Below are 72,089 nucleotides of genomic sequence, written 5' to 3'. Positions count from 1 at the left end.
CCCTAGTTTGCTTAAGGTCAATGGACTTTTAACACTAACCATTGGAGGTATTTAATGAAGCTAACCCTAAGGTCTTCTAAGCTCCATTAAATGCACATTGCTCTTTGATAGACTACCTCCTTTTGGACCCTTATTGAGATGTAACCATCTCTCCTCTTGGTCCCCTACTGAGGTAAGTTTAGAAGCACTTATTGCACATTGCTCTTTGATAGACCTTCTCCTTTTGGACCCCTATTGAGATGCAACCATCTCTCCTTTTGGTCCCGTGTTGAGATAGGTCTAGAAGCACATGTCTCTATTCTAACTCTTGTTCCCGTTTATTCTCCCACATTAAATGATCAGTTTAATATGAGAAAATCATTTGGTAAAGTTAGATATTATATTTTATGACACATCATACTATTATGTTATGTAAGATGAGGAAGAACTTTTGTCATTTGATGAAGCAAAATATTCAAAAAAAGTGTTGGCTGCAATGCAATTTGAGTTTGATGTTATTTGTGAAGAATGCCACATAGTATTTAGTGTTTTGCCTCTTGGAAAAAAGGCCATTGGTACAAAGTGGGTTTTAAAGATAAAATGTAAGCATGATGGTAGTATTAATCAACATAAGGCTAGACTTATGGCAAAAGGATATGCTCAAGAGAAGGGCATTGATTTTGATGAGACTTTTGCTCCAACTTGTCGTATGACTACCATCCATAGCATTTGTGCATTGGCTGCTAATAATAGTTGGATGTACTTCAATTGCACAAAAAAACTGCATTTTTGAATGGTGATTTGCATGGAAAGATGTATGTAGCACAACCTCGTGGTTTTGTTCAAAACAGGCAACAAAATAAGTTGTGTTGTCTTAAGAAGTCTTTGTATTGATTGAAGCAAGCAACATGCCTTTGGTATGAAAAGACTCATGCTACACATGGTTTAGAATAGTGCAAATGAAAGCACTTTGGATGTCAAGCATGCAAATGATGTATTTTTTATCGTTATCTGCTTACTCATCAAAATGAGGAACATATTGCCAATTTTAGTGACTGGTTTGAATTTCTATATTGAGATGTCAGTTTTAGGCCTTTTGGGTCTTTATTTGGGATACAGTTCAAGCAGGTTGATGGAGGTACTGCAAGCCTATTTCCGCTCGTATGGAGACATGTTTGAAGCTTAGTCTTCATGATGTCAATGACTACTTTATGTCACTCTCTATCAATTGGTTGTTGGTTGCATAATTTATATATGCATTATGAGGCTAGACCTTTAGTATGTGGTCAGGTAGGTGAGCAAATGTATGCATAGCCTAGGTTCTACGCATTGGAAGGTAGTTAAGGAAATCTTTTGCTACTTGAGTGGCACTATACATGGGGGGGACCATTACTGCCATATTTACATGTTTTTGTGGACTTGAATTGGGTTTTCTATGACACATGAGTGTCCATTATTGATTTTTTTAAATTCTTGACAACTCGTGCATATCTTGTTTGATCAAGAAGCAACCTACACTCGCCACTTCTAGTTGCGAGGTTGAGTAAAGTGTAGCTTTTGCAGCTACTAGTCAATGTGTTTTACTCATTCCCATTTTGACTATTTAGCTATTGGACAACTATGTGCCTTTACTATCTTCAATGAGAGCCAGAATGCTTTATAAATGGCTCGCACAAAGCAACTTGAGGTGCACATTATCATTATGTTGGAAACATACTCTTTGCAAGAGAAGCCAGCTTGGATTAAGTGCCTATGCTGGACAACCTTGTTTTCACAAATGCTATGCATCTTGAGAAGTTTGAAAGCTTTTCACAAAGCTTTGTGCTTACTAAAATTTATGGGCTAATTGGACAAGGTCTGCGGCACTTTACAATACTTGAGTGTCAATTCATGTTCACCACATCCGTCCTGAGGGTATGTGTTAGCCTATCGTGGTAGTGGTGTATGTGAACACGTTTAGGACTACCATGGCAATTTTTCCCTCCCCTTGCTAGGAGTTTTTTTCTCTTGGCTTGTATATATGCCCATCACTCTGGGGAGAGACTTATCTTTGTATTAACACACTTCGAAATACCGATTCCCATGTTGTGTGCACTTGAGCTTCTCCTTCATCTTGTCCATCTTTGCATGAACTTTTGTGAAGAGTGTGCATGGGGGCGTGATGTGGAGAAGAAGGAGATGATACACAGAGAGTGGGTGGAGTAGCCTCCTCACAATGCGATAGTAAGAGAGATCCTTATTGATTTGTATATAAGGAATAAGGATAAAGGAAGTGGGCAGCCAGAGTGCCTAGCCCCGTGTAAGAGGCACACCACCTTTACCCCAACAACCTGAAGCATCTCTTAGACCTAGTTCAATATATGACATTGTAGGTGCAAAAGATGTTTGTTTGTCATTGCCTAGTGGTCCATCCTACACGCTTTGTCATGTGCATTATGTCCTTGATTTGACACAAACTTTGATCTTGGTCAGGCATTTGAGAGACAATGGATACCATGTATTTCTTGTAGAGTAGTATTTTCAGATGCATAGGGGTTTGCTAGTGATTGTGAAAGGTGCCTAGAGTGGCATGGTTTACCCTTTGCACATATCTCATTTACGAGATAGTCTCCATGACATTGCAGGCATGTAGAGAGTGAAAGACAATACATGTCTCTTTTGTGGATGAGCTCCAAGATGTTATGTAGGACATGTTTGTGGATATAGAGATGTGGCAGTGCTCTAGTGAGTCGCAATAGATTGATCATCATGTTTGATGGCATAGATGGCTGATACAATTTTAGTATGCTCATGCTAGAAGCTGACACAATTATGTGAGGACACACGCATCAAATTTCTAAGGATGAGGGGGTTTTGGTCCTCTAGGAGTCAAAGCCAACACATCCATACGTGACTAGTCCTAATGGTCGTGACGAGGTGGCTAGGATCATCAAGGTCACATAGTTATCATCAGCATTTGAGAGTCTCATGTATGACCTTCTAGTGTCAAGACCCGACATAGCAGCTACAAGTGGGAGCTTTTGCAATTGGTAGTGTCAGTTCTAATGGTGGTGGTGAGGTGGCTAGGTTAGCCGAGGTACTTAGCTATCGTCAGTGTTCAAGAGACTCATGTACGATCTTCTACTATTGAGACCCAACATAACAATTGCAAGTGGGAGATTTTGCAGTTGGGATTGTTAGTCATGTGATGACTGACACTATCTCAATGCATTGCGGAGTTATGCAGGTCATTACAAGATACCTGAGGGATATGCATTGATGCTAACTCTAGTAGTGATACGTGCACTCGGCTATCATTAGAGCCTATATGAAAATGTCCATGTGTTTGAGAGAGCCAATGGGTGTAGGTTGAGATCTCTATCATCTTATACATAGGAGTAGTTAGCTAGTAGGTCCACTTATCAACACATGCACCCTCGCCTTTAAGTGGGAGGTTGTTGGGGTAAAGGTAGTGTGCCTCTTACCTGGGACCAGAAATCCCAGCCACCCACTCGTCAACCCTTATTCTATATATACAAACTATTTAGGAGCTATCTCACTATCACATTCAGAGAGTATACTCCACCCATATCACTATGTGTTTGTGTTCTCCCTTCTTCTTCCTCACTGGATGGACATGCACAATCCCATTCTCAAATCTCCATATTTTGTAGCCGAATTTTTTAATGGACTCTTCTCTCTATGTAATTATTAATAATAATAATCTCAGTCACTTGATCAATTACTAAAGCCTTAGGCATGTTCTTGGAGAGTGCCTTGAGCCACTACCCCAACTTGGGTGATCATTAGTTTTATTAAGGAGTAGATTAAGAGTCCCAATTTAGGTTACACTTTTCTTAATTTTCATAAGTTAGTAGTTTTTCTTTGATCATTGGATAGAGAATTGAGTGGTGTGTGTAGATAATACTTCTTGTATGCCATCCAAGAAGAGTCCAATAATCTACACTTTTTTTAATGGACTCTTCTCTCTATGATTACTATTATCAATAATCTCAATCACTTGATCAATTACTGAAGCCTTAGACATGTTCTTGGAGAGTGCCTTGAGCCACTACCCCTGTTATGGAATTGATATGTTATTATTTATTGCAGCTGACAGGTGGAAAAGGCTTGACAGAGCTAGACTAATTCAAAGGATATCATATTTTATATACATTTTATTATTCAAGTGCTCTTTATGAGCTTTGGCCATTTATGACCGGCCGGCCAGTTTGTAACCAATTTGACCATTCAAGAAATCTATATAACAAATACGTGCAAGAGGGAAATGGTCACTCTTGCACGGGGGAAGATTGTACTCAGTGCTTGTGTCTTGTTCTCTCCTCTCCTCTCTTCTCTCTCGCCGCGTCAGCGTAGCACTCCGCTCTAGGAGGTGTACCTACACGCGTTCTTTCACTCTCTCCCGTTCTCTATCTCTCTCTATTCGCGTATATCGTCGATTATATGCTCGTGGGTTTGCCAGGTATGGAGATTAGTTCGTTTTATGGTTTGTAGTATACTGTTTTCGGTATTTTGCAGGCCAGCCCGGCTTCCGACTGTAGCAGTGGTATCAGAGCTATGGCTATGTCTTGGGTATACAACGGACACGGCTATGAGGATCTTTGCCCACAATAGTGAAGCTAAGTTCTTTGCCTTCGCTTTACCATCAAATTGTTCATTTCTTTTGGGTCAACTCAAATGTTTTGCATGGATTTATGTTTGTTCTATTTTTAATTCCTCTGTTATCTTAGATAGTCCTTCTCTTAAGGATAGTATGTAGTAAAGGTCGGTTTACCCATGTATGTAGCTTGCAACTAATAGCAAGATGTGGAGGAATTGTATTGCTAAGATTTGGTTATTTTATAAAAGAGAAGATAGGAAGGGAGGTAAACTATTTTGCCTATCTTCATTAATATAGTGAACTTCATAAGGTAGTAAGGAAGAAGAAATTATAAGTGTTTTTCTCCATTAATTATTAAGATAATGGAAAAAATATATATAGGATAATAATAAGTGACCTTGAAAGGGAGTATACGGGCAGAGGAGAAGAAACACAACATAAGACTAATCTTCCATTCGGGCGTCGATCTAAATTACTATGTGGGAGACAATCCCAAGAGACTGTCAATGTGATATCTACCGCAGGGCGACCTACTCTATAGCATTTCAAAGGCGATGGGCTACAACATGATTATATATATATATATATATATATATACATACCACAGAATAGGTGCCTTGGGCTGAGGGCAGCTCAAGATGCGGCAGTAGGAGAGCTCGTCCATTCATAGCAGTAGTGGATTGGGAAAAATAATGAGGAATTCGAGAGGAAGATCAGTAGTTTGGCAGTGGGAACTTTTTGTCTTTAACCTACAGCAGCCGCATTTCGGTAATGTGCGCCTCCGACATCGACCTACAGTAGCATGGGTGTGTGGTGGCTTAGGGCGACAAAAATATTGTGCATGCCCTGCATGCACGCTCATAGTTGTCCAATCTACAACATGCGCAAGAGAACTGACAGCCACCAACAATATGACCACTGTAACAGCCAACGGACTTCCACCAAAGTGGGCACAACCACCAAATTTTTGGATGGTGCAATTTTCATGCAGCTAATCTGGAGGTACCCTAATGCTGCAACACTCTTTGGACGGCCATGCAACAAAATAACTGCAGCTTCGCTGACAAACCTCCACCACTCTCACACCTACACACTACTCCCACCTTCCTTTTGGCATGCAAAGGTGGCTCCAGTTAATCCAACCCAGCCAGTGAACTCTCCTTTTTGCAAAGGCGGCCACCTTCAGTGTTCTGTCTAGACAGCCGTCCTCAGCCACCGAATGTTGTACACCCAATGGCGGCGGACGCCATTCTCATGCAGACCAATAAGATCAGCTGCCAACCTTATGTATATACATCTATTTTAGCACGTACCACTCCTTTTCCACTTCAGTTCGCACAGAGTCCAGACCGCCACCCACTACTTCGACTTACAGTCCAACTGCCCCCTCCCTCCCTTGCGCATCCAGAACAATAGCATCTCTCTCTTTCTTTCTCTGTCTCTGGCCGCCACCTGGAATCAGTCTCTCTCTGTCTCTCTTTTGCTGACGACCCCTTTCTTGTTCACCAACTCACAGGGCGTGCAGACTTTCTCTCCCTTACTTGACATTCAGTTGTTTTCTTTTCTAACTCCTGGTTGATGCCGACCAGCCATCATGGTTACCGCCTACTCAGTCTCTCGGAGTTCTCCAACCTCGTGCTCTCACTCAGTTGCCCCGCAACCACCACAAGCAGTCCGCCATACACTCAACTCCCCTCGTTTTCATGCACTCCACAGAGTAGTAGTGACATCTGTAGCGCCCACCATGCGGCCCACATCACTTCTGGGAGACCGGCCGCAGCTAACCTTTAACTTTCACCTCCCTCTAAACCTCCAAACCTTGCATGCGTTGCCGACTTAGCATGGCTAGCAAAAATAGCGTCAAACCCCACTCCCAGCCAGACCCAATCAAGGTGTATGTACCCCTAAGCCTTCCCTTGGTCCTGTAGTGCCTTGTAGAGAGAGGAGCACAACAATATTCTCTCAAACTTTCTCTCTCCCTCTCTCTACCCCTCGTTTACACCACATCCCTCACAGTCTTCTTCTTCCCCTCACAGTCAGACTGCCTACAGAGGCGGCCAATAATGAAGCTCTTCAACAACGGCTGTAAAAGAGACTCTCTCTCTCTCTCTCTCTCTCTCTCTCTCTCTCTCTCTCTCTCTCTCTCTCTCTCTCTCTCTCTCTCTCTCTCTCTCTCTCTCTCTCTCTCTCATCACGCATTGGAAGAAGCTAGCAAGCGAAGGAGGCTGCGAGGCAAGTGGCAAATCAGAGCCAGTAGGCCAGGACTTTCGTCTTCCCCTTGACCTAATTTTATGTTGTATCTAGACAGTGGATTCGAGTCACACGGAGTGTCTCAGTTTATTTGTCTTTCCCCTCCCATAGTGGACATTGTCGAAGCTCTGTAGTAACTGTTGCAATACTTTCTCAGACGACGCCCAATGCACATCATCCTCAGGCATTGACACCCAACACCATTGACACCCAACACCGAGGACAATTTTTATTTTTATTTTTTTTCAATATTTTGTTGTACTTCATATTATTTTGTACCTAGACAATGTATTGGATCCATAAGGTTTGTATCAATTTGGTCTCATAAGATTTTTGCAGACGGTTAATACATTAAGGACGTCATTTGACCTTCATAAGTATATGTGCTTGTATCTTTGATCGTCAACTCCGGCGTTCTCTTAACACTAGGTTGGTAACCTAACAGGACATAAAAGTGTCCTTTCAGGGTTTTGAAAAAAACCTCCAAAACCATAGTAGATCCACTCATTTTGTAAAATCCTTTCATGAGGTTATAGTTCAAGGCCTACTAAACATGGAAAAAATAAGAAACTTGTAAAATTTCTCATCTTTTGGTCACACCGAGCCTCCAAAGTTGATGGACCAGTGAATTTTCATCAAAACAGTCATTTCTTATGTTTTGTTGCATAAAAATAAGATTAGGGATTTTTGTAGGGCTTGAGATAAATTCCCTAGTTAACTTCAATGGGTTGGTGATCAGAACATATGATTGCTTCTCACTCACTATTTTTTGTTTTGCCAAAATAAATAGGTACAAAAAAGTTAAATTTTTACCATTCTGCAAACCTATCATCAAAGTTTATATAGCCATGCTCAATACAAATAATATGTGCATGTTTTCTTAGTTCCCTATTGTCCTTTATGTTCATAAGGATCCATGGAGCATGTCAAAAGAATAATACCTCTTACCAAGATGGATCTTGGGGACAAAGATGAAGTGTTAAATACAACAGACATGAAAAAACTGGGTTGAACATTATGAGTTGTAGAATCCCATAGAAACTATTCAATATCTAGCCAAATTTGATCCTTATGACTAGATATGGTTACTACCTACAAAATTCATGTAGTTTTCACAAGAAACTAACAATATTGAAAAAGCTATACTTGATATACTAGAATGTTTCGTTTTCTTCCATAATTGAAAAAATCAACCATCGTTGTGTACTATGCAAAATAGGGTATTAGGTGCCCTAAAACTCAAGGAATGTTAGCTTTATGTTACAATATGCAACATAGAAAATCAAAAATGAATTTGGATATCATGAAATCCACCAAAAAATTCATAGAAGAGCTAAAATTTGCTAAAAAACAGGATTTGACAATTTTTGTAATTTGGTCATAACTTACAACTTTAATATTTATTTCTCCCTAGAAGCATCAGGACATGTTGAGGACTACTAAAGATAGTTCTCTAGCATTATAGACCTCACAAACATGAATTCTAGAGTGGTATAGTTGCAAAAAGTTGAAAAAAGCCAAAAACAGGACCCGTTTTTTCACACAGTTTAGGTTGTGAAATGTTGTGCAAGGACAATGTTAAAGATGGAATTGATATTCCAAAAAAATGTCAAGTTTTTTTCAGCTCATGAGACAACTTTCTAGATAGATAGCACCTCAAAATCCATTTTGAAACTCTTGACATAATTCAAGCAAAATGGTCACTTTACAGGACATAAAAGTGTCCCAAGACATAAAAGTGTCCCATTACCAACCTAGTGTTAATGTGGTATCTTCCAAAAGTGGTAGCATAAACATATTTAAATAATAATAACAATAATAATAAACCTCGTCACCTTACGTAGGTTTCATAACTATCATTGGCCAATTCAAAAATTGACGACCACATTACAATTAGAGATGATAATCACGATCCCAGACCTTGGTTGATGAAGTCGGATACTCATCGGCTGCAAGGCATCCACGGGGCTGCGCAATCTGGGCCGATCAGACTCATTGACACAACACAATATGGAATTGATATCAAATCAATAGTATAATTTTGGCTAGGCAGTGATACTTTTCTCATTACTGGTTTTTGCATAATGTATTTGTTACTCATTTCTCTACTTGTCGCTTGTAGTAAGAATACAAAATAAAAGTGGATACAATTAAATTTTTACACGCCTTGGGTCACATTAAGGCAAAGAATCCTTCCGCATTACTAATAGGTCCTTTCCTTTTATCTCATATAAATAGTCAAAATTTTCTAACTATGTACAATTCGTCAACCTTAAAGCAAGGACAACCTTCACCAATACCTCGTGCTACTTGCCCAACACCGCCCCATTTTAACATTGTTTGATTTTGACCAATGCAGGTAGCAATATTGCAATTTGTGTGCTTATTTTCTAGAACTCTCACACCCTCACCTAGCACATGAGCTGAGTATTCTAACAAGATAAATTGAACCGTTTGCTTTCTGATTTCAAGTATATATTGAGACACAAATGATGGGATAGCAAATGGTGTTTACAAGAACAGAATTTCAAGTAGTACGAGAGTTACATTGCTCAGCACATGAGTTAAAATACTACAAGAACCTCACGCTTGCAACACACAGAGATACGTACACATTTTGATGCAAAATATCCTTCAAGTATGTACATCACATACATCATTCCTCTTTTCATATTTCATTTCTCTCCGTTCTGTTCTATGCTGAATACTCAAACACTGCTAACGACATGGTTTCTCATTGTATGGCTAAGAATTTTTATTGAGATAATTTGTCAATAAGCTATGCAGCTACTCATGTGAGCCAAAATGCTCTGGGATAGTAAACAACAGTTTGTAAGTACCCTCCTACTCCAACATGCTCCAAATTGGTCTTACACCTGTGAAAATTGTTATATTTTTATGTCTTGCCTAGTCCATTGGTCACGCACACACAGATTCGCCGATCTAGGCAGTGTGTAGATACTCATCTCGGTGCAGATCCGCCGATTTAGGCAGCACAATAATAAACTTCAAATCTATAATTTTTAAACAATACCCAATGTAGATTCGCCGATTTAGGTAGCATTAGTGCAGATTCGTCGATTTAGGCAGCACGTCGGGTGTAGATTCGCCGATTTAGGCAACACCGATCACAAAATCATGCGGTAGTGAGACTGGCCACCACTGCAACTGGTATGATTTTGTTACCCGTGGACATAATGAAAGTGATTTGGATTTGGACTTATATTGTGGAATTGGCATTGGATTGGGATTTGGTATCTGGTGACTAGTATGGCAGTGTTTATGTGATGAGACTTGACATTATGAGATTGATAATGAGTGTGACCAATGATATCCTGATTCATCAGGGTATGACATATACTGCTTATTCTAGTGGTATGGGACACTAGAATAGGTAGTATGTGGATGACGGCAGGCATAAGCTAATGTTGTTTAGTTTCATATATTATGTGATGTTTTTGACACAACGTACTAATCATTGTTTTTGACAAGTATTGTTTACAGATTTTTATCTTCGCAACTGAGGACAGTTGCTTTCCAACGGAGAGGTATGTTATGGAATTGATTTGTTATTATTTATTGCAGCTGACAGGTAGAAAAGGCTTGACAGAGCTAGACTAATTCAAAGGATATCATATTTTATATACATTTTATTATTCAAGTGCTCTTTATGAGCTTTGGCCATTTATGACCGACCGGCCAGTTTGCAACCAATTTGACCATTCAAGAAATCTATATAACAAATACGTGCAAGAGGAAAATGGTCACTCTTGCACGGGGGGAGATTGTACCCAGTGCTTGTGTCTTGTTCTCTCCTCTCCTCTCTTCTCTCTCGCCGCGTCGGCGTAGCACTCCGCTCTAGGAGGTGCGCCTACACGCGTTCTTTCACTCTCTCCCATTCTCTATCTCTCTCTGTTCGCGTATATCGTCGATTATATGCTCGTGGGTTCGCCATGTATGGAGATTAGTTCGTTTTATGGTTTGTAGTATACCGTTTTCGATATTTTGCAAGCCAGCCCGGCTTCCGATTGTAGCAACCCCAGCTTGGGTGATCATTAGTTTTATTAAGGAGTCGATTAAGAGTCCCAATTCAGGTTACACATTTCTTAATTTTCATAAGTTAGTAGTTTTTCTTTGATTGTTGGATCATAGATTGAGTGGTGTGTGTAGATAATACTTCTTGTATGCCATCCAAAGAGTCCAATAATCTACTAATAGGATCGGTTTTTTTTTTCCAATTGTTGGCTTAAATTTAATCGTAGTCAAGGTTAACTTGTTGTGTTTTTGTCCCATAAACACACAAGGTAAATACAACAAAGGTGGGCATGTGCTTCATTGGTAGAAGCTAGTAAACATCTATTTTCAAGATGTTCCCCTTGGTGGTAGTCTTACTTTCAAAATTTGCACTGCTCCAAGTATGGTGGGTTGTGCAACATTGTCAGACATTTTGCTAAGAAAGCCTATTTATCAAAGTGAACAATCACCATTTTGTCTCACTGCACACAATGTGGACAAGATACCTTTGCTTGTGCAACATCGTCACACATTTTGCTAAGAAAGCCTATTTATCAAAGTGAAAATTATGTGAGACATTTTGACATTGTCCCCAAGGCCAACATGAGCTGAGGAAGGTAAGACATCCTCATTCTAATTTTTATGACAATATTTTACTTGTTTGTGGGTCTACCTTACACACAAACTACTTGTACTAGGACACATTTGGCTTTGCTTATTTGTTTGGAGTACACCCATAAAGGGGAGGAATTTTGTGGGTCCTACATTTTTCAATAAAAGACTTTGTATTAATTATTTAGTTGAGGGGAGGAAACCTAGAATGTCATATTTGCCCTTTGACATTTGCCACAAAAACTTAGGCTTAAGGGGAGGATTGTCGATATAAGCTAGTTTTTACCTTTTGAGCGTGTATCCCCCCTAGCCACCTTTACATCCTAGTCACCATGTACCATGTGATAAACCATATACTTTGTCCACTTAGGATGATGATGCTTTATGTGATGTAACCCACCATGATGTGCTCCCTTATGTCACCCCTTTCAATGCTTACATTAAAGGCAATTTTGTACACACATCTCAAGTTCATAGAAGCATTCTCTCTTTTATCATTATGATGGTACTTTCAAACCATCCTTTATGTAATGTGTATATACATGGTGAGCCTTGAGGGGGGGCAAGAGAAAGAACTATATTTTAGGTTTTGATCCATATGAAGAAATTTGGTCTAGCGTCTTCCTCCTTGATTGCTTCCATTGAAGTACATAGCTAAAAGAAGCTATCTCAGTTAGTAAACCAAGAAGAGAAGCCTTGCATCGAAAACATTATTCAAATATACTTACTACTTCAATATATGAGCTTTTAAAGTAGAATATAGTGACTTCAAAAAACCTAAGCTAGAGAATGGGTATAAAGAAAATTGGTGGTCATCCACACTAATACGCTAATGATGTCAAGTTGATGTTTCCATTGTGTTAGAAAAATTCTATAAGAGAGAATCGGGACAACTCTATCAAAAACCTGAGAAGAGAATCCAAACAACTCTGACAGAAACCTAAGAAGAGAGGCCTTGCATAAAAAATGTTGGTTTGGGTACTCATTAATTAAGATTGAACTACTGTAATTTACTAAGGTATGAATTAGAAGAGAGTGACTCATTAAAATCTAAAAAAGTGAGGCATATAGATGGGCACCCACACCATTATGATGGTGATGTGTCCTACAGGCATTTACAGATCACCTTGATGCTCTTTGATATAAATTTCAAAATTACTTGCCTCCGGTATCTTGATAAGTGTTCATCCTAGATAGAGAGCGAGAAGTGTTCTCTCTCTCTCTCGCTTTGATCTTTAGGAAGGGATCGGTCGGCTGTGCCGCTTCCTCTCGGTGGGAACTTGACTCGTGGCATCAAAGGTGACCATGAACCCACTTACGCTAGTGGTTAAGAAAAATGGTAAAGCTTTTGGAGTAAATGTTTAAGTTGCACGTTATTAATGGCGAAAAAGTGCTTCATCACAAACACGCTTTGAAAAGAGCAGTGTGTTTGACAGGCATTTTTGCTTCGATTTGAAGATTCTGAGAGAGGGAGAGAGCGTGAGTGAGAGACAGCGAGCGAGAGCATGTGAACCCGGAAGGGCAGACAAACAATAAGGTCTGCAAGTGATGGGGTGCGCGGGTTCAACTGATAAATCTGAAGAAGGTAAGTGGGTTTGCGGGTGCGTTTTGTGTTTGTGCATGTGTTTGAATTCGATTACCTTTTTGTGTGGTGTATCTATGTTTTCTTGCGCGCGAGTCTGTGAGCGCATGCATGCATGCATGCATGTACAGAAGATTCATTGGTTTTTCTCGAGGTTTTCTGTGAGCTAGAGTTCAATATTTAACCTTATAAAAGAAAAGAGAGAGCCACTTGAAATAAGAGAAGAGATCAGAAGGATTTTTGAAATCAAATCCTGACAGAGAAGGCATGGCGTCGTGGAGAGAGAATTCTGATACATGGAAACTGGAGAAACCTTCCTTTACAATGGCTGAAGAGAAACTGTTGAAGGCAATCAAAACTTCACAGACCAACTCTTATACACAATATGCAGATGCAATATAGAGATTTACATCTTGAGCTGATAGATTTCAGAAGTTGTTGGGCTGAAAGCAATTACCCTAATGGTCATAACTGCTTTTGCATAAGACATCTTTGAATATGTTGTGTATTGCTCTATATTTGCGTATTTCAATTTCTGATTTTGTGGGTTTACTGCACAAGCATTATCAGAATGATGTAGTTTCTATAGAAGGTGTGCAAGATAGTGTCATATACATTATTTGCACCTTCCTTTGTAAATATTCTTGGATAAATTAGCTCCAATCTCTAAGCTCTCTCTATTCAGGATGATTTTTGTGTTTAGTTATGGAGGGAAGACGTATTTATTGCTGTAGCCAAATTCTTAGTAGGCGGTTCAATTTTTTTAAAGCAAAAGATCTAGAGAATCAAGGGAGATTCTCATGCGGAGTTGTGTAAAGGAAACAAACCACAGAGTTTTTTAAAGGAAAGAAGGAGTTCCTCATGCGCACTGAGCACGGCATGCAACGTGGTGGGCAACAAATAGCTCTCTCTCTCTCTTTGTGCGCAGGGATCTCTCTCTTTGTGCGCAGGTTCTTGCAAGACCTGAGAAGAGCGAGACAGAGTCGGGTGATTTCAAGAGAGCGTATGGGAGGCGATCGCGAGGAGCCCACAGTGTTGCACGGCTCGTTGCTGCAAGCTATCCGTAGCGAAGGTAGAGGTTGGGGGCGGAAGCAGGAAAGGCAGAGGTAGAGGTAGAGGTACGCAGGGTCGATGCTAGGCATGAGAGGGCGTGCAGACACGTAGGGTAGCTAACATGGAAGACGAAAGGAATATCCGGGGTAATGGATTTTTTTAAAGTAGAGCCAGTAGGTAGGACAAGCGTCTTTGATCAAGCATTTTCTCAAAACATCATGCAGTTGCTTCTTAATTTGCGTGCACTTCATAGGAGGACAATGTGGTGGCTGATTAAAAGTTTTTCACTAGTTGAAGGTTGTCCATTTGTTTAATGGTAGCACTTATAATAGAAATGGTAGAACCAAAATGTCTTGCATCCTTATTCTTAATTATGACATTAGTTTAACCAAATTGACTTGCATCCTTATTCTTAATTAGCTTACGTTGAACAAAGTTAGGGAAGAGAATGGTTGAAAATATATATTATGAAACATGCTTTTATGGGCTGAGCCCGCTTTGCATCTCTAGATTTCAACAGAAACTTAGTATGCAGATCTTTTTGTTGATGTATGCTCGTGTGTTTGGGTGGTGTGGGAGCATATATTGGTACCTAGTTCTGCGTCGCCTATTGGGCACTGACGACGTTAAGTGGGGATGTCTTAGTATTTAGACAATATTATGCATGATGGAGCTGATGGTTATATTGTCTTGTGGGTGACTACCATGAGTCTATACCTTGCACTTCCCTTTAAGGCTGAATCTTGGCTTATTCTGGATTCATCTAGGTGTATATTTTAAAGCTCATCATTATCCATAGTAGAGCCATTTATTAAATTGTTTTATCTCCATTTGTGGTGAGTCGATTTGGGTGGAAATCTAGGGACATGTTTCACTCGATTTTGGTATTTCTTGGTGGAGAAAATGGTCATGGGGACTCAAAGCGTCAATAAGTCTTGTTATTAGACAACGTACATAAGCTCTAATTTTAGAATAGAAGCTATAGCTATTCTATTTCCTGGTACCTAGTTTTGCGTCACCTATTGGGCACTGACGACGTTAAGTGGGGATGTCTTAATATTTAGACAATATTATGCATGATGGAGCTGATGGTTATATTGTCTTGTGGGTGACTACCGTGAGTCTATACCTTGCACTTCCCTTTAAGGCTGAATCTGGGCTTATTCTGGATTCATCTAGGTGTATGTTTTAAAGCTCATCATTATCCATAGTAGAGCCATTTATTAAATTGTTTTATCTCCATTTGTGGTGAGTCGATTTGGGTGGAAATCTAGGGACATGTTTCACTCGATTTTGGTATTTCTTGGTGGAGAAAATGGTCATGAGGACTCAAAAGCGTCAATAAGTCTTGTTATTAGACAACGCACATAAGCTCTAATTGTAGAATAGAAGCTAAAGCTATTCTATTTCCTTCTCTCTCTCTCTCTCTCTCTCTCTCTCTCTCTCTCTCACCTTGTCCTTGTGTTTGTCAAGTGCTTGGCAATTTCCAAATTCTTGTTTTTACTACTAAAAACGCAGTAAAAACAATAACTTTTTTTAGTAGTAAAAACAAGAGCTTAGAAAAGGTGACACGTTCTTGATGGATCAACAACACATCACCACCTCTCGCCAAGGCTCGAAACCAAGAGGCCATATAAAGTTTCATAAGATAGTATGGCCCCATTAGACTGCATCCAACCATCTTCTAGAATAGATCCCCATGTAAGAAAGTCATGTTTGTCAATGTACCAAGGCATTGACTGTTCATTGTGCTTCTCTAATATAACAAGTCGATGTGAAGTCGAGCGACAAGTATATGCATGAGAGTGTGCAAGTGCATAAGTGCGCGAGAGAGGAGAGAGAGAGAGGCACAGAGAGGAGAGACCCCATAACATCGAGCTGTGCTTGAAATTATTGGCAACCTTATCCGCTTTAGCCCTTTATGTCACGGGCCTCTACTGGCCTCTATGCTTCGCTTACATTGGAGGGCACCATGTGCCAACTGAAAAGGATAGACTTGAACAGACTTGCTCATTGTCCTTCCCTACATCCACCGTGTTTATAGCCATTTGGACTGAGTTGTTGCATATTGTTTGCAATTGGTGGAATTCTTCATCCCGCTGCTCTAGGGTAGCGGAGCAACGTTCACACAAGAGCGAGATCGTTGGTTTTTTTCAGTCCGGATCATGCCCACATTACATGGCATTATGCGCGTGCGCAGCCCTCCCCCCCGCCCAACGGTTCATTATACACTCATTGTATATACCACCTTGATGTTTACATAGCCTTGACCTCGCTTTTGAACTTTCTTTGGGTGATAGGCCATTGAGCATTTCTAGAGGTCTCTTATCTACTTAGAATACAGCCCCTTTCCTCGCGCGCGAGAGAGAGTTCACGGGAGAGATGTGGAGTGTAACAGACTTGGACACTCCAAGTCAAGAATCAACCGCGACAGCACCAAATAACCACTTCAAAACAATTCACAGATCACAATAGATTTGCGTTGGCCCGGCGGAGTTCCGTGCCTAGAGATATTGGCCCCAAAGACTGGTGCCCTTTTCGGTATTTCTTTTTGTATTAATCAGATCAAAGTACAAGAGAGTGGCTAGGGTTTCACTCTCAAACTCTGCGTCCAGATGCTCTGAGAAGTGAGGCCCTCACTACTAATTTAAAGGTTACAAGGGATGCCCAAAAGCAGAGCCCCAAAAGCTTCAAATCAAAAGCAATTGCTCTCTCTCTCTCACAGAGAGTCAAAACTTGAAAGCAAAAGCATTCTCTCTCTTTCTCATTAAGTAGAGAAAAAGCGAAATTTGCGTCGCTTTTTTTTTTTTTAATAGCCTTCGCGATTTCCGAAAATTAGGGTTTTTGGCAGAAATTAGGGTTTGTAGGAATTTTAGGGTTTCTGGCAAAAATTAGGGTTTCTGCTGTCCGTAGCCACGTCATCACTTTGTGACATACCCCCCTCTTGAAAGCATTGTAATCGACCGCGATTACGCCTGCAAAACCGACAAAAGCCATAAACCGTCTTAGCAGACACTGACTGTTAGTACCTACGTACTAGGAACACACATCTAGCACATGTACGAAATCGACAGTCACATCACACGACATCACAGGACATCACCAGACATCACAGGACATCACATGACATTCAACATTCATTCGGATCTTAGACCATGATTTATCGGCAATGTAGCTAGCAATCACATCTAGGTCCAATCGGGCCCTCATTGATGTCCGATTGACTAACCCCTATTGCAACCATGTCTATTCGAGATCAATCAGACCAAAATGCTGCAGTCATTTCGTCTATCAGTTCCTGCACTCACAAGAAGTCAAGAACAAATCAGTATCATAATCAGGAATTCCATTTCATAAAGTCATCCAGCAGAATACTGTCAGCTCTCAGTATCCCTAAAGCTCAAAGAGACATCAGTGACTTTAGTATCAAAATCGAGGCATCTGTTGACAAAGGACCGCGCGGAGTAACTCCGCTCTTGTGCATCCCACTGCACCAGATCTTCGGCCAAGCTGAGTTTCTGGGTTTCGTTTGGAGTAGACTATGCTAAACCAAAACATCGAGGTAAAGTTTCACAATCCGAGGAGTATCTGCTAGGTCCTCCTCCTCCATCCAGTTCGCATCAAATGCAGGAAAGTTCTTGAACTAAACCAAGAACCGCCTTCGGACTTTACCTTTCTTCGTATCCGTATGTGCCAAAATCTATTCAGGAACAAGGGTCTCCTCGTTCTCTTCCACTGCGGGTTGCTCATCAGGTTCCCCATCATCAGGCACATCACCCTTAACAGGTTTCAAGAGACTCACATGCAATGCATTGTGAATCCTCCAAGTATCTGGCAGTTTCAATCGGAAGGAGACATCATGTATCTTGTCCGTGATCTAGAAAGGTTCGTAGTATTGCATACTAAGCTTTGGAAAAAGCCTCTCCTTTCCCTTTTTCTTTCGTAGGCGTGCCTTCTCAAAACGTAAGAGCACCCAATCATCCTCCTTCAATTTCAAGTCGCAACGATGGCGATCCGCTGCCTTTCTCTGTCGTTCTTGAGACTCCTGCAAAGTCTCGCGAACCTTGGCAAAAGCCGTATCCAAATCTCGCGAATATTCATCCGCTTCAAATATCTAATCTTCGTGCTCAAGAAGGATGGAACCTTCGCAACACTTTCAACAATCTCACATGGCGTCTTCCCCGTCGAAGAGTGTATCGTGTTATTGTAGGTAAATTCCACCAAAAGTAAGTTCTTTTCCCATTGAGTCTTCTGATCCGAGATACAAGACTTCAATAAATCTAAAATCATTGAATTGGCAATCTCAAATTGCCCGTCAGTCTGCAAGTGGAACGATGACGAGAACTGCAACTGCGTGCCAATGTTCTCCCAAATTGCCTTCCAAAACAAACTCATAAATCTGGGGTCTCTGTCGGAGACAATCGTCTCAGACGTGCCATGTAATCGGAAAATCATCGTGACCATTCTGTGTTCTTGGGAGATCAAAAATGAAATCCATTGCAATACTTTCCCAGGGGTGGGTGAGTATGGGTAAAGGCTGTAACAATCCATGTGCCTTATGCCTGTCAAACTTGACCTTCTGGCATACCAAGCAACTGCGCACAAACTCTTCCACATCCTTTTTGAGTCTCGGCCCAAAGAAGTATCTCTCTACCCCCTTCATGGTGGTAGCAACTCCGCGGTGACCCGTAAAAGGTGGATAGTGGCATTCAGTCATAACCTTTTCCCTCAACGGCTGTGTAACGCACAACAGTCTTTTTCATCAAGTAGCCTTCCCGAAGGGAGTATCCAGCTACTGTCTCCCCATCCCGTATCTGTGTGAAAAATATCTGCAAAATTTGTATCTGTGGTATACCGATCGACCATATCCTCGAAGCTCCTATGATGTATCGCGGAAATAGCCAGAACCAACGGTTTCCGAGACAAAGCATCTGCCACCACATTCTTCTGTCCCTGCACATGGACAATCTGGAAGTTGAACTGCGACAAGATGTTCGCCCGCCGCATCTGCTTTTCCGAAAGCTGCTTCTGTGACAAGAAGTAGCGCAAACTCTGATGGTCTGTAAAGACAGTAAAATCCGCTCCGAGTAGGTAATGCCGCCATTGAGTAAGAGCATGGATAACTGCCAAAAGCTCTTTCTCATGGATCTGTGCTGTCATCTCCGGCCTAGAGAACAAACGGCTCTTGTAAGCTATGACATGGCCTTCTTGCATCAAGACCGCACCTAGACTACGACCACAAGCATCACAATATACTTCAAATGACTTCTGCAAGTCCGGCAAAGTCAAAATAGGTCCCGTAGTCAATTTCTCTTTCAATGTCCGAAAGGCAGTCACCTCTGTGGGTCCCCACGAAAAAGGTACTCCTTTCTGTGTCAAGGTATGCAAAGGGGAAGCAACCTCTGCAAACTTTCGTATGAACCGCCTGTAGTACGAACACAGTCCCAAGAAGCTTCTAACTTCATGGACATTCCTCAAATCGGGCCAATCACGGATAGTCTCTATCTTGGCCGGGTCCATTTGCACTCCTGGTGTGTTGACACAATGTGTCCCAAAAAGTGTATCTCTGGTAGGAAAAAAATCACTTTTCTTTGCATTAATCACTAACGTGTGATATCGTAATGCCTGAAAGACTTGAATCAGATGATCTCTGTGTTTTGCCTCATTCTTGGAGAAAACAATGATGTCGTCAAAGAAAGTGCCAAAAAATAGCCTGTACTCTCGAAAAATCCTGTCCATCATCCGGCTAAATGTCGCAGGAGCATTGGTTAAGCCAAAAGGCATCACCAAAAACTCAACTAACCCAAAAGTCGTTCGAAAAGCTGTCTGGTAGACTTCTCCCGGCGCGATTTTGATATGATGATATCCACTCTTCAAATCAATCCTGCTAAAGCACGAGGATCCCTGTAATTTGTCGAGTATATCATCGATCCTAGGAATAGGAAATCTGTTCTTGATGGTGATTTTCTTGAGAGCTCTATAATCGATGCCATAGTGGTCTCGTACGGTCCCGTACGTTTTGTACACGTACGATGATGTGCGGTACTAAACGAACTAAAAAATATTAAGATGTACGATGACGTTACGTACGTTCAAAATAAAAAAACAAAGAATTCTTACGTCTAAGGCTCAGGCCCTTGGGTTTAAACTTTACACTTAAAGAAACTTGACGTTATGAGATCTTCAATGGGAGCTTGAGAGGGAGAGACCCAATGGAGAGAAGATGGAGAGGCAAGACTCTAGTCTCTAGAGCTTGTCACTTGAGAGCTAGAACATGGGAGCATTGAGCAGTGAGAGCAATGAGCATTGAGAGCATTGAGAGCTTGAGAGCAATGAGCATTGAGAGCTTGGAAGTGTTGGAGAACAAGATGGAGAGGCATTGCTTAAATAGGAAGAGGCTAGAGCATGAGAGAGAGAGAGTTGGGCTGCTCAATGTAATCCATTCACAATTGTGAATTTTGCTTTTATTAAAATTAAAAAAAAACAAAAAAAAAAACGTACAAAACGTACGAAACGTACGGGACGGTACGTGACCCGCAGTACGGAACGAGACGTTCCGTACGTCGTACGAAAACTACCCTGATCGATGCACATTCTCCAAGACCCGTCTTGTCCAGCCTAGTACTTCACCGTATTGCTGTCCAGTGTTGGTTTTGAAGAAAGTTCCAAGAGGTCTTTCACTGGGTTCATAATCTTTTCATTCTGTACTCGGCTCACACGGAAAGGTAGCAGATTCGGTGGCGTGCTTCCAGGTATCATATCAATGGTATGATCCTCAGGCCCTCTAAAAAGCAATCGGCATGAGTGTGGAGAAAAATCTTGGCGTTCTTTTGTTCAGGTCAAAACATATTCGACCTTTATCCATCGTTCAGTTCTCTCCCAAAAGAATGAGTAAAGAAACTGAAGTTCATCAAGTACAATCTGTAAGCCCTTCATTTATCAAAGTCGCTTTCTCGGCCCGGTAGTCAACCACGGCGTAGTTCTTGTGGTACCAAGGGATCCTGAGTAGGACGTCACTCGCGTGCCCTGAACACCCCTGTCATTGCAAACAAAGTTTGCCAATGCTCGGTGTAATGGCAATATCCCATCCGGGTGCCAGTCGAACTACCTCCGCTTGTGGCGTCAGTCTGTCGGGCGTAATTCCAAATCAAGTTGCCAATTCCAAGTGAAAAGAAGTTGGCCTTGGCTCCTTCAAAAGAGCTTCCTGATCCTTCACTTTGCCCCAAAGCGGCAAAGTTTGTACTTTCATTCATTAGATTCGGTGCAGGTCCCACGCCATGTGGTACCAGTTCTGCTTTTCTATTTGCCTTTTCTGCCACATTCCTCAGCTTCTCTCGAACTCTCAGACCTGTCGTCGTCTTTATCATTCTGTTCTTTCTGTGCCTTTTTAGGACACTTCGCGGAGATATGTCCATGTTCCCCGCATCCAAAGCACTTCCCCTCTCTGATGAAGCGAGCTCTCTCCTCAGGAGTAAGCTTGGGTCGTGCATCATTTTTCTCTGGGCTGCTCTTTTTCTTTCTACTTTCATTCCCAGAAGTCTGTTCGGCTCGTTGTGTCATGGCCTCATCTGTGGGGTAGGTCAGACTACCAGAGTGAATGGCAAAGCCCCACTTTGCATGACTCATCAACTCCTGAATAGAAGCTGACTTCTGTTCGAAGCAGTGATCTCGGATCTCTGTAGGTAGACCCAAGGTAAACCGCTCAATTTGTTCTGTGAACGAGATCTTCTTGAATGAAGAGGCGGGTAGAAAAGAGTTCCAGAATCTTTCACAATAAGAATTCACTGTATCGCTCTTGGTCATCCGGAGATGGTTCCAAGCAGCTCGTATATCTCGCTCAAACTCTTGAGTCAACCAAGAAGAAATAAAAAGCCTCTTGAATTTCAGCCATGTTACTGGCACAGTCTTGCTTAATAGAAGTGTGGACCATCAAGTGCGAGCATTCCCCTTAAAATAAGAGGCAGCTCTCCGAATCTTGGAGTGCTCTGAATAGCGTCTTCCCGCGAAAGCGATGTCAAACTGCTGTATAAAAGACAAAGCCTCGAAGCATCTGAGTATCTTGAAAAGTATCAAACTTGATCGAGTGGCCACCTTCCTTAAACTCTCGGACTTTCTTGCTTTTATCTTCGAGAAAGTCATACTGGTTGGCTTTGTAAAAATTCTTCTTGAACTTTCCGTCATCGGAATCCGAGCTGTCTGTAGACAAGTCCTCAGTAGAACTGTCAGTCTCTGGGCGAGATGTAGCCTTCTTTGCCTTTTTCTTGCCCTTTCCCAAGCTTTGTTTCTTGCTTCGCTTTTTACCTTTTCTGTCTTCTTTGCTCGAATCCGAGGAGCTAGAAGAACTATCAAAAGAAGAAGAAGAAGAAGAACTGGGTAGGTCTTCAAACTTGACGCGCTTCTTCAATTTCTTTGCCTTGTCAAATGTCGACTGACGAGCCAAATATCCCGGGATGTCAATGCCTTTCTTCTGCTTTTTTTGCCGTGCTTTTTGCCTTTCTTTTGCACGTCGAAAAGCTGAGCAATCCGTGCATCAACCACGTTCTCCAGTTCCTTCTCCGTATATTTTCTTGGAAGCAGAAGGTTTCTTGAGAGCGGGTTTCGGGAGTGGTGTTGTGGTTCTTTCCCACTCCATCTGTACCTCTTCCAAAGAGGTCTGGTTCATATATTTTGCCATCTTTGGGTCCTTGGGAAAATTGAGCATCATCTTTGTTGCATCGCAGATCAATTGACGATGCTCCATCTCTTTTTGCTCCGCCTGAGTAGGCCGAGGCGGGCCATACTCTCTGTCGGAATCTTCGTTGTGATCCCAACCCGCATCTCCAGATGCAGAGGGAGTCGACTGATCATTGTCTGAAGCCATAGGTGCCGCGGAAAAAAAAAAATTCGGGGATCGGATTTCCCGTAGAAGAGAAATCGGCCGTGCTCTGATACCACTGTAACAGACTTGGACACTCCAAGTCAAGAATCAACGGCGACAGCACCAAATAACCACTTCAAAACAATTCACAGATCACAATAGATTTGCACTGGCCCGGCGGAGTTCCGTGCCTAGAGATATTGGGCCCAAAGACTGGCGCCCCTTTCGGTATTTCTTTTTGTATTAATCAGATCAAAGTACAAGAGAGTGGCTAGGGTTTCACTCTCAGACTCTGCGTCCAGATGCCTCACCACTAATTTAAAGGTTACAAGGGATGCCCAAAAGCAGAGCCCCAAAAGCTTCAAATCAAAAGCAATTGCTCTCTCTCTCTCACAGAGAGTCAAAACTTGAAAGCAAAAGCATTCTCTCTCTCTTTCTCATTAAGTAGAGAAAAAGCGAAATTTGCGTCGCTCATCATCATTAAAAAAAAAAAAAAAGCCTCCACGATTTCCGGAAATTAGGGTTTCTGGTAGAAATTAGGGTTTGCAGGAATTTTAGGGTTTCTGGCAGAAATTAGGGTTTCTACTGTCCGCCACATCATCACTTTGTGACATGGAGCGGAGTTTCAATTCTAGACTGCACTAGTTCTAAAACCCTGGTGCCTCTTTCGGGATTCTCGAGAGAGACGGGGAGTGACAGACTTTCACTCCCAAAGTGCATTGGCCCCAAAACCTTGGCGCCCCTTTTGGTATTTCTTTATATTGCTTCAACTGGTTACAGGCTTGGGTGAACTCTACTTCTTGCAATCTAGGAATGCTTGATGTCAGGTGCAGCGGAATTGAAATGGTGAAGATTGAGGTTTTACACTTTTACAAATCTTTGCTTTTTTCTTGCGTCAGTGATTGCTTTAGCATGAATGATGGTTCCTTTTACTTTCCCTGAAGAGAGAGAGAGAGAGAGAGAGAGAGAGAGAGAGAGAGAGAGAGAGAGAGAGAGAGAGAGAGAGAGAGAGAGAGATGGAGTCCCAACCAACCCTCTCAAGGGCCCCCACACTGTTGCAAATGTGGTATTTGCTTTAGATTGCGTAAATGGAATGTACACATATACAATACCTCATTTGATGCATTTTTGGATCCTTCTCAATGTGGGATTGTGGATGGCCACCAAGGGGTAGATCTGGGGCTGAATTCCGCTCCCGATGTGAGAGGAATGAAGGGCTGAAAATGCAGATCTCAACGTTGCCGATGATGGACAGCAATGGAGCACTGGACGCTGGCGTGGGAATGGCCTAGGGGAGGCTCGATGGGCTGCAAAAGTACTGGACCGCAACGAGGACGCTAGCGATGGTAGATCCCGCATTCTCCCGGCAACGGAAGGACTGAAAGCTGAAAACGCTAGGCCTGATCTTCTGGGATGGCAAGCACGCTGGGCTGTTTCCGCGTCCTTACGTAAAAACACTGGAGCTGGCTGCTTGCATCTGAAAACGCTGGTTGATTGTGAGCAAAACTCTAGGGCTGCTCTGCTCTCCTTGCTAGTGCTTCCCAAAATTGAAGGAAAGGCTAGTTGAATGTTTCCCTTTATACGCTAGAATTGGGCTTATAAATTGACTAAGGCTTAGGTAGGACAAAGTGTCCACTAGACCCATCAAAATAAATCATAAAAATGATTTATTAATAAATTGGACAGGGGTGGGTGAAATTGTTGCACATCTGTCTGTTCGGGAACCTGATTGAGCGAGGAATGGCTCGTTGGATTTCTGAAACCTAAAACTATATGCATGGCATGGCAGATGCCCACCGTAGTTCAATAACATGTGTCAAAACGTGTGTACAAACCATTTATGCAAGAGGGTTCCAAAACTGGAAAATCTAATCTAATGGACTCGTTCGGCCATGTAGGTCCTGCGAACAAGCTTATAGAATTGCTGGTACTAATTCTCCTAGGATTCTACACACTCCTATCTAGGAAGAAGAGGAAAATTGGCTCTGGAAGTCGATGAAGCATGTCCACGTGGCACTCAGAGCAAAGTGCATGTGACATTCCTTCTCGCTTAAGGTGAGGTACTGGTGCCGAACTCCATGCATGCCATAAGATGGTCTCAAATGAAGTTCCTTCTAGATGATGTCCTCAACGGTTCCTTTTTTGAGACTCTCCTGGGTGATGTGGAAATGTCCAAAAGACAGGGATGGTGATGATGCATCTACTTGCAATGTAACAAACTTTGACACTCCAAGTCAAGATTCTATGGCGACACAAAAGAGATTCACTTCAAAACAGTTCACAGTTCACAATGGATTCGACACGGCCCAGCGGAGTTCCGTGCCAAGAGGTATTGGCCCCATAGACTGGTGCACCTTTCGGTATTTCTTTTTATATTAATCTTCGAGCAAAGTACAACTCCCACGGGTGCTCGCTCTCAGACTTTGCATTCCAAATGCTCTGCTGAGGGAGCCCCCTTGGGTTCTTTATAAAGGTCACAAGGTGTAAGGTGCAGCGGAATGAATCTTGAACTTTGCTCAAGATGAGTACTCCGAACTGTGCTCAAGGTTCCTTTGTTTTTATGGAAGGGAGAGCCTTCCGTTCTTAACGAGAGAGTGCAATGGACACAAACAAAGTGAATGGACATTGTGCGTGAAAGTGTATGAGACTGAGAGATAAGAGAGAGAAGAGAATACGACACTAGAGACGTAAAACTTTCCTCCAAGGGCCCCACTCTCAATGGCGAGAGTGGTCTACTATTGATTGCACGATCTGGTACAAGATGCTGATGCAAATCTAAATGGGGCTATGTCGATGTCGACGGTGTGGACGACGAGGACGAGACTATGGCTGAAAATTGAATGCTTGGGATGCTTCTTGTCGCTGAATTTGCTGATTCAAAACGCAGGTTTTCTGAGGCTGAAAACTCTGGTTTTCTGAAGCTGAAAACTTTGGTCTACAGAAGCTGAAAACGTTGGTTTTTTGAAGCTGAAAACGCTGGTCTACTGAAGCTGAAAACGTGGTTTTCTGACGATGAGGTTGATGCTAAGAACGCTATGGTGCTGGAGTTTATGGCGATGATGCTATTGCTGAAAACGCTAGGGTGCTGAGGTCTTGCTTGGAGGAAAAACGCCACCAAGGGGGAAAGGGTCTTGCTTGAGAGAGAGAGGGGGAACCTGTTGCCTGTGGCCTGTGTTCTCCTTGCTCTTCTGCCAAATAGTGCTAGCCTAGGTTTGCTTATATATTATCTTACCCAAATCGCCCTACTCAGTTCCCAACAAAAGTCACTTAAAATAATAAGTGAAAAATGTCAAAAATAGGGAAAATAGGTTTAATGCATTGGAAAATTCCCCTGAAGGATTTTGATGGATTCTGATGGGAATGCTCATGATCATGCTGTGTGCAACCGGAGGATATGCATCTACTCTAAGTGCTTGGGCATGCACGGTCTGCGAACAGACTCACAAAAGTGCCAGAACACTCCTAAATCTGGACTGACTGAACCCTTGTTGTGTTGTAGCTTGTCCACGGACACATAGGGTTGGATGTGACACAAGGGTTGCTAAAAGCAGAGCCCCAAAAACTGTCCCAAAATATTGCGTAGCCTTTTTCGTGCTTTTTTCCCAACGCAAAATTGAGAATCCGTACAGCTTCTGCTTTTTTCGTACACTCAGCGCTTTTTTTTTGCCGATTTTACGGGACTGCCACGTCAGTATTTGCAGCGCGAAATCCGGGAGTGCTGCCAGGTCCTCCTCCTCCTCCATTCACTTCGCATCCACTGCGGAGTAGGTCTTGAATTTAACCAAGAACCGTCTTCGCTTGACAATATCTGTTCTGGAATGAGTATCTGGTTGTTTTCCTCCACTTCGGGTTGCTCATCTAGCTGCCCATCATCGGGCACATCGCCTTGAAAAGGCTTCAAGAGACTCTGTAACAGACTTAAACACTCCAAGTCAAGAATCAACCGCGGCAGCATTAAATAACCACTTCAAAACAAGTCACAGATCACAATAGATGTACACTGGCCCGGCGGAGTTCCGTGCCTAGAGATATTGGCCCCAAAGACTGGCGCCCCTTTCGGTATTTCTTTTTATATTAATCAGTTCAAAGTACAAGAGAGTGGGTCGGGATTCACTCTCAGACTCTGCGTCCAGATGCTCTGAGAAGTGAGGCCCTCACCACTAATTTAAAGGTTACAAGGGATGCCCAAAAGCAGAGCCCCAAAAGCTTCAAATCAAAAGCAACTGCTCTCTCTCTCTCACAGAGAGTCAAAACTTGAAAGCAAAAGCATTCTCTCTCTTTCTCATGGCGTAGAGAAAAAGCAAGATTCGCGTCCCTCATCATTCTTTAATTTTTTTTTAATAGCCTCCGCGAATTCCGGAAATTAGGGTTTTTGGCAAAAATTAGGGTTTGCAAGAATTTTAGGGTTTCTGGCAGAAATTAGGGTTTCTGCTGTCCGAAGCCACGTCATCACTATGTGACATACCCCCCTCTTGAAAGCATTGTAATCGACCTCGATTACGCTTGCAAAACGACAAAAGCCATAAACCGTCTTAGCAGACACTGACTGTTAGTACCTAGGTACTAGGAACACACATCTAGCACATGTACAAAATCGACAGTCACATCACACGACATCACAGGACATCACCAGACATCACAGGACATCACATGACATTCAACATTCATTCGGATCTTACACCATGATTTATCGGCAATGTAGCTAGCAATCACATCTAGGTCCAATCGGGACCTCATCGATGTCCGATTGACTAACCCCTATTGCAACCATGTCCATGCGAGATCAATCAGACCAAAATGCTGCAGTCATTTCGGCTATCAGTTCCTGCATTCACAAGAAGTCAAGAACAAATCAGTATCATAATCAGGAATTCCATTTCATAAAGTCATCCAACAGAATACTGTCAGCTCTCAGTATCCCTGAAGCTCAAAGAGACATCAATGACTTTAGTATCAAAATCAAGGCATTTGTTGACAAAGGAGCGGAGTAACTCCCCTCTTGTGCATCCCACTGCACCAGATCTTCGGCCAAGCTGAATTTCTGGGTTCTGTTTGTAGTAGACTATGCTAAACCAAAACATCAAGGTAAAGTTTCACAATCCGAGGAGTATCTGCTAGGTCCTCCTCCTCCATCCACTTCGCATCAAATGCAGGAAAGTTCTTGAACTTAACCAAGAACCGCCTTCGGACTTTACCTTTCTTCGTATCCGTATGTGCCAAAATCTATTCAGGAACAAGGGTCTCCTCGTTCTCTTCCACTGCGGGTTGCTCATCAGGTTCCCCATCATCAGGCACATCACCCTTAACAGGTTTCAAGAGACTCACATGCAATGCATTGTGAATCCTCCAAGTATCTGGCAGTTTCAATCGGAAGGAGACATCATTTATCTTCTCAGTTATCTGGAAAGGTCCGTAGTATCACATACTAAGCTTTGGAAAAAGCCTCTCCTTTCCCTTTTCTTTCTTAGGCGTGCCTTCTTAAAAGTAAGAGAACCCAATCATCCTCCTTCATTTCAAGTCGTGACGATGGCGATCCGTTGCCTTTTGCTGTCGTTCTTGAGACTCCTGCAAAGTCTCGCGAACCTTGGCAAAAGCCGTATCCAAATCTCGCGAATATTCATCCGCTTCAAATATCTAATCTTTCGTGCTCAAGAAGGATGGAACCTTCGCAGCACTTTCAACAATCTCACATGGCGTCTTCCCCGTCGAAGAGTGTATCGTGTTATTGTAGGCAAATTCCACCAAAGGTAAGTTCTTTTCCCATTGAGTCTTTTTATCCGAGATACAAGACTTCAATAAATCTAAAATCACTGAATTGGCAATCTCAAATTGCCCGTCAGTTTGCAAGTGGAACGATGATGAGAACTGCAACCGCGTGCCAATGTTCTCCTAAATTGCCTTCCAAAACAAACTCATAAATCTGGGGTCTTTGTCGGAGACAATCGTCTCAGACGTGCCATGTATTCGGAAAATCATCGTGATCATTCTGTGTTCTTGGGAGATCAAAAATGAAATCCATTTCAATATTTTCCCAGGGGCGGGTGGGTATGGGTAAAGGCTGTAACAATCCCTGTGCCTTATGCTTGTCAAACGTGACCTTGTGGCATACTGCGCACAACTCTTCCACATCCTTTTTGAGTCTCGGCCAAAAGAAGTATCTCTCTACCCCCTTCATGGTGGTAGCAATGCCGCGGTGACCCATAAAAGGTGGACAGTGGCATTCAGTTATAACCTTTTCCCTCAAGGGCTGTGTAACGCACAACATAGTCTTTCTCATCAAGTAGCCTTCCCGAAGGGAGTATCGAGCTACTGTCTCCCCATCCCGTATTCGTGTGAAAAATATCAGTAAAATCTGTATCTGTGGCATACCGATCGACCATATCCTCGAAGCTCCTATGATGTATCGCGGAAATAGCCAGAACCAACGGCTTCCGAGACAAAGCATCTGCCACCACATTCTTCTGTCCCTGCACATGGACAATCTGGAGGTGAAACTGTGACAAGATGTTCGCCCACCGCATCTGCTTTTCCGAAAGCTGCTTCTGTGACAAGAAGTAGCGCAAACTCTGATGGTCTGTAAAGACAGTAAAATCCGCTCCGAGTAGGTAATGCCGCCACTGAGTAAGAGCATGGATAACTACCAAAAGCTCTTTCTCATAAATCTGTGCTGTCATCTCTGGCCTAGAGAACAATCGGCTCTCGTAAGCAATGACATGGCCTTCTTGCATCAAGACCGCACCCAGACTACGACCATAAGCATCACAAAATACTTCAAATGACTTTTGCAAGTCTGGCAAAGTCAAATCTGGTCCTGTAGTCAATTTCACTTTCAATGTCTGAAAGGCAGTCACCTCTGTGGATCCGCACGAGAAAGGTACTCCTTTCTGTGTCAAGATATGCAAAGGGGAAGCAACCTCTGCAAACTTTCGTATGAACCGCCTGTAGTACGAACAGAGTCCCAAGAAGCTTCTAACTTCATGGACATTCCTCAAATCGGGCCAATCACGAATAGTCTCTATCTTGGCCGGGTCCATTTGCACTCGTGCTGCTGACACAATGTGTCCCAAAAAGTATATCTCTGGTAGGAAAAATTCACTTTTCTTTGCATTAATCACTAACGTGTGATATCGTAATGCCTGAAAGACTTGAAGCAGATGATCTCTGTGTTCTGCCTCATTCTTGGAGAAAACAATGATGTCATCAAAGAAAGTGCCAACAAATAGCCTGTACTCTCGAAAAATCCTGTCCATCATCCGGTTAAATGTCGCAGGAGCATTGGTTAAGCCAAAAGGCATCACCAAAAACTCAAATAACCCAAAAGTCGTTCGAAAAGCTGTCTTGTAGACATCTCCTGGCGCTATCCTGATCTAATGATATCCACTCTTCAAGTCAATCCTGCTAAAGCATGAGGGGATCCCTGTAACCTGTCGAGTATATCATCGATTCTAGGAATCGGAAATCTGTTCTTGATGGTGATTTCGTTGAGAGTGCTATAATCGATGCACATTCTCCAAGATCCGTCTTTCTTCAAAACCAACAACACTGGAGTACTAGGCTGGATAAGACCCTTTTCCAAGAGGTCTTTCACTGGGTTCATAATCTTTTCATTCTATACTCGGCTCACACGGTAAGGTGGCCGATTCGGTGGCGTGCTTCCAGGTATCAGATCAATGGTTTGATCTTCAGGCCCTCTGAAAAGCAATCGGCATGAGTGTGGAGAAAAATCTTGGCGTTCTTTTGATAAGGTCAAAACATATTCAACCTTTATCCATCGTTCAGTTCTCTCCCAAAAGAATGAGTAAGAAACTGAAGTTCATCAAGTACAATCTCTAAGCCCTTCATTTATCAAAGTCGCTTTCTCGGCCCAGTAGTCAACCACGGTGTAGTTCTTGTGGTACCAAGGGATCCTGAGTAGAACGTCACTCGCGTGCCCTTAACACCCCTGTCATTGCAAACGAAGTTTGCCAATGCTTGGTGTAATGGCAACATCCCATCCGGGTGCCAGTCGAACTACCTCCGCCTGTGGCGTCAGTCTGTCGGGCGTAATTCCAAATCGAGCCGCCAATTCAAAGTGAAAAGAAGTTGGCCTTGGCTCCTTCAAAAGAGCTTCTTGATCCTTCACTTTGCCCAAAAGCGGCAAAGTTTGTACTTTCATTCATTAGATTCGGTGCAGGTTCCACGCCATGTGGTACCAGTTCTGCTTTTCTATCTGCCTTTTCTGCCACGTTCCTCAACTGCTCTTGAACTCTCAGGCCTGTCGTCGTTGTTATCATTCTGTTCTTTCTGTGTCTTTTTAGGGCACTTCGCGGAGATATGTCCCATGTTCCCCGCATCCAAAGCACTTCCCCTCTCTAATGAAGCGAGCTTTCTCCTGAGGAGTAAGCTTGGGTTGTGCATCCTTCTTCTCTGGGTTGCTCTTTTTCCTTCTACTTTCATTCCCATAAGTCTGTTTTGCTCGCTCGCTCTCAAACTCTGCATCTAGATGCTATGCAGAGGGAGCCCCCTTGGGTTCTTTATAAAGGTTACAAGGGTTGCTAAAAGCAGAGCCCCAAAAGCTACTATAAATAAAGCAAAGGCTTAAAATTAAAGCAAAACCCAAAAGCTGTCCCTAAATATCGCGTAGCCTTTTTCGTGCTTTTTTTCCAACGCAAAATTGGGAATCCGTACAACTTCTGCTTTTTCCCTACGCTTAGCGTTTTTTTTCCGTTGGATTTTACGTGTCACAAAGTGATGACGTGGCGGCAGCAAAAACCCTAAAAAAACCTACAAACCCTAAATTTTGCCACAAACCCTAATTTCCGAAAATCGCGGAGGTCTATAATTTTTTATTTTTTATTTTTGGATATTTTTGAGCGACACAAATCTCAGCTTTTGGCCAGAAAAGCATAATTGCTTTTTATTGCTCTCATTGAGAGAGAGAGAGAGAGAGAGAGAGAGAGAGAGAGAGAGAGAGAGAGAGAGAGAGAGAATTTGCTTTTGTTTTCAGAAACTCTCTGTGAGAGAGGGAAAAGAGCTTTTGCTTTGAGGGCTTTTGATTTGAAGCTTTTGGGGCTCTGCTTTTGGGCATCCCTTGTAACCTTTAAATTAGTGGTGAGGGCCTCACTTCTCAGAGCATCTGGACGCAGAGTCTGAGAGTGAAACCCTAGCCACTCTCTTGTACTTCGATCTGATTAATATAAAAAGAAATACCGAAAGGGGCGCCAGTCTTTGGGGCCAATATCTCTAGGCATGGAACTCCGTCGGGCCAGTGCAAAATCTATTGTGATCTGTGAATTGTTTTGAAGTGGTTATTTGGTGCTGTCGCGATTGATTCTTGACTTGGAGTGTCCAAGTCTGTTACATTACGGGACTGCCACGTCAGCATTTGCAACACGAAATTCGGGATTGCTGCCACGTTAGCCGGGGTGTGTGGTTTCTCCTGCCCAAATGGCTGCCACGTCACTGGTTTGTGACACGCAAACAATGGACTGCCTCCGGGATCAACGATGCCCTTGTTGGTTACCGGCAGACAATAATCTTTTCTGTCCCAAATCGGATGGTGCGAACCAAACTAGATTGTAGAACGAACGGCGGGATATGCAAACACCAATGTCCATGAAGGTTACCGGCCAACCTATGCTGCCCCTACGCGGGAAGATTTGCAAGAGCAACGCCAAATGGGAGATGAAGATGGATGTCCTTTGGAATGCCCACGAACCATGGCAAGTTCTCTGTATGATGTCTCAAGAAACCGCCAAGTAACTTCTCAAAGATAGAGGCTCCTCTCGGAGCTTCGACTAGATTGTCGTGTGATGGAAGCTCTAGATAAATCCTCGTCTCTGCAACGGATGTGGCTGGTAGGCTCACGATGTTTGCGGACTCCTGCGGTGGTTGCCTCGGATTGGAACCCTTTGGCTCCGGATTTATGGCCACCGATTGCTAAGAAGATGCAGATGGCGTGGACCCAATGTGCTGCCAAAGATGTGTACAGATCAATGACGATGCAATGCCTCACTGGAATGATGGAATTCTCCAAGCAGACGGGAGAGATGGTTCTACAAACAATGGCGAGATTCCAAAGTTAATATGGTGATCTGGATGGCACCTTCCTTTGTCGTCATAGGCGGCTAACAAATCCTGGTACTTGCAATTGACATCTTCACGTTTCCAATGCATGTCTTCAATGATGTGATTTGTCATGTCGAAGAAGTTCTGATTCAAAATATCCATGCTAGGATTTCTTTATGTCGAGGTAGTCGAGTGTGTGCACTGTCACAAACGAGCGCATAGCAATACAAAATATACTTGGATAAATATAATTTATCACTTAATACTGAAGCCAATGAATATATACACTTTCAGCTTACATTGTTGACTCCACAATCCGCTGCAAAGTATGTTGCGGATATGTTTGCATGCTTCTACGAAGTTCGGTAAAAGTTATTCATTGAATTTCTTCATCTTTTCTTCCTTAGAGAGTTCCTTAGAGAGGGTCAAGAGTGGAGCCACCTTTGCAAGAGTGGACCAATACCTATCCGCGTAATTTGTGACTCGCTCGTGCTCCTATTGGGCAAATCGATCCCAATCTTCTCTGATGCCTTCCTCAAAAGTGAAAAGGAAAAAAAAAAAATCTTGAAAAATTCAGCCTTGAATTGAATCCAAGTCTTGTTTTGAATTCCTTGCAGAGCTTTGGTATACCACGAAGCAGTCGCAATCCCCTTGAGGTGTTTGGTCATATGCCTCATCTTTGACGCTCCTAAGAAATTGTCGTTTGCAAGGGCAACTTCAAACTGTCGAATGAAAGCGGTAGCTTTTGGGACATCTTCCCTCCTGTCAAAAGTATCAAACTTGATTGGAGTGTTCTCAGGTCTAGAAACCTTCTTTATATCCTTCCCGAAATGACGGGATTTCTTGGCTATGGTTCTGGACCTCGGGTTCATGGATATTCTCAAAGAGGAGTGAGGGGAAGCTGTGGATGATAGGGAAAGTTCTTTCATCTTAGTCAGTGTGACAAGAACATCATCCAAGACCTGTTGTATGAAATGGTACCGAACGTCATCCTGCACTCTGGCTATTACAAACAAGCATTGAAGCACGTGCAACAAGACCAAAATCTCTGACTAGACGGCATGCCAAACAGCTTCTTTGGAGGCCTCTGTGGCTGAAATATATTCAGCCTCTGTAGTACTCAGTACCACAATTTTTTGTAATCGCGAACACCAAGCGATAGCCCCTCCAGCTAGAGTAAAGACATACCCACTAGTGGATTTCCTGGTGTCAAGATCTCCTACCATGTCTAAATTACAAAACCCCCGCAATTCTAGTGTACCCTGTCCATAGCATATACATTTCTTGTGTACCTGTCAAGTACCGAAAGATGGATTTCATTGCTTCCCAATGTGGCTTGCCAGGATTAGACATAAATCTACAAACAACTCCCACTGCATGAGAAATGTCAGGTCGTGTGCCAACCATGGCATACATCAAAGATCCACAAGTTGATGCATAAGGTATCTCCTTCATAGCATTTGTAGCTACATCATCTTTTGGACAATCAGCTTTGCTAAGCTTTGTATGTGGCGGTAAAGGCACACCAAGGGTTGTAGCATCAACCATATTAAACCTTTCAAGTACAATGTATGTCACAAACTGCTTACGTGCCATGACCATAAGAAGGAAACCCTAATAAAGTTGGCCCAACTTATAGCCAGGTGACGAGGGGCCCGAGGGACACAAAGAGCATAATTTTTTTTTTTGCGTAGAAGTCTGTTGACATGGCCTTTGTACGAACGCCGCGATTTGCGTTGTTGACGTGGCAATCCTACGGAATTTTCGTAATTCACGCTGACAGGCCGAGGGGCGTCAACTTTTGGGAAGTGAAGCTGTTGAGTTCTTGCTTTTGGGACTCTGCTTTTAGCAACCCTATGTATCAATAAAAGGACCCAAGGGCCCCACTCTGCAGAGCATCTGGACGCAGAGTCTAAGAGCTGAGGACTCGCGGGAGTTGTACTTTGCTCAAAGATGAAATACCGAAAGGGACGCCAGTCTTTGGGGCCAATCTCTCTTGGCACGGAACTACGCCGGCCCGTGTCGACTCATTAATTGTGAAGTGTTTAAAGTGAATCTCTATTGTGTCGTGACAAAACCTAGACTTGCCCGACATATTTCTCCGGTCCTTCTTCTTGCAACACTTATGGATTTCGAAGAGAATCAGATGACTCCATCCACCACCCTTGAAGCGGGAGGCATTACGGAAATTCAAACGAATTAGCAGAGAATGAGTACGGGCCACCTCGGCCCTCATAGTTGAACTCATGGAGAGCAACGCCAATGGCGGGTTGAGGAGTGCGCAAAGCAGATGCTTCGATTTGCCAAGGTTCCCTAGTATGCAAAATTTTTGACCCAACACACTCGATGGATGAAGTGCATACTCAGTGGCAGAAAGCCATTGAGACACCAATCAAACCGGCAATCAAGAGACCTCTTACTCCGAGGATCTTCACTGAAGAAGAACTTCATGATGTTGTCGAGACCCGAATGAATCAGCTTCTAGACACGAAGTAGCCATCGAAGAAACAATCGAAGAAGCAATTGAAGAAGCGCAACAAGGGGACTAACTACTCCGGTTACTTGGGCCGTCAATCTTCTTTTGCAACTTGCACAAAATCAGAAGAAGCATGTGCATTTTGAAGGACTACCCAGTTCTTCTTTCTCTACTTTCGACAATTCCTCTCTCTCTCTCTCTTGTGACTCAAGTGAGGAGGACAAAAAGGGCAAGAAGCGAAGCAAGAAACAAAGTTTTGGAAAGAACAAGAAAAAGGCAAAGAAGATCAGGTTCTGACCAATTTCTGACAGTTCTACGGAGGAGTCATTCTCTAACAGTTCGGAAACACTTTTACAAAGCCAACCAGTATGATTTCCTCGAAGACGAGAACAAAAAGACAAAGGAATTTAAAGAGAGTGGACAATCAATGAAATTTGAATGCGTTTTTGGATTCCGAGATGCTCCGAAGGCTTTGGCTTTCATTCAACAGTTTGATATAGCCTTCTCCGGAGGGCATTACTTAGAGCACTCCAAGATCAGGAGGGCAGCATCATTTTGGAAGAGAAATGCACGAACATGGGGGTCCACTCTTCTTCTGAGGAAAGAAGCCCCGACCAAGTGATTGAAGTTCAAACTCTTTTTTTCTTATTGGTTGACCCAAGAGTACGAACGAGATGTGAGAATTGCTTGGAACCATCTTCGGATGACCAAGGGTGACACTTTGGACGCATATTGTGAAAGGTTTTGGGATTCTTTTCTACCGACCTCTTCATTTAAGGTCACTTCCAAAACAAATTGAGCGGTTTTGCTACGGACTACCTACAAAGATCCGAGATTACTTCCTTGAACAAAAGTTTGAGTCCATAAAACAAGACATGGTAAGCGGGGATTCTCGATACATTCGGGTAACTTGACCTACCCTACTGATGAAGTTTTAACTCAAAGGACCAGATAGACCTCGACAAACGACAATAGAAAAAAGAACTCCTCCCAGAAAAAGAAGGATGCACGACCCCGTTTGATTGCGGAACATAGAGCCGACTATCTCAAAGAGGGGAAGTGTTTTGGTTGCGGGGAACAAGGGCACATCACCGCAAAGTGCCCCAAAAAGGCACAACGAGGACAAATTGAAGAAAGGCTTGAGAGTTCTAGAGCAGCGGAAGAACATGGCAGAAAAGGCAAGATGAAAGCAGGACTGATAGTGGATTGCATGGGAACCGACCCAAGTCAGATGGATGAAAGTACGGAACTTTGCCGCGCATGGGGCAAAGTAAAAGATTAGGAAGCCCTCATTTTCTTTGATGGAGAAGCCAAGGCCAACTTCATTTCACCTGAATTGGCAGCTCGACTCGAGATTATGCCCGACAGGATGAGGGCCACCGGCGGAGGCAATTCTAGAGGCGCTCGGATGAGATGTAGCCATTACACTTGTCATTGGCAAACTTCGTCTGCATTGTCAGGGGTATTTAGGGCACGAGGACTTTTACATCATGCCTTTGGAAGGACGTGACGTCTGAAATCCCTTGGTATTATAAGAACAACGCCGTGGTCGACTATCGGGCCAAGAAAGCGACTTTGACCGATGAGAAGGGCAAGAAAATTGTATTTGATGTAAAATTGAAGGACGAGTCCGTCCCTATTGTATCCATTTCAAAATTAATGACAACCATTCTTTTTGTTTACTCAATCTATTGAAAGAATTGAATGATGAACAACGAATGAACCTGTCTGAATTGGACAAAGAACGACAAGAATTTCTGCACACATGCTGACTGTTTCTTAAAAGGCCTTCCAAGCGAGTTACCTCCATCTCGTCCCGAGGACCACACTATTGATCTAATCCCTGGAACCACACCACCAAACCGGCCACCTTATTGAAAGGAAGGGAGTAATGAAGTGTGCTAGTCTTCACCTAACCGTGCTATCTTATAGCCTCCCCCTAGCGTACACACTGTCCGGTCGTGCCGGTGGCCTTCCCTGTAGGACCAGTGTCCTTACATTACCCTCCCCTTGGAGAATCGTTTTCGTCCTCAAAAACAAAGTAGAGAAACGTTTCTTAAGTTCGGAGACATTCTCCCATGTAGAACCTTCTTCAGGTTTATCTAGCCATTTTACCAACACCCGTCATCTGACATGATGTCTGGTGCGAAGCTCCTGACAATCCAAAATCTTTTCGGGTTCATGAGGGATGCTTAGCTCTATAATGTCAACTAACACACTTGTGCCAATGACATTATCATTCTGTCTTATTTGTTTTCGTAAACGGCTAACATGGAAATCAAGATGAACTCGTGAGTGCTCGGGAAGAGCTAACTTATATGCCACTTGACCTATACGTTTGAGAACGGTAAATGGTCCACAATATTGCGGTGAAAGTTTAGCAACTTTTCCCGTCTTCAAACTGTCTGAATGCTCCAGAACCTTGAGGAAAACCTTGTCTCCTTCTTGGAAATTAGCAAGATGGTGATGCTCATCTGCTACTTCTTTTATCGATCTTGAGCTTGCTTAACATTCTGTTGAGCAACGCGAAGCATATCAAAATGGTCTTGGAGAAAATCCCTCACTTTTTGTATCTTCTCCATATCCAACCCCACCGTAACGGGTGATCTAGGTTGAAAACCATAGAAAAGTGTAAATGGACTAAACCCTGTAATCACATGCTTTAAATTATTATAAGCAAATTCCAATATAGACAAGTAGTCTTCCCATTTGGTTTGCTTCTTGCTAATGTATGCTCGTAGCATATCCTCTAGCACTTGATTAACCCTTTCGGTTTGACCATTTGTTTGTGGATGATCAGCCGTACTAAGATTAAGTGTAGTGTCCAACTTTTGGAACACAGCTCTCCAAAAGTGATTATCGAACTTTCAATCTGTCACCAATGATACTAGCTGGAAGACCATAGAGTCTATATATATGCTCTATAAATAGCTGTGCTAATTCTAGTGTCTTAACCGTAATGAATCGACACATCTTTGTTAGACGGTCTACAATTACCCATATGGCATCATGGCCACGATCTGTATTAGGTAGTCCTACTACAAAATCCATAGAGATACTCTCCTACTTACCTTGTGGAATCTCTAAAGGATGTAAAAGGCCACCTACCTTGAGGCGCTCTGTGTTATTAACTTGGCACTGTTGGCAGTTCGGCCTTGTACATGTATATGGAGGCTGCGCCCTTGAGATGTTTGGCAAGTTGAAAAGACGCAGATCTGGCTCCTCTGTGGGCTGAAAACAGAGGCTCCGGGGGGGGGGGGGGGGGGGGGGGGGGGGGGGGGGGGGGGGCAAAAACACAGATGTGGAAACACATCATACCGCAGATACAAGGGGGGTTGCCTGGGTTTGGAAACACGAGGTCAAATCTTGTCCTCTGCAGGGAAAACACAGTAGTCACACACTCATCTCTCCAAGGCTGAAAAATGCAGGTAGAAGACTTCCAGTAGAAAATGCAGCTACAAGACCTCTTGCAATCGTCTTGTAAAAATGCATCTCTCCCCTCCGAATCTCCTGGCTGATCCAAGGTTGTAATGATCTTGTCCAGCCCCCAGCTCTAATACCATGTCAAAGTGTGCAGCGGAAGATGGGAGTACGACGGCAAGAGGAGGCTGAGAGAAAGAGCTAAAATGCCGATGGAGTCTGACCGGTTACTCCAAGGATGCCCTGAACCTCCTTGTAAATAAGGGTGAAAGCAATCTGAAAAGTTACGTGCATAAAAATAGGGTGCCCTACTTTACGTTGCCGGATCTGGTCTGACTGAGCAAAACCTGGGAACATGCCTAGGACCAAATCAAGAGAGCCTCACAAGGCCACAAAGAAGCCCTCCCTACAGATCTAGGTAAAATTCAAATATTCAAGAGATGGCTTTGAAAGTCATTCAATGATGTGCTTGTTCAAGTTGTTATGCACTTTGCTATGGGATTTAGTCTTGTACAGTTTTCTTATTGCCTATTGAGTGTGGGTGTTTATGGATGGCAACTACCTTTAATGTGTGGTTTCCCTTTTCGAGCCCTGATTTTGTTTTCTTACGGCTATCTGTACGTTTCCATGTGCGTGCTTTGAAACTGATTTGCTGGCTGGCTGCTATGTAGCAGTCTGCCGATCATGGCCGACGATATATGGTTTTTCTAGTTATCATAGTGGTAAAAATGACCCATCAAGAGTTGCATGGGTATTGCGCACTGGCAAGCAGTTTTAGTCTCTTTGAAAGGTTTTATTGAGAATCACAAAATACATTGCTAGCAGACCCAAGTGATGTGTTCTTGCTGTATTTAAAGCTTGTTTTACTTCTTTGATTAATGGCTAAGGGTTCCACAGAAGAATCTTCAAAAGGTTCAAGTGCGACTCTATTCTATGACCTGCTGGTCGATGAAGGGCTACTGTGTAAAAATGTAACATGTAGTCACCATCTTGGACATCATCTTTCTGGGGCTCTTTTGAAGATGTTTTGTGCTCCTCTTCTTAATAGCTTGCCTTTGAGCTCTGTGGTTTAAGATGAGATGGTGGAATGCAATTTTTCAGGTGCCACAAAGAAGTTGAGAAAACCAAAGCCATGGAAACATTCGGAGGCAATAACCCGAGCACAGCTGAAAAAAATGCGTGAGGAATTCTGGGATACTGCTCCTCACTACGGAGGAAAGGCAGGTGTGCTGTAGGATGTTATACAGCTTTTTTTTTCCCTTGTGTGCATGCATCTATTCTTAATCCTTCGAAGGTTGAATTTTGTTTCAGAAATATGGGATGCTCTTCATGCTGCTGCAGAGGCGCAGTTGGATCTTGCTCAGGCAATTATAGATAGTGCAGGCATCATTGTGACCTCCGAGGACATGTCGGTTTGTTATGATGAAAGAGGTTGATTGCCTACAACTCCCACAAGTCTGCATGCTTATTGCCTTCTTTCATCTTCAATGCATGTTCATGAGCTTCTTTCATCTCCATTCATAAGAAAAGCTTTCTCTCGTCAGAGGGATGTCACAATTAGCATCGACTATGCTTGATATAGCGGAAGGTTACTAGGTCTCCCATTTGTTATATGCCCGCTATCGGAAACTGATGAGTTTAGTCAGCTATTTCCGTGACCTCTCAAGGCGGGGTTCTAGTAGTAGGGATCGCCTAAACAAGCATAGGCCCGCGTGGCCTAAAAGCAAACCAGAAGCGAGGCTTGAGTCGAGTTTGCGATCTACATATCTATTAACGCAATAGAAAAGCCAGCTGGATGAAGGAAATTGTCATTTTAAGGGAAATGAGCATGATGCACTTTGTAGGTGAATTTGGGCTTTGCTTGGATTTATTTAGGTTTCTATTCTGATCTTAAGGGTTCCATCTTTCTTGCAGGTGCTAAGTATGAGCTGCCGAAGTATGTATTTAGTGAGCCCATCAATATCATCAAAGATGATTGAAGGTTGGCGTGAAAGTAGGTGTTTACTAATTCAAGTCGGGGTCTTTTGATCTCTTTAAATGGTGGAAAAGGCACTTTACTTATTGATAAAGCAATGGAGGACATTGTAAGGGCCCTCTTGAGCAGTTGGCGTGTTGCCTTGAGCCAATCAGAAATTCATGCAAGCCACACATGAAAAAGTGAACCCTACATGATTACGTTAGTAATGGACCACTGTACCTGTGAGTTGCTCGTCGATATATTCATCAGGGCCTTTGTAACTTTGAGTGACAAAAGCACTGATGCTTTTTAGTTGGAATTACATTGTATTGTCTTCTATAAGCCCATTTCATGGGCCACTTGAAAATAATAATTAGTAACCATTTGTCTTTCTACTTGCTGTTCAACTGGTATGGTTCCGCGAAGTTGTGTCGTTAACTCGTTTCTTTTTTCTTTTCGGACCTCCTGTTTTTGTGCCTTCAAGCTGGGTATTACACCAACATCTTGACAGGTGATTTAAACAGCTTTCAGCATTCCCTGTGATTAAAGCAAAACTGCCTTCAAAAGAATGTGTAATCCATTGGCAAATTGACATTCTGTAAGCATTTTAAATAGCAGAGAGTTTCAAATCATGGAAATAAGAAAACGATAGTTTGGTGTGGGCCTAGCATACCCAAGCTTAGTAGTTATACTATGGCCCAAACTGGTTGAAATCTTAACCCAGCTTTTCCAGTGTTGTAGTTGAAGATGAAATCTCTTTCCAAGCCAACCCCCCCTCTTGTCTGGGTGTTTGCTGCTAGGTGTGAAACTATCGATTGTGTAAACAGACCCTTAGTACACTAGGTCCTTTTTTGAGCATGCATTGTTTGGGACTTTAGTCCCAGGTGTTGCCTAGTGGTATGCCGTTTCCAACATGTGGTGGAGGCTTGGTTCATTGTGCTGCCAGTTCGAGGTCAAAGGCTTGATAACTGGAAGTGAGCTGGATGTCTGCTTCATTTGCTTGTATGGTTTGTCTTGTCATGGTGGAGGATAAATCATGAAGCAGGTTAGCATTATTATCCAAAAAGTATCCATCTGCACTCAGTCCTGGATGGTATGCAAGAAACGTCCACAGCTAATGAATCTGGGACTGTCATCCTACCACAATCTGGATCAGCTCGTGCATGGAGTTGACCGTGACTAAATGGTGTTGATGGGTGCTTTCGGACACGCATTTTACTTGTGTACAAGTGATGCAAATATGAACTACCCTTTCAAAAATGCCCTAAAACATCAGAAAATCTGTCAAATTTGAGGGGCATAGGCGTCTGTCAACTATCTGGCCTGGTACTACTATCAATCACACAGAGGAATGAGATTTGCATTTGTGGAACAACATGCCACAACTGTATTCATATATCAAATTTACACAATTCTTCCAATTGTGGACAAACACATTTCGAACTATGAGGTTAAAATTTCTCTCTTTCAAAATATCTGCAGATTAGAGAAAGAAGGGACAATGTTGATTCCCCAGACAATGTTATAGTTCTGGATGTTCTCAAGGCACCTTGCAATAGCTGTATCTGGCATCCCAAACACAGATTTTTAAGTTTAAGCAATTGGTATGATACAAAATGAATGACTAAGACACGAAGGGACCATTAGCTGGAAGTTGAACGCAAGTTTGTCAACTACTCAGCATTTCCCACAACCATCACTAACTCCCTTCTCGACCATCAGGCAGCCCAAAGGCTAGTTCAGAAAAGGGGCAGAAGGAAACAGTAATAGACCATCCGGTTGCCTGTTGTATGACACTGCAAGTCCATTCTGGCCTTGTAAGCCTTTTCTTTGATATTGGTCCCAAAGCATCTGTTCCTGCAACAAAAGCGCTTGCTTTTGCTTCATATCTGACATCTGAACATAAGCGGGTGGTGGGATTGATGAAGAAGCAACGAAAGGATCTTCTTCGGGTGGAGTATTTGGTGCAGGTAATGCCAATAAGGAAGGGGGATGGTTATTAGGGTTTATTATGCTGCCCGAATGGTCGAGAGGAGCACTCAAAGGTAACCTTTGCTGGGAGCCTTCCATGCGACCATTAAGAAGACTATTGATTAGCAATGGTGTATGATCGCTAGAAGATGCCTGTAGAGATAGCTCCCATCCATTAACTGAGTTTTCCTCCCTCCTTTGTCTACAAGACATCTCTCGCAGTTCTTTGTTGTCGAACATTTGCCAGGGCGACTCATTCACAGCCACCAAGGGAGCCATCACCAGAGTCTTCTCCTGGTTCTTTGTGGTGGCAACTATATCATCATTCCTAACCAGGAGACTCGGTTCCAACACCTGGTCTTCCACATCCACAACGTTTATATAAGTTGATGTGACTTGACATACTGGTGGCGCAGGAAGAGCAAGCAATGGCTTCGCACCTGTTTCCCGCTTTTCCATATCGGCTTTCAGCACTAAAGCACGCAGGTACCCTTCCATGGTCTCAAGGAGCTCCTCAGGAATTTTTTGCACAAAAGGGTATTCTGACGACCGACACCCTAGAATATTTTTACAAAAGCCATAAAATGCAATCAATGCTTCAGCCTGTTTGGCTGCCATATTCTGAATCTCAAATGCTCTGGTACATTCTGTGGTCCCCATTTCGAAAAACGCATCCACAAGAATTGCTAGACCATCACATACAATCTCATAAAACTGAAAGCTATCTCTGACAATGCAATCAAGAGCATTCTGAACGAGACGGTGCATTCTGGCCGCACCTGCAGGATGGCATGCAATTACACGCTCAAGCATCCGCTGCACTAGAGGCATTCTTTCCAAAAGTTCTTGTGGTTTCATGTCTTTGAATGCTACATTCAACCAGCAAGGCCCCGGCTCCTCATTTACAGATCCATATGCGTCACTGCCAGATCTTCTGCCATAACTGCTGCTGCTGCTACTAGACAGCCGCCCTGAATCCGTTGAATAAACACCAGCACAATTACTGGCATTGTAATCCAAAAGCTCATCAAGGTAAAGGGCATATGTTCGAACAAATGCAGAGTACTCCCACCCACAAGAGACCGAATCATCTTGAAAACCAGACAGGTTGAGAATGTGATCACCTGCCCTGGATTCACGAAAAAGCTCATCTTGAAATGAGCGGTCACCGTCTTTGAGAAGCCTATGGATAAGCATGAGGGTCTTGACTGCCACAATCCAGTTCTGCGTGCGGCTTAACCGTCGAGATAAGTGCGTAACACAGGCCATGGTGTATGCTCTGGATGTTGAGGCGAGGAAAATTACCTCCTGCACATGTTTCTCTTCAACAGGAGATTTATCATGACTGGTGGCTTTTACAAGCGAAACCTCGAGCTCTGGAGCGATGGCACCTGCCACTTTCGCCAAACTTATTGTAGTCTGGTCTTTGACAGAGCCAATTGCTCTTCTCAGCTTCCGCTGCCATGGTGACATAGCTGCTCGTTGGCTACTGCTACTGTATACGTCCTTTGTTAGGATGCCAATGCCACATTGTGAAGAAACATGACAACAAAAACCTCAGATCCACGAGCACAACAACAGGAATGCATGGACATGAGAGAGACCCCATGCTGAAAAAACGTGATTTTGCGCACAGGGAAAGTCATGAGCAAAAAGTAGGATGCGGAGGGGCGAGGTTACCATGAAAACTTAAGGCGATCTACATGAATGAAGAGCGATGACGGGGGCTTCTGCGGAGCAGATCGGGCGTGAACAACGATGGCTTAGGTAGCGGCTCTTCCATAGCTCAGCTGAATGGCCTTGGAGAAGCGGGAAGGGAAAATTCTAGCATGAAACTCTGACAACAGGGTACGGTATGGGGCTGAAGAATCGAGCGCGGGAGATGGAAACAGTACCGACAAGTAGCATGGCCTGCACAAGGCGCAAAATGATGAAGTAAATGGGCCAAGTGGATCTTGGATGTGCTGTGTTTTTGCCTGCCTGTCTCTTTGTGAATTTGCGTCACCCTCATGAGATCACTAGACGAATCCACGATCCACATCCCTAGCACTACATAAAGTGCCCTAAGTAGTAAGGGCCGTTTCACACTCTTGGCCTCGGAATTTTGCCCAACTGCACAATGCAGCGATGCTTAGAGCACGTGGCTATGGGGGGATTGAGAGGAATTTGAATAGTGGTTGCACTTTGTGGGAACAAGATTCTCAAGGAGAACATTGCGCTAGTTTGGAGCTTCTTCAATTGACGAGAGAGCCATCAGCTTTTGAAAAATAGTGTAAAGCTTTCTTTTGCCGAGGTACTCGTAGATCCATAGCAACGCTTCCATGTAATAATGCAACAAAGTAAGTAGACTTGTACAGAAGTAGAAAAATCTTAGCCACCCTTGCACCTGCCAACTGCTGCGTCAACTGTGATGGCAAGCTCGAGGCAATGTTGCAATGGTGTAAAGGCAAGCATCTGTATCTCTGACTATGTAGAAAAAGGGCCAATTGGCATATTGTCTAGTATGGTGAGCATCTATGGCTCAAAGACTAGCGCCTGCAAAAATGGTGCGTAGATGGTCAAGCAACTCGGACGTTGCAACAAACGCTGGTGATATACATTGTGGCGAGTAGCAAGACTACAACACTACGACAAGAAGGAGATATCCTTGGGTTTTTTGTATGAGGCCGCATACTTTTATTGTAGTGGAAGGGTAAATCAAAGTTTTCTTCAAAAAAAAAAAATTTGTTTTCATGTCTGCATTTGACTTAGTCCAGACCTTTCACGTGAATTGTCCCTAAAAGTGTTTAAAAACCTCAAATAAAAGATTTAACTTTCTTTCCTTCTTCTTTGATGCAAAAGAAGGAACTTTACTTTGGGTGAAAAATACGATTGAAGGCTTCCATTATGTGGCTAGCGGAAAGAGAGAGGGTTCTTTGGCGATATTGTGCCATTGGTCCTAGTGTGCTTATCGACGTTGGGTGTAGAGCGAGTAGTGGTTGCGGCCCTCATTAGGAGAGGTGGGCTAAGGGTGACTTGGGCATCTCATGATGACAAGCACCTCATGTGCTATTCTGTAGGTAGCCACCTGCTAGCTTTACAGATTAGTGGTGTCGCTTTAGTGCTACTGAGCACCTTTACTCCCTTTTTCATGGTGGTGTTTGGGATGAACCGGACAATAGAGTGGGTCTATGGCTATGAGCTTATAGACATGGCCATCCCCAACACCATCACTAGCACACAAAAAGTGACCTAAGTAGCAAAGGTTATTTTGCACTCACCACATGTTAGCGGATCATTGATGGACGTCTATAACATAACTATCTAGCATTAACATACGCAATATGTCAATACTCAAGGATGGGGCACATAGATGCATTGAGTTTGTCAGACTCAACGGAATGAACTCATGCATGGAGGTTTGGGGTGAGACTCATGCACCTGGTTTGAGTGACTAATCTAAGCCTATTGGTGAAGTTCAATGCAAAATTAGATCAAAAGAACACGAGCTAGTATAAATTTCGACTTCGTGATCGTAACTTTGCATTTTTTGCCCTGACTCTGTTTCTTGTATTTTCTATAAGTAAATCTCAGCTTCTATAATTCTTATCATATTGACACACAATCTTCTCGAGGTATAGGACTTTGTGATGGTGCTTGTAGTTAGATTCCCTTGCATTTTAACTTCATTTGCTACTGATTCCACGTCTCTTAACTTTTCAAAGCAATTTGAGATGAGTCCTTGGTGTTAAAATTTTGTGTATTTGAGCCTCTTATTGTGTGATTTATGAAGTGTTGTTGACCTCTTGTGGAAAGTTTGCATGGCCTAGAGGTCTTTGAAATGCACTTCTTGGCTTTGAAGTGGACCTTATTTGCCTCTTCATTTGGTTCCCATTCTCTATGATGGAGCACTATTGTTGACCTGGAAAGACTAGATTACTCAGAAGTGGTCTAATAGCACTCCCTAAGGTTTAAGAACAACCTCCTACCAAAAGATTAGCATTTACACTTGAAAATATGATTGAAACAACAAACTAAGGCTCACAAAGCGTAGTCGCAAACATTTGCAAACCGCTAGTGAATACACCCAAATGAAAAGCAAGAGGAAAGAAACACAATGCACTTAACGAACATGAATTGGAATAAATGGACTGTAAGATTATAAAATCGCTTTGCTCTCTCCTCTAGTCGCGCATACAAAGAGTAAAGCTCTTAAAAGTGACCTTTATACCTAAGGCTTCTATAAATTTTTCTCTAAGCTCAGTTCCCATGGGTATTATACATTTGCATTGAAATTAAGTGGGACACATCCACTTACATCATTATCTGTGAGCTTGATGTATATTTACACTCTCTAGAATCAAGATAGGATTACAGACGAGGATTTTAGCAAAAAAAAAAGGCTAAATGGGGCATCTGTACTTGACCTCTAAACACACAACATCAAAAATTTTCCAATTGTGAAGTTAAGTGATACTTAGGACTGGGTCGTTCCCAGTGGTAGTGGGGGGAGTTCCATATAATAGTACACTTTGTGGACTTGAATGGAGAGGAGATAATAAAGGAGAACATTTTAGTACTTTGAAGCCTCTTCATTGAATGCATGTTGCCGTGAATGAGGAGAGTATCAACTCTTGGAAATAGTGTACTTTTGTCGAGGTGTTGGTAGCCATAACAACGCATCAACATTTTTAAGGTGGCCTAGATTTTTAAAAGTAGTTTTCTATTTTTGTCCTTCACCTCTGCTAACTTCTAGTGCAACCTAGCTCTTAGAGCCAGTTCACATGAGGAGATGGTTTGCAACAAGTTGGCAATTAGTTGGCAACTTTTTGGAAACCATTTTGTTCACGTGGAAAAAATTTGAGAAGGGGTTGGCAACAAGTTTGCAACTGGTTCCTTTTTCGCTCCACCCTTGGGAGGAGAAGCAAGAATGCAACCAAAGAAAAAGACAAATTGTGATCACCTTTTCTTAGAAGTGTTTTATCAAAAGAATCCCTTGGGAGCTTTTTATAGAAACGTGCGCTCACCTTTTCCACTCTCTCTCTTGTCTTTTTTCTTCCCAACAAAACAAAAAGGTCCTCAAGGGAGCTCCACGTGAACTTGAGTGCACCCGGTTACCGGTTGCCAACTAGTTGCCAACCCCACCTTCATGTGAACTGCCTCTTAGAGGGTCATTGCATAGAGCAGAAACAAGTGTCCTTTGACGTACCAAAATGTTGCCCCAATGCACCACCCTTGCATTCAATACGGTATACATGCCAAAAGCACCTTCAATGTAGAGGGTATGTGAACCACTCTTTAGATTTGAGAGGGCCTTCACACAATGGGTTTTGAAACCCACACTCTACCCCAAAAAAAAAAAAAAAAGGTGAATAACAATGAGAATTTTTGAGGATATTCAAAACTTGCAAATTTTGAGAAAGTGAAGGTTTTTTCTTGGGCGAAATATAAAAACGTGAGTATTATCTCCAAGTGAGACGTACCTTGCTAGAGCAAGTCAACAAGACCTTTTCATCCCCAATCAACATCTTTCTTTTGCTAAAGGCGATTCTATGGGGCTTCTTTACTCTTTAGAAGGAGGTCCCTCCAATTTTGAAGGCCCTCTTTAGTGTTTGCATCGAAGGGCAAAAGGTATCATGATCCATAAGGCCACAAATTTACATTACAAAAAAACCTTTGGAATGTTTTGGGGATGTAAGCTGTACCTTCATAAATTCATTTCTTTTGGCAATACTCACTGCAATAGAGTGGGTGAAATAAGATGATCTGTAGTCTCTATCTCTCTCCCCCCCCTCTCTCTCTCTCTCACACACACACACACACACATGTGCATCTCATGTTTCTTTGTCTTAGACCCTATAGGACTACATGTATTTGGCTTTTACAGGGAGCCAACAACCCACACAAACATATACTTTAAGATATCAATAGGGAACTCACTTCTTCTTCTTTTTCTTCTTTTTGTGCTTGGCACCGCGATAGTGGACATGTATCTCAAATGTGGTGCACGTCATAAGCACAAAAAGTGAGCTTCCTGTCCGGAATGTCGTCTCTTGGAATGCACTGGTTGCGAGATATGTCCAACTTGGGCAGGGTCGAGAAGCTCTGGGTTGTTTCGAGGATGCGAAGCGAGGGTGTCTATCCAAATGAAATCACACACGCTTGCATCTTGAAACCAAGGATCAGGGTCACAAAGCTCCGAGTTGTTTCCAACAAATGCAGAGAGAGGGAATCTCTCCAAACGCAATCACGTACACTCGGACCTTGATGACATGTGGTATTACACAAGCCTGCCCGAGAAGCTCTGTGTTTTTTTTAATGGATGTAAAGCGAAGGTGTCTATCCAGATGCAATCACATACGCATGGGCAAAAGAATTCACGGTGATATTGAAATGAAACATCGACATGTATCCCAAGCGAATTCATTCCTTCTTCCCCTCCTTTCAAGCTGACATGGCGGTCAATTGCCAAAAGGTGATTTGCTTTATGATATGTGCATTGGACAATTACATACACGCAATTACATACGCGCAAGCTCCCTCGCCCACATACTGTGGGCAAGGGTTACGCGCAATTACATATGTGCATTGGACAATTACATACGCGCAAGCTCCCTCGCCCACAGTATGTGGGCAAGGGTTGCTAGCTCATCTGCACGTTCGAGGTCTTCTCAGAAATCTGTGTGCACATTCAAGGCATGTGGCATTACACAACATGGTCATATGGGCAATAGAATTCACCATGACATTGTTAGAATAGGGTTGTTGAGAGAAAACGTCATGCTTAGCACCGCCTTGGTTGACATGCATCTATAAATGCGGTGCACCGTGCCCTTCATAAAGCACAAAAAGTGCGTGAGGAGCCTCCTCACCGGAATGTCGTCTCTTAGAATGCACTAATTGTGAGATATGTCCAACTGGGGGGAGGGTTTTCGGCCCCCCCTCCTTGCCATGTGGCGGTAGCTCTTTGCTCTGGCCAGGGGTGTCTGCAACCCGACAGCATAGTTGACACAGTGTGTGACACTCTCAGAAAACCGCCTGCACATTGAAGGCATGTGGCATTACACAACATGGTCATATGGGCAATAGAATTCACCACGACATTGTTAGACCGGGATTGTTGAGAGAAAACGTCGTGCTTAGCACCACCTTGGTTGACATGTACCTATAAATGCGGTGCACTTCATAAAGCACAAAAAGTGTGTGAGGAGCCTCTTGACCGAGATGTTGTCTCTTGGAATACACTAATTGCAGGATATGTCCAACTAGGGCAGGGCCAAGAAGCTCTGTGCTATTTTCAACACAAATGTGAATCGAGGGTGTCTCTCCAGATGCAATCACATTCGCTTGCATCTTAAAGCCAAACATTGCATGGAGAAGGGGGAGATCATATGTGGCATTACACAACATGCTCACACCATGATATTGTTAGACTGGGGTTGTTGAGAGAAAATGTTGTGCTTAGCACCACCTTGGTGGACATGTATCAATAAATGCAGTGCACTTCATAAAGCACGGGATGTGGTCTCTTGGAATGCACTAATTGCGGGATATGTCCAATTGGGGCAGGGCCAAGACGCTCTATGCTATTTTCAACACAGATGTGAAGAGAGGGTGTCGCTCCCAATGCAATCACATTCGATTCCATCTTGAAGGCAAACATGGCATGGAGAAGGCGGAGATCATATGTGGAATTACACAACATGCTCATATGGGCAATAGAATTCACCATAATAGTGTTAGACCAGGGTTGTTGGGATAAAACGCCGTGCTTAGCACCGCCTTGGTCGACATGTATCAATATATGTGGTGCACTTCATAAAGCACAAAAAGTGCGTGAGGAGCCTTCTGACCGGGATGTCGTCTCTTGGAATGCACTAATTGCAAGATATGCCCATTGGGGTAGGGCCAAGAAGCTTTGTGCTATTTTCGACACATATGTAAGCGAGGGTGTCTCTCCGCATGCACTCACATTCGCTTGCATCTTGAAGGCAAACATGTCATCAAGAAGGGTGGGATCTACGTCGAGACGTCTGTAGCTCGGCCTGTATAATGGGGGGAGGAAAGCCAAGCCTCAAGGTCACGAAGCTCCGGGCTATTTTCAACAGATGCAGAGAGAGGGTATCTCTCTAAACACAATCACGTACACTCGCACCTTGAAGGCATGTGGCATTACACATGAATTCATGATGGTATTGTTAGACTCGGGTTGTTCAAAGAAAATATTATGCTTAGCACCGTCTTAGTCGACATGTATCAATAAGTGTGGTGCACTTCATAAAGCACAAAAAGTGTGTGAGGAGCCTCCTAACTGGGATGTCGTCTCTTGGAATGCACTAATTGTTGGATTTGTCCAACTCGACAAGGCCAAGAAGCTCTGTGCTATTTTCAACACATATGTGAAGCGAGGGTGTGGGTGTCTCTCCAGATGCAATCACATTCGCTTGCATCTTGAAGGCAAACATGGCATGGAGAAGGGGTGTCACAAGCAGCTTGATCCAGTCGTGTTCCCTACAAGCTGGTGACACAAACGGGAGAGAGAGAGAGAGAGAGAGAGAGAGAGAGAGTACTTTTTTTAATCTGCCTTTATGAAATTTGGCAATAGCAAGGGGTTTGAGGGTAAGAGGGGCCATGGCGGCGCCGTTTTACTAGTAGAAAATAGAATCACTTGCAAAATGCAACCAGGCTCAAATGCTTGTGAGGACATGGTGGCCACACCAAAAATTTCATATCATGATAGTCTTTATGGTAGGTGGCATTATGTTAGTGGAAAGGATTCCACAAGCTCAAGATCGCAAAGAGTGTAATGACATTCCCATACAAGACATTGATGTATTGTGATCGAATGGGTTTTGACCATAAGGTCTCTGTGCACATTGCAACAATTGAGGGTTGACGTGCAAAATTGACAAATAAAAATGTCTGGTTCATTTAGCTTTCACGTCCATGATGGAAAGATGTTCAGTCTATGTTGAAAGATATATGCATCAGTGTTTGAAAAAACCCGGGGATAGTGTATTTTAACCAGCTGAAATTATAAAATCCCGGTTAATTTTTGAGCTTGCCTTTAAGAAAACTGGTAAAATCACAAGTTTTAGTGTAATTACCAACAAAAGCTTCAAATTTTGACCTGAAAACCGGGAGAATTTCAAGGTTCCCCTTATTTTGATCGGTTAGGAAAAATGTTTTTTTTAGCCCTGATATGCATCATTATACCTCTTTTTTCACACTAATACTCACCAAAGCAAGTAAAATTGTATTATCAAGTACAAATTCTTTTTATACATCATAGGCCTTGCTCAGATCGAGCCAAGGCACCGACAATTCGAAAAGATTGCTAAACAGAATGGCTTTTACATGGAGCCACAACCCTACAAGAGGGACGCCACCATAATACAAAGCAATACATAAAAAGCAAATCTACTAACATAATATGGCGGAGGTAGTAACCCTTTACACGTGTCTCTATCTGCGAGATGAAGGCTAAATGCCAAAGTGAAAGATGAACGCGGTAACGAGGGGGAGCGAAAGAGAGAGAGAGAGGCTGCCGAAGACGGCCGGCCGTACTCGTACATCAATATGTGTATAAGCTCCACCACCCTCAATGGACTGCCACCCCCCAAGGTGATCACGACATAGAGAAAAGAAAAGGAAAAGTACCTACTAAACCAAGGTAGCATATACACAAACTCAATCTCCCCCACAAGGATCCAAGAAGATTTAGGATTTTTCTCATGTAGGAAAACGGAGTCTTTATCAGTGTTTTTCATACAAGGCATAACATCATGAGCTTCTGTTCGAGAGGCACCGCATACCTAGCTAGGTACGATTGGAGGCAGGGGACTGCCGGCCCGGTGGGTACGATTGGAGGCAGGGGACCGCCGGCCCCCCCACCGGGCCGGCAGTCCCCTGCCCCTAATCGTACCTAGCTAGGTATGCAGTGCCTCCCTCACAGAAGCTCATGATGTTGAGGTAAGTCACAATGTGGGAACTATTGTGAGAATTTGTCCAAAACTTCTTGTGAGGCCATCTCTGCCAATGAGCGAAAGGAGACCATTTCCACCATACCAATTGGGGTGCATCTTCATGCTGAGAGGGGATCCTAACCCCCTTCCAGCATTGCCATTCAATGTCACTGAGAAGCCACCTTGCATTACTATACCGCTTAAAGCTTTTAAGTCTCTATGAAAATAGTGTTACAACTTACATGCAAAACAATAGGGCCACGGCTTTTTAAGTTAAAACCTTGTCATCATAATAATTTCCAGTCAATTGTTTCAAAACAATATTGTAAATACTTATACAAATTATATATGCCCATTGCACATGTGGTTACATTGCAAGGAGCAATACACAAATATTCGAGAAAAATCGTTTTTTCAAACATACTAAATTCCTTTCTTTAAATTTACCAAGAGGAAATTTTAGAAAATAAGGTTTATATTTGGGATTTTAACACTATTTTTCTCTAATTTGGAGCAAAATCTCTCCCTTTTCCCTTGCACTCAACCGGCATTTTTGAAATTGAAAACAGCACAACATTAAGCTGAGACACATTTTTCCCGAGCACTGGCAATACACAATGGACAAGGCAGTCACCAAGACGGAGCACATAACAATTTGAATGTTTACATGCCTGTTAGGTGATAAAAAACATGTAATCAGAGGTTCTGTACTTATTAAGTATGCTTCTACAACACAAACCTTTTTCAAATGGTTGCTACATTTGCTTAATTTCTCTGTAACAATTTAAAACAAGTTTTTAAACTGCTATACACACACAATTGTTTTACATCTTCAAACTATTTTTTGTATATTGACTCAGACTACGACATAGGTCTCTTAAGCCTAATGCACAGGTCATCAATAACCTGTTGTCGCATATGAGCCCACACCTCTGCTTTGCAGGTATCCATGTACGCGCAAAACATCTATGTCTGACAATTATCAATTGCTTCTTTGTCTGGCTCCTATAGCAGCAAGGTAGATAGACATGTACAGTCGCCTTTAAGTGGGAGGTTGTTGGGGTATAGGCGTCTGTGCCTTGCCCGGCTGCCCAGAGTCTGGGCGCCCACTGACTTGTATACCTTATACATAGCATAAGTGTATAGGGGGTTGCTCACTCTTTGAGTCTCCCCACCCATATCTATGTGTCGTGTGTCTCCTTCTCTCTCACTCTCCGTCTGTGGTGCTCCCCGATCCCCTTCAGGATCATGCTTAAAAGCATTGAACACTTCTCTACCATTACGTAGCTGAACTTTTAAAGGGGAAAAAAAGGCCCAGCTCAAGAGACATTCATCCTAGGTGGGGGTGATGGCCATGTAAAGTCCAATAAATAAAAAGCTTAGGAAAGCCTTTAGGTTAGGTATACCTATGAGAGGGTTTACAAACAAAATTGGCACAAAACTGCCTTAGGAGGAAGTTTTTTCTGCAAAAAAAAGGCGACCATGCTCATCATGGATGACATGCAATTTTTAAGAAAACACATTTTTAGTTATAGAGTAGGGCCTTAGCACTGCTAGCACATTGAGCAATAAATGCAGGGCGGGTGCGTGAGTTCTGCACAAAAGGTTGTGCCGAGAGAGGGGGTTGTGAGAAGAAGACTGGGTACGATGAGACTCCTTGTGGTGTGAAGCAACCGCTAGAAGAGTCGGCTGGCGACCCATTGGTTCGCCTAGATATTGAGGAAGAGGATATGGTTGGGCGTTGTGGTGTGTAAAGTTGCCGCCCACGTCCTCTAACATGTCAATTAGGTTTTGACCTGGCACGCTTACCACCACGCATGGTTGATGGCCGCATAGATGAAGCTACCGACTTCCGAGTTGGGGTCCACAGAGGGGGCATTCTGATCGGACAAGATAGTATACTTGATGGCATCCTTTTTTCTGTCTGTAGAGTAAGTGAATGAGCGTGGCTTTGATGGCCTCCTGCGCTTCCTTCTCAATCCAACTGAGGTAGGAGATGGTTGTCCTCTTTAAGCTTGGGCCAAGGAAGAAGACGGGAAGATGGTGAATGACCATCCAAAGTGCATGGTCAAACCATAGCACATTCCCATCTTTGCACGCCTCTCCCTGGCCCACATGCTCACAACCGCATTTCAAGAAGGGTCTGTGGACATTCCACACTTGGGTAGTGTAGTTGGCTTCCCACCTAGTGGTTGAGATGACTCCTTTTACACCAATGGTGCATCCATAGGCTGCCTTGCACCTTGTTGTGTCAAACTTGGACATGGTGAAGGGGGCAGCTATGAGGGTAGAGGTGTTGGACTCAAGTACTTGCTGTAAACCTAGGTTTAGGGCCTTCTTGTCCTTCGTGTTGAGTAGTGTGAGGAGGAGACCTTCAGACAAAGGTGCCATAAGGGTGAAGTTACCCATTGACCAAGGCTTATGATGTGCATTAGCTAACAGAAGCTCCAAGAACCGTTCTGGGATGTAGGGGTCAGTGTATGTGTCAAAGGGCTTTTGATTAAGACTAGGGGTAGGGCAATTGAGAGTGAAACTTTTGTTTGCGAGAAGTAATTCCTCTTCATCCAGATCTGTGGGGATTAGAGAGCGAGTGGCCTCGATTGGTGGTGCAAGGGTGATCTCATCAAAGCCATTGAGCAGGTGGCGTTTCTTTTGCCGTGACAGCGGGTCGTTTTGGAGTTTCTTCCCATGTGCTTCCATGAAGCCCCTCATAAGATTGGGCGAGTGCTCTATCCATTCCTTCTGCTCGCGCTCGTTATCCTCAGCTATGTCTTTCAAGCTTGCTGCAAACTCTTTCAGCCTTTGCATTGCTGCATGTGGGTTCTCCTGAACCAGAGAATACATTATGAACCATGCGAGGAGCTCCAACAAGTTGAGGAGGAGCAAATCCGTGTACGCATCTGTAGCAATGGCTGCACTGTCCAGCCCAATGAGGGTTGCACAATAGGAGGGGTCCTTGATGCAGAGCAGAAGCCCCTGAACAATCGGAGGTGGAGCTAGGGTGAGGGGGCCATAACCCAACTGCAGGAGTGGGGGATCCCAGAATGCGTCAATCTGTAGCACATAAGTAAAAGTATGGTTTTAGTACCATAGTTCCTAGTTACTCTGTAGCATAAACTTAGTTCGGACTTTCTATTCAGTGTATAGCAGCATGTAATAATCTGTAGCATGAATTGAATGCTACTTTCAAGATGAAAGACTTGGGGCTTTTGCATCATTACTTAGGCATACGGTTTAAGAAGTATAATGGAGGTTCTTCTTTTCATCAAGCAAGATACATAGAGACATTACTATATAAGTTTAGACTGAGGAACGCTAGCCTGTTACTACTCTCTAATGGAAGCAGGTTTGAAATTAAGTCTTCACATGATGTTGGAGACCTTGTAGTTGTCACTCTTTATCAGATTATTGTTGGATGCCTTATTTATGTATGCAATACAAGGTCAGATATTAAGTTTGCAGTCTCAAAAGTCAACAAATCTATGCATAGCCCATGGTTTAAGCATTCGCAAGCTATTAAAAGGATCTTTTGCTACTTGAGTGGAAATTTAATATGGGGTTGATCTATCCCAAGGTTTTATCCCAAGGGGGGATCATTGACACCATATTTGCGTGCTTTTTTGGACTGAGGTTGGGTTGCTTGTTATGACACACGAGTGTCCACAATTGGTTTTTGTTTCATGCTCAAGAAGCAATGTATTGTGGCCACTTCTAGTTGTGAAGATGAGTACATGATAGTTTTCACAACTACAATTGAGTTTCTATGGATTTGATGCCTTATCAATGATTTGGGTGTTGTATAGACTTGGGGAAGTCATTATATGTAAGCCCTTTGTATTAAGCATGTTCAAGGCCTATTTAAAAATCCCCATTACCTTGAGATTTTCCATGAATAGAACACACCTTTTTCCTATTAATTATGTGTAAACCTCCTTTGTTTGGTACCCTTTTGTATGTTAAATAATGGTAAAATCCATGGTTTAAAACCCCCATATGTTGAACTCATGTGCTATATTAACATATTTATGGGTGAATCCCAAGTGAATAGGACAATGCCAACATCATCTACACTCACAATCAGAGCATCTTGACAGTTGTGAGGAAACCAAATTTTCATGCTCACACAAAGCATATTGATGTGCATTATTAGTCTGTCAAGGAGAGACTCTTAAGAGGAGAGATCAGCTTGAGTTAGTGTTAACCCTCACGGCTCACGGACACCATATCACCTATGAAGGACGTTGTATTATTTACTTGGTAGAGTCAGGTACTGGGCTTGTCGGTCCAATAGAAAAAGGGTAAGAGTGATCGCCAATGAGAGGCACACTCTATTTGGAACATTCAAGGGATTAGTTGGCTAAGCATGGGCGCCCAAGTGTGAATGGGACGAGCTCATATAAAAGTCAACTAAACCTAAAATTCACTCATTCTCTCATTTGTGCAATTGAAGAGTGCTCTTGCTCCATCTCCATCTACTTCTTCTTCATCTCCTTGTGTGTGTGTGTGTATGAGAGAGAGAGAGAGAGAGAGAGAGAGAGAGAGAGAGAGAGAGAGAGAGAGTGTGTGCGATCGAGCATTGCGGCGGCACGACGGCGGCGAGGCGGTTGAGCGCGGCGTAGCGGTGTCTCCCTCTTTTCCGCGACAAGGAATCCTCCACGATAGGAAGCGTAGAGCGGTGAGTGACACACCAACGCCATCTTTGAGCTTACTAGTTTAGGCTTGTTGTGTGCTTGGAGCCATTTGTGGCTCGCACACGGTGTATCAGCAAGTTCCTTGCATTGACACATGCAACATACGCGCACATTTTTGGCGCCATTTCTGGGGAATGCCATACACTAAGCTTGAATGGCACTCTGTGCTTCTTTTGTGGTGCAATTTCAAGTGTAGGAAAGGTAAGGAAGGAGGGTGTGTGTGTTGAGAAGAAGGATTTTTGTTACTACTGTGTATTTCTTTTGTTAATGGAGTTTTCAAAGGTACTGTGTTTTTTTCTGTGTGTAAGGTGTTAGTATTAAGGTTGTTAGTTATGTGTAATGTAATGTATAGTAAGTAGAAAGTAGATATGTGAGAGCTAATAGAGTGTGTTAGAGTGTAACACTAGGTGTATTAGTTGGGAGTAGGTAGGTAGAGTGTGTCTGCGCTCTCGTGCAGGCCGCAGCAACCTTATCCTTTTTATTTTTATTTTTTAAAAATATATATTTTAAAAAAAAAAGTAGGACGGGGATCAGGAATATCTCCCAGACCCAAGCCCAAGCTCACGCTCAGGCTTAGGCATCTATCACCCTTTAAAATTACGAATTTTAGCTTCACACGTAGCTAAAAATCGACTTTTTTGAGGACCAACGGAGCTTCAGGTGACCGAACGTTGTGCTGTAAAGCACACCGTGACCCTCAGAGTGATATGCTTGTTTTGAGCTATCACACACTTTAATTAAAAAAAAATCAAACATTAAAAACGTAAAAAACACGAGTGAAAACGGACGCTTAAAAAAGTAAGTGGTTAACCTTCGAGGTTATTCGTCGACTCTTGTAGGGTGTCAAAGGCACATGCATCTGCGCTCTGGTCGTGTGTTAGAGACGGAGCAACTAGAGAGAATTTCGACTTACGCGAATTCTCAATATCCACCTACTTTAGGTTCGCGCCCTCGACGGGGACCCAAGGTAATAAACCAAGACCCGAATATAGCGGATAGTGACTCTTCCTTTGACCACAATGGGTGCTACTATTGTGGAGGATCAACAACAAAGAGTTTGTGAGGTCATCCATAGGGTCATTGAGTTAGAGAGACAGAACAAGGGGATCAACATGCTTTCAACGGGTCTCATGAGATTCTTGGATACAAGAAAGGCTAAACAACCGACCTTATCGCAAATGGAGACTCCCTCGGTAAGTCCGATGGATCCTCCATATGTTGTTTCTTCAGGGGTCTCAGTGCAATCTGAGCCCACAAGTGATAGCTTCACCTTAGCTCATCTTTCCCTTGATGACACCACGGCTACCATGCCTACCCCAATGATGGACATGCTGAGAAACACGCCATGGACCTCATTTGTTAGTAAAGCACTGCTACATGGTAGCTCAATGCCTGCAACAGTACCTACAAGTGTGTACCAATTGTATGCACCTAGGGGTCATCGCACTCATGTAGTCCCTACTCCTCCCATTGTTTCAACTACCTATGCTCCACAACCACAACACCCAAGTTCTTATTTCCATGGGACTATACCGGCTAGCATTAGCATGTCACATCTGACGTTTGATATACCTAGGGCCACACATATGAACTATGGACCACCACATGGCACAACACCGTACCAAATGTGGAACCCAAGGGCTTCCTATGCGCCAAGCCCAATGCCAATACCTACTCCACATGTAGTCTCTGGAGCGCCTTCACCCAGGGTGCCTACTCACTTAGGTAACTTGGCAACATTTTCTCAAGCTATTGGTCGATCTATTGCTGAGAATATGCGTAACACGCCTGTTAGAGAGCCTAGAAGTAAGGCAGTACAAATAGCCAAGCTCACACAAAAATTTAGTGGAGACGGGGATGTGAGAAAGCATATCGAAGTGTTTGAACAAATATGTGATTCTCTAGGAGAACACAATGACCTGCATAAGAGTAATGGTTTAAGCCTAACTTTAAGTGGGAAGGCAGGGGATTGGTATAGAAACCCTAAGGGTGGAAGAAAAAACGATTTACCTTAGTCTTAGGAGACTATTCTTGAAAGAATACATACAAGAGGGAGTGCTTTGGGGTGTAGCCTCTCAGCTCCAGAAAGCCCAACGAGAAGAAGGAGAGTCGGTGAGAGACTTTATTAGTCGCTTGAAGCATTTGAATTCTCGTTGTAATCCAAATGAGCGCTTCAATAATAATCAATTGCTTGATAGATTCATTAGGGGATTACGACATGAGGATATCTACAATGGCCTAGTCATTAGAGGTATCACCACTTGGGAAGCAGTCACCACCAATGCAATCCAATTGGAGGATAATTAAATGATTCAAGGAGAAAGAGTGTCTATTGAGCCTAAATCTATTAGCTTGCAAGATTCAGGGCATCAGCCAATGACCCTAAAGCCTATTCCTAAGGAGCCAAAGATATCTGAGATGACTTTAGCAGATCTCACCAGGGCTATTCAAGAGAGTCTTAGGGATAATCGTGCTCCGCAAAATAAATCATATATATCCAAGAAGGGAGCAACAATGGTGAGCTCAGTATGCTATGGACCGCATAGTACCAGTGAATGCCCTACTTTTAGAGTAAAATTCAATGGGAACTGCAATGCCTGTGGGAGGTATGGTTAGCAAGCTAAGGATTGCATAGTATTTAAGCGCGCGATGGCCAATAGACCAACCTTAGCATGGACAGACACACCTCGAGTGCCTGCATTGATGCCGGCCCCACCTCTTGAACAAACAGCAAAACACATGGTCCCTAGGGCCCAAAATGTTGTTCAAACAACACCCTTACCACCTCTAGTGCTAGGACTGCAACCACCACATCCGAGAATCACTTCTGCGAATCAAGTGGGTTGTGAGTCATCTATTGCTTGTTTGGAAGGCTCTGAGGAAGATATAGATCCTAATATTGCCTATAGGCTGGATGTGCTTGAAGAAAGTCCACAATACTACATGGAGGACTATTGGGGACAAGTCTAACCTGCATATCAAGTAGCTGCTCCTGCGGCAAGAGGCCAAAATATAAATTACACTGCTAAGAGAACACCTCTTCAATGCTATGAGTGTGGAGGTCCACATCGTGTAGCCGAGTGTCCTATTAAGCTACAAAAGAACGCCACACTAATACAAACCAATCAATCAAGCACGTCTACAATGACGATACTCACGTGTAATCGATGTGGCATTGATCATTTGATTGCCCAATGTCCAAATAATCCAAATGCACCAAAGATCACGCCATTAAACTTGATTGAGGTTATTGAGGAGCCATCACAAAGCACACCAATGGTACCAGTAAATGTACTCACATGATCGATGCTCCAAGAACAAAATTATATTCTTGAGGAAAGAGACACAGCATCAATTGCCCAATCTCAAAAAAAGATAAAAACATGAAGAAAGAGATCACAAAAAGCAGCGAAGTCAGACCCCAGTTCAAAGACCAACATAGGGACTAGTGACGACCCCGTATATATGAACGATGCTGAAGAAGATTCTGATTCAGGTGAAACCATGGAGACCAAAACGACCACTAACATAGAAACCAACAAGGAAGATCTTCATGAGCCACAATGGCTAGGATCCAAGAAGAAGATAAGAACTTATTCAAACCCTACAGAGGAGATTGAGCGAGTCAAGCAATTAAGGAGTTTGGTAGAAGATACCCAAAGGGATCTAGAACCAGCACGTAGGAAGATCCAGATTACAGACACCGTGTTCCCTACGCAACAACAACCTCACCAAGACCATAGACCCTTAGCCATACCTAGTGTCATCCAAGAAGAGAGTGACTTAAAGTCATGGGAAAGTGGGCGTACTCACTTCTTGATGGAAAGAATGTTTACAGAGGAACTACTTGATCCTATCGAAGAAATGGAGATCCCATCTTCCCCACGTCAAGGGATTGAAGTCCAAAAGGTGCCGTTAAACATTGCCAAATTGATGATTTCATGTCCTCAGAAGTTAGAACTGTTAAGTATGGAGCCTGATTTACCCTTTGTAATTTTCTGTGGTAAAAGCGCACATTTGTAAGGCCCCCATTATGAGGAGAAGCCATCGTGCGTGAAGGAAAATCACTCACCGAAACCAAAATTTTCACGGACAAGAATCAGGGGCAACTTTAAAGGCCTCGGGGGCGGAGGGCCCTGAGACTTTTTTTTCGCCGGGATATTCTTTTTCTCTGGAATATTATGGCCGGACGGCGGCCGGAAAGTGGTCCGAAAACAACCGGTCGGTTGTCCGGTGGCCGGTAGTCAATGGCCGATGGCCGGCGGTCGGAAGTCAATGGTCGGTGGCCGGTGGTCGGAAGTCAATGGCCGGTGGCCGAATTCAATGGCCGGTGGCCGAATTCAAAAGCGGACTTGTCTTCTCAAGGGCGGCCACACATGGGCGGATTGGAGGGTCCGATTTGGACTTATTCGCACAAGGGCGGCTACACATGGCTATCTCTCATAAGAGAGCGCAGCCCTTTTGGCCTATAAAAGGAGGCCATTTCTACACACATTTCATAGTGTGAAGTTGATGCAACAAGGTGAGTGTGAGGTGGTGAGAGTGAAGCAAGGCGGGAGCTCCATTAAGGGTATAATCCCTTGTGCCTAGTCCAAAGACTACAAAAGGTTAGAGAAAACCGCTCTCAACCTATGCCCACTGGCTGGCTGTGATCGTGTGCATCCGGCTGCCCTGCTCCCGTGTAAGTCCATACAGCAACAGACGTACCGCACACGTACTGCAAGTATGTACACAATACCTGCATATCTCCCTCGTGCACTATGCCATCATCAGTCAACAAACGACTGACAACCCCAATTGCAAATGCTCCCACTGCAGCTGCGATATCTGGTCTCAAGATTAACATCTCATACATGAGACCACCGAATGCCGATGCAATGCTAGCGGGCCCTGCTAGCTCTACGGAGCCTACATCAACATATATATCCCTGGCAATAGGCATCTCTGACTGACAAGGCGTGTCAGCCACATGCATCTCCTGACTATCTGCAAAAGACGCATCAACCTGTCGTGCAACCTCAGAGCAAACCAGCTGCTCTAGATGTCTGCTGGAAGACATATCCTGCACAACTATATCCCCATGCTCACTGTCGAGCATAGAAAGGAATGACTGCATAATCGCTGACATCTCAGTCTCCTCTGCAATCATCCACTGCAAACATGACCACTCAATCTGTTGTGACTCACTAGAGCTCTCATGCTCTAACTCTGTATACATAAACTCTTGCACAACGTCCTCCTGTCGTGACTCACTAGAGCAAGACCGCTCTACCTGTCTATCTTGCATAGAAGTATCTCGCACAACTGACTCTCTTCTTCGCTCAGTCACTAGCAAAGCATGCATGTCTGACTCTGTCACCTCTCTGTGTGACTGCTCAAGTCGTGCCCCAACTGTGTGCACAACGATCTCACTACTCTGCACTCCATGCAAAGCATCCTGCAACCCATAAGCAAAAGAGACTCGCCTGCTCTCTCGCTCTCTACCTGGCTGCGTGATCACAAAGACAACACCGTCTCTCCTGTGATCCACATGCAATGGGTAACCTGTACCACTCCTGGCACCTCTCGCAATCACTAGCGAACCCAAATGCATCACAAAATCTCGCTCTCGTAGCGAAATCTGACATCCACAATCTCTAAGCTGACCAATCGAGATCAAACTCACTGTCAAATCTGGTACATAGCGCACATGTCGTAACAAGTAAGATGCACCACTCGGTAATGACAGTCTCACATCTCTTGCACCTGCTATCGCATGCACCGATCCATCGGTCAAACGTACACCACCAAGCATCCCGCTAGAATAGCTACAAAACCATTCACGATGCGGCGTGACATGAAACATAGCATTTGCGTCTAGCAACCACTGTGAAGGGAGTGCACTATCCACATGTATAGCATCTCGTGCATAGCTCGAGGTAAAAGTGACATCCCCGTCACTAGTATACTCCGACACTACATCTGCCTCAACTGTCAAAGCAACCGAGTCCATGGCATCACTACATACATCTCTGAGAATTCCATGTCTCCTAAGATGTCGCATACGACGAAAACAACGCCGTCTAACGTGTCCAGAATGACCACAATACCAACATGTCACCTGTCGGCGTGCTCGTGAATGTACATGTCTCACACGAGTCCGTGATGACTCAAATCTATCATACATATCATGTAATCTGCGCCAAAGTGCTCTCGAAGTAGTCTCATACATAACAAGAGCATATACAGATTCCGCAAGGTGCAAAGAGAGTGTAGATAGTGCCATCTCCTCTAGCTCCTGCCACTGATCGTTAGACATGTTTGAAGGTCTACCTGCATCACCACTCAATGGTCGATGCAACCCTCGCTGTGTCAATGCATCAAGCATACACTCTCTCCATGCCGCAAAGTCTGACCCATCAAACACGCGCATCTGTGAGAGGTCACAATCTGATCGATCACCTGTCTCTGCCATGAGCACAATGTAGCAAACTAGAAAGCAAAACCACCTCACCAACAACACCTAGAAACTGTCTACAAATATGGCCAGAAACACAATGTAAAACCTGTGAGACACACTCCAAAATAGAGCTCCCGCAATGTCAACCAAATCAGCCCTAAACTGGCTCGAATCGCATCAAACAAAAGTCTGCAAATATGGCTGCAAATCAGCCCCAAAACAGCCCCAAAATTCAGCTCTTAAACAGCTGCATAAACAAGTCACAAACGTGTCCCAGATCAGCCTACAACTGAGCCATATATGGACACCTGCAAAGTGGAAACAATGGCTGAAAATTCAGCGCCCAAATAAGCCCTCAAACTTGCTTGTAAACTTGTAAATCTGTAGCTGAAACCTGTTGAAAAACCTCAAGCCATTAGTGCTCGAATCCGGCTACCTAGCTCGTAGCCACACAAGCATACATCACAACATTCACTCCTGTGAGTGTGCCAAGATAACTGTACGCCTGTCAAACCCTTGAGCTAATCACCAAGCCCACACTGTGCGGTATCGATGCATACACACGCACAAATCTCCCACCTGCAGAGAACACCGCATGCAAATGCTAAGTGCAACCCACAATCTCTACCTAGATCGCATAAATGATACGCATAAAACTCATGGGAAAATTTCGCCAGAGTTTCGTCAGTAAAACGGCCACAAAACCAGTAACCAAACTGACTGCACGCTCAAAACCATGAGCAACCAAAGCGCATCAAACCGCACTCCAAATGCATGCACCAATCTCCACACTTTGCATACATCGTTGCAAACACCTGCAAATCTAGTACACAAATATCTGCTCTACCTGTGACTGCCAAAAAACATGCTCGAGGCATACATTGCCGAGCTCAAAATGCAATCACATTAGTATCCTTGAGCATCAAACCACATAAGGCATACATCGTATCCTCCCACTTGTGAGGAAACTTGCAGCAAATATCACTCTCACACTTGAGAGCAAACCATTTATGGAATCCTCGACACACAATAAACAGCTACTGCTGCACAAAATTCAGCGTTCAGAATTTTAAAATTCTGATATGACGAGCGCGTCCGGAGCATGCCAAAACCCCAAGGTAGACTCCTGGATCACATGTATCCGAGTCCGAGTGTGCAAAATATGCCAAAAACCTCTGTTTTGACCCAAAAACGCAGCATAAACTGCCAAAAGAGGGCTGAAAAATGCAGCTCCTCAACCGTAGCTCGAATGAAGTTTTTGATGGCTCGAATGGCTTCAAAAGGGGGGTAAAACTCCAAGCCACCTACTGGAAACGCTCTCGGAAAGCTGAATTTGCCGATGCCGAAGTCGAAACCCTGGTTGCACTCTTGAAAGTGCGCGCGCGTGGACGCGATTTCGGGAATGAAACTGCTCTCCGCTGTCGTCGTGACTGTGTACACACGCGCTCCCTCTGCACCTACGCTCCGATACCAATTGAAGGGGATCGGGGAGCACCACAGACGGAGAGTGAGAGAGAAGGAGACACACGACACACAGATATGGGTGTGGAGACTCAAAGAGTGAGCAGCCCCCTATACACTTATGCTATGTATAAGGTATACAAGTCAGTGGGCGCCCAGACTCTGGGCGGCCGGGCAAGGCACAGACGCCTATACCCCAACAGATCCTTCGTCCACTTGTGCATGTCATACTTTGCCGGACAAACTTAACAAGGCCTGGAGGCATATTATCTCTACAAACATAAGGAAATTTGTTAGCCCAGAGCTTACCACACTAAGCTCTTTTGGTTTGGGACACATACCCTCTAGGCCATCACTACTTGAGGAAGCCATGCTTGAATTAAGTAAAGGCGTGGACTTCCTTACCTCAAGTAACATTATCAGTCGCCCTCTTGGGCTCTCTAAAGAAACCATGCACCAAGTGCTCTATGGGTATTGACAAATACCTCCCTTTAAAAAGGAAACACAGAGCATAATCCGATCTCCAACCCGAGATCGATAAGCTAAGAAGCCATTTCTTCATCACATGTCTTGATAAAGCAGCCAATAACCCGGTCCTTATATACAAACACCTAATCATCTCGGAAGCCAACAAAAGGCTCCAAGGACTAGACTTTGAGCCATACACCATGGGAGTCGACCACATGCTATCATACATAAGCAACACTCTCACCCCTATATTGCAAGTCAAAAACAACTCTCTACCCTTTCTCACAGCAATCTACAAAAGCCACAAGGAGGAATTTCGATGGATTACATGTGGCTCTAACTGTTGCTTCACAGAAATTTCTCTGCTTATGGCATGCATCCTCAAGACATGCATCCCTTACCTTAAAGAACGAGCCAAAAACCTCAACCTCAAGGCTCTCCTATGCCACAACCTACATATTCAATCTTGGTGGATAGTGGATTCTATTTGTGAGTGTGCCCTTAATCTACCAAAAGAAGCACAAACATTGTACTCAGGTGATATAAAAAGATGTTATGAAAATAACCCCCACCACGGATCTCAAGGTCTTATTCACCATATCACACACCTCTTTTCTGTGGCTTTCTCTATTGCACATCAACCGTTCATATCATTGAAAAGACTCCCTTCTTCATGTTCCGAAGGAACATGGTCTGCATATCCCTACAAATCAGGCCTCTCGTTCTCACTTCAACAAGTGATTGAGCTTAACTCATGGCTCATCAACCACATGTTTATCCGACATCAGAACTATGTGTATAGGCAAATCAATGGCATACCCATGGGATTAGCATGCTCCCCCCCCCCCCCCCCCCAAATGGTGCAATCTCTACCTTCATGCTTTAGAAATTGACTACCTTGCGAAAACCCTTAACTCACCTAATCCAAAATCTATCTTGGCAAAACTTGGCACGCCTTATAGATATTTTGATGACCTCCTCATCATTAACTCAGAGGACCCTCTACAGTTCATAAATAACCACACCATATACCCTGAGTGCCTAAGCATTGAAAGTAATATTGGCACCCAAGCCAAATTTCTCAATCTCCAACTAACCATCAACAATAACCAATAAATCAAAGAACTCTCCAAAAAAGAGGATGGCCTACCCTACAAACCTATCAAATATTTCCAAAGGTCAAGTAATAGACCTACAAAATGGGCCCACAAAGTGATTCTCTCCCAACTAAAATCCATTCTATTTTGTAACACATATCCATTAGAAGCCGCAAAAGACATCAAAAATCTCATCCAAGTATTCTGTAACAACGGTTTTGAACGCCAAAGTTATGGCGACTGGTTAGGGGGCACTTGCAAAACTACACAGCAGCCTCATACACATACTTAATCAGCGATGTCTTGGAGCACCTTAAAATGGAGGGCACTAAAAATCAGAAAAGGATCATACCTCCTAGTGTGGGTGGAGGAGGGCCTCTTGCCGTGATGTTGACAGGCATATAGACAAGGCTTGGTGGAAAACCCCCCCTTAGAACGCACCCCTCTCAAAACATAACTCAACCCACAAAAAAGGGCCTTGTAAGAAAACACCTCCTACAAAGAACGTGGGTGGAAGGAGAAGAGTGGTAACCTCATTAAAAGGGGGATCTATAATTGACCACCCCCACTCCCCTCACCTAAAATACAAGAAAGAAAGACCTCCCACTCCTCCCGCCTTTCTTTACACAGTTAAGTTTATGTGGAGTGAACCAAGACCTTGGAAAAACCTATATAAGGACAAGACTCCCAAAAAGATCACTGCAAGAGGATCTCATACTATCTCACCAAGTGTTGAACTTCCTGCAACTCTCCAAACCTACACCATGGACCCTCTCAATCACGTGTTGTCTCATGTATGATTTATTAGAGTGACATCAATAACACGTAGGAGTCTCTTGTGACACCTGCCTTCCACCTTATGAACTAATTTCTTATTCTTTTGAGGGTGATGGTGGTAGGTAACAGGACTTTCCTCTCTCTAATGCATGTGCATGAAGGACACCCATCGTCAATAACATCAAAACCATTGTAAAATTTCTCCAAGTTGCTCTAAAATAGGCTCACTTTGCCTATGGATTTAGATTTTTTATTTAAATGTCTGCTTCTATGGTCATACATGTGTGATACATTCATCTCTACTCACCTAAATTTTTAAGAAATTTTGAATTGTTCCATTTAACACACTCTCTCTCTCTCTCTCTCTCTTAGCTCTCCCCCTGACGCCACCCGCCACCCACCCCCCTCTCTCTCTTCCCCCCTTTTGATCGCCCCCCCGTTCTCTCTCTCATAAAAAAAGATTGCTAGTGTCTCGTTTTTTTTAACAATTATCTCTCCTCTCTCTCTCTCTCTGTCTCTCTCTCTAACCCACACACACAATGAATGCACAGAAAGAGAAAGAAAGACGTCAAGACATGATAGAAGGCGGAATTGTAGGAATGTTAATTTATATGAAAGGTTACATTTAAATAAACCTCAAAAGTAAGAGCTAAAAGGGTGTTATTGTAAAGCTGCAGCGTTTCATACCTCGTTGATTTCACATTGACGAGGCAAGTAGTGTTTGACTTCCAACACCCTCACGTCCCTCCACTCCTAGAGAGAAATGGAATGAAATGCTTTATTAAGTGTCTTCAACAGGCCAAAATGACCTATAAGACCAAATCGATACAATCTTGGTGGATCTAATGGGTACAAAATAAAAATGAGAATGAGAGAGAGAGAGAGAGAGAGAGAAAGAAAGAGAGAAGGGAAGGGAATGACCTATGAGATCAAACGGATACAATCTTGGTGGATCTAATACAAAGTCCAAGAACAAAGGGAAGGGAATGACCTATGAGATCAAACGGATACAATCTTGGTGGATCTAATACAAAGTCCAAGAACAAAATAAATTGAGAGAGAGAGAGAGAGAGAGAGAGAGAGAGCAGGGGCAAGGGGGGGGGGGAGACGGGGAATTTGTGAGAGGGAGAGAGAGGGAGTGTTTCTTTTTTTTTTAAAGTGGGGTAGTGGAAGAGAGGATTTGGGAGGATTTTTTTAAATTTCTTTTTTTTGGTTTAAACTCTCTTCCACTCCCCCTCTTTTCCACTTTTATTAAAAAAAGGAACACTCTCTCTGTCTCCCTCTTAGAAATTTTCCTAACCTCTTTTCTTTCTCTCTCTCCTTCTCTCTCTCTCTCTCTCTCTCTCTCTCTCTCTCCATTTATTTTGTACCTAGACGTTGTATTAGATCCACCAAGATTGTATCAGTTTGGTCTCATAGGTCATTTTGGCCTTTTGAAGACGTTTAATATAACATTTCATTCCATTTCATTTCATTTCTCTCTGGGATTGAGGGCATGGAGGGGTGGTGTGGGGAGAGAGAGAGAGAGAGAGAGAGAGAGGGGGGGAGGGAAGAGGCAGTGCAAGAGAGATTAGTAGGGGGGGAGAGAGAGAGAGAGAGAGAGAGAGAGAAAGAGGGAAGGGAGAAGGTTGTGGCACAGAGAGAGAGAGGGAAAGAGAAAAGGGGGTGGAAGAAATGGTGAGAGGGAGAGAGGGGCAGGGTATTAATTTTTTTAAACAGAGAGAAAAAGGGGGGCTGAAAGAGAGGTTTCTTTTTTAAAAACAGACCCTCCCAAAAGCATTAGCGGTATCGCTAATGCTTTTGGGAGGGTTTTTTTAATGAAAAACTCCCCCTCTCACAATTTATGCTACCCCCTCTTCTCTCTCCCATTGGTTCCTCCCCCCCCCCCCCCCCCCCCCCCCCCCCCCCCCCCCTCTCTCTCTCTCTCTCTCTCTGCCCGCTGCCCCTCCGTCTTTCCTCTCTTCGGTCCCCCCATCCCCCCTGTGTGCGCTATGTGTGTGTGTGCGTGTGTGCGTGTGTGCACGTTCTCGCCCCTCGCTCTTCTCTGTCTCCAGTCCCTCTCCTTCCCCTTCTTCTCCCTTCTCTTTCTGTCCGTCTCCCCCACCCCCTCTCTCTCTCTCTCCCCCCGCCCTTGCCACCGTTTCCTTCCCTTCTCTTCCCTCCCGAGAGAGAGAGAGAGAGAGAGAGAGAGAGAGAGAGAGAGAGAGAGAGAGAGAGAGAGAGAGAGAGACTGGGGTGGCAGGGGGTGGAGCTCACTCTGGGATGGGAGGGAAGGGAAGGGCGGATGGGGTGGGGAGAGAGAGGGGGGGGCAAAGAGAGAGAGAGAGAGAGAGAGAGAGAGAGAGAGAGAGAGAGAGGGGATTGGTTCTCAACACTGGTGATGAATTTCTAGAATATAGAAAATACTTCTTCCTTACGCTTAAGGAGATACACCCACACTTTCTGCTAAAATCATCTATGAGCGTGAGAAAGTAGTTTTCCCCCCTAGTGTCCGATGTGGCATTGGACCACACAAGTCACTGTGCACTAAGTCTAGGGGTTCGCCTAGTTTGTTGTTCAATGGTGAAGATGTCAACCTAGTTTGTTTGTCGTATAGACGATGCTCACACAATGGAAAATCCGTGTAATCTAACATCAGTAAGTAGCCAAAGCGTTGAAGTGTTTTTATTCCCTTTTGGCTAATATGCTCTACCCGGCTATGCCACAACTCAGTAGACGGCAGCTCAGTAACATAGATAGAGTCTTCGCTCACACTCAATGCAAACATAGAGTACAGGGATCCGTTTTCATGACCTTTCATCATGACAAGGTTGTTCTTGCAGAGTAGCCAAGAAGGTTACCAAATATTGTAGTGTAATCAAGGTCATCCAATTTCCCTATAGAAAGCATGCTCTTTGTAAGCTTCGACACATGTCTGACATTCTGCAATACAAAAGTAGTGTCGTTATGCATCTGAAGCTTCACATCACCACTCCCAATAATGTCAAGCTCATAGGAATCACCAACCTTGATTGACTATGCCATGCATGAACGCATAAGAGGAAAACCAATCTCTATGTGGTGTGACATGAGAACTTATGCGAGAATCAAGAATCCAATTCTGTGCATAACCCTTATCTTGTGCAACCAAAGCATCTGGAATGAGAGTCAAAGTGAAAATGAGAACATTTGAGGGATCTACTATCACCTCTGCATGAATCATTGATGGCATAACATTCATCACTGAAGGAGGAGCATCCTCTACTACAGTGGTAGGTATGGGAGACTCAACCACGTTCATCTCCTCAATCTTTATCGTACTTTTACCTTTGCCGAAATTATCTTTTTGCATGTTTGTTTGATCTGTTAGGAAACCGTGACAATCCTTTTTGTAATGGCCCTTTGTGTGGCAATAGTAACACTTGGCATTTCTGGCATTGCACTCTCTACTAGAGTTCTTGTGTCTACTTGAACTACAAGGATTTTGCTCTCTACTTTTGCTTTTGTTCTTGTTCTTGTCACGACCTCTTTGCTTCGTTGAATTACTAGCCATATATGCATCTCCATGTCTAGCACCTTCAAGATATTAACGCCAATTCAATGAGCAACGCATTTGTGACATCATTGAACACTAAGTTTTCATTTGTTAGTTGAATTGATAAGGTTGTGCAAAATATTTCCCATGAACTAGGTAGAGAGCATAACAAGAATATCCTTGAGTTTGTCGTCAAACTCACTAAAGCCCTGAGATGTCAATTGACTAAATAAGGAGTTTAACTCATTTAAGTATCCACAAACGGTGTTATCTTCTTTCATGCTGAGCTTCATAAGCTTTTTCATGAGAAAAACTTTGTTGGATGCACTTTTGCTCTCCGATGCTAAACATAAGCTATCCCATATTTCCTTGATTGTCGTCTTCCCTATAATAGTGAAGAGCACTGACTCGGCTAGATGTAGACACATCGTAGCCATGGATTTCGCATCCAAACGCTCCCAATGAGCCTGCATATAAACATCACCCTTTGCACGCTCTTTCAACGGTTCTAATAGACCTTTGTTAGTCAAAACATCCTTCATGCACTCTTTCCACATGGTGAAGTTCCTGCCATCAAACTTGCGAATGAAATACTCGTCCTTTTTTGAAGAAGAAGCCATCGCTGACAAGAGGGTTTGAGGGGTGCTAAGCTTTGGCGAGAAGCTGCAGAAATTTGGGCAAAGTAACCTTTGTATCGGGAGAAAAATATCAACCGAAATAGGCTCAAAAGTGCCAACAATGAAAGTCATGACTCGCGGGAAAAATTTGGCAGAGTCTCCTTTGTATGAGGAGTCAAAACTCAACTCAAGAAATGCATAGAATGTGCCAACTGCACTAACAGGGCATCAAAAAATTGACACTATCATTGCCAATAGACTGC

The 72,089-nt window shown here is 43.4% G+C and overlaps 2 protein-coding genes across 2 annotated transcripts; one reads left to right on the top strand and one right to left on the bottom strand.

Moving 5' to 3' along the window:
* The first annotated feature begins 12,852 nt into the window (after positions 1–12,852).
* Positions 12,853–41,240, top strand: LOC147465159 (uncharacterized). Its single transcript, XM_086518544.1, has 4 exons — positions 12,853–13,040; positions 39,992–40,114; positions 40,202–40,321; positions 40,805–41,240. Exons 1-4 carry the CDS (start codon positions 13,004–13,006, stop codon positions 40,867–40,869), a joined length of 345 nt encoding a protein of 114 aa, XP_086374670.1. The 5' UTR covers positions 12,853–13,003; the 3' UTR covers positions 40,870–41,240.
* Positions 41,241–42,394: 1,154 nt separating this feature from the next.
* LOC147465158 (putative clathrin assembly protein At4g32285) lies at positions 42,395–45,286 on the bottom strand. The gene is made up of 2 exons (XM_086518532.1): positions 44,499–45,286; positions 42,395–44,324 (listed from the first exon to the last, which is right to left on the bottom strand). Exons 1-2 carry the CDS (start codon positions 44,499–44,501, stop codon positions 42,582–42,584), a joined length of 1,746 nt encoding a protein of 581 aa, XP_086374658.1. The 5' UTR covers positions 44,502–45,286; the 3' UTR covers positions 42,395–42,581.
* Between the last annotated feature and the right edge of the window lie 26,803 nt (positions 45,287–72,089).

This window comes from Adiantum capillus-veneris, chromosome 1, assembly GCF_014529385.1.
Source record: "Adiantum capillus-veneris isolate H3 chromosome 1, ASM1452938v2, whole genome shotgun sequence".
Lineage (NCBI taxonomy): Eukaryota > Viridiplantae > Streptophyta > Polypodiopsida > Polypodiales > Pteridaceae > Adiantum > Adiantum capillus-veneris.
This window is presented reverse-complemented; position numbering and strand designations above follow the sequence as displayed.

Coding starts and splice junctions, on each gene's coding strand:
- LOC147465159 (XM_086518544.1), top strand. CDS start 13,004: ATGGGGTGCGCGGGTTCAACTGATAAATCTGAAGAAG. Junction 13,041..39,991: donor AACTGATAAATCTGAAGAAG/GTAAGTGGGTTT, acceptor GCAATTTTTCAG/GTGCCACAAAGAAGTTGAGA. Junction 40,322..40,804: donor GGTTTGTTATGATGAAAGAG/GTTGATTGCCTA, acceptor TCTTTCTTGCAG/GTGCTAAGTATGAGCTGCCG.